This window comes from Aethalodelphis obliquidens, unplaced genomic scaffold (assembly GCF_003676395.1).
Source record: "Aethalodelphis obliquidens isolate GAN/ISIS:26980383/991018 unplaced genomic scaffold, ASM367639v1 scaffold7, whole genome shotgun sequence".
In the NCBI taxonomy this organism is placed as follows: Eukaryota; Metazoa; Chordata; class Mammalia; order Artiodactyla; family Delphinidae; genus Aethalodelphis; species Aethalodelphis obliquidens.
In genome coordinates this window covers 16704479-16776567 of record NW_020837951.1, presented here as the reverse complement: position 1 = coordinate 16776567, position 72089 = coordinate 16704479, and positions in this window count along the sequence as shown.

Genomic DNA, 72089 nt, shown 5'->3' with positions numbered 1-72089 from the left:
AAGTATTAATATACCCACTTTATTGAAATGAAGCTCAGAAATTAAGCAGACGATTCAAAATCCCATCATTGAACCAAAAGGTGGAAACAATCCAAAGGTCCATCAGTAGATGAGTGGGTAGACAAAACATGGTATATCCATAAAATGGAATACCATTCAGCCATAAAGGTATTAAGTTCTCATACATGCTACAATGTGGATGAAGTTTACAGACATTATGCTACATTAAAGAAATCAGACATGAAAGGTCAGATATCAAATGGTTCTACTTATATTAAATGTCCAGAAGAGGCAACTTCATAGAGACAGAAAGTGGATTGAGAATAGCAGGGGTTGGGCGGGGTGGGGTGGTGGTTGAGAGAGAGAGAGAGAGAGAGAGAGAGATGGGGAGTTACTGCTTAGTGGTTGCAGAGTGTCTGTCTGGGGTGATGAAAAGATTTTGGAAACAGATAGTGGTGATGGTTGAATAACAATGTGAATGCAATTAATGCCACTTAATTAACTGTACACTGAAAAATGGTTAAAATGGCAAATTTTATGTTATATATGTACATATACATACGCTGATTTAAAAAACTGCATCACTACTAAATGTTTTGACAACTCAAAACCTATTATGATTCGGAAGTCTGTAATCTTTCCAGAAAACCATAAAGAGGTCCTCAAAGATTTAATCCATTGCTGTTTTAATCCATTTAATCCAGCACTTTCTTCCACAGTGAAATGTTCTACATCTGCACTATCTAATACGGTACTCACTAACCACATATGGCTACTGAGTACTTGGAATGTGGCTAATGTGCCTGAGCAACTAAAACCTTAATTTAAGTTAATTAATCTAAATACTAGCCACTTAAGCTCCGAAGATAACCAGCACAGCCTCCAACCTGTCTCCTTGATTTTGGTCCACGTCTATCTCCAATCCATCAGGAAAAGCAGCCTTAATAACAGCAGACCCGACCATGTCATCTGCTTTCCAAAATCTGCACTAAATAGGAACCTTCAACACATACACTAAGCGAAAGAAGCCAATCTGAAAAGGCTACACACTGTATGATTCCAACTACATGACATTCTGGAAAAGGCAAAACTATGGAGACAGTAAAAAGATCAGTGGTTACCAGGGGTTCAGGGAAGGAGGGAGGGATGAATAGGTAGAACACAGAGGATTTTTAGGGCAGTAAAACTACTCTGTATGAATAATAATGGTTGATACATGTTTTGTCAAAAGCCACAGAACTTACAAGACCAAGAGTGAATCTTAATGTACACTATGGACATTGGGTGATAATGGTGTGTCAGTGCAGGTTCCTCAGTTGCAAATGTACTGCTCTCGTGGGGGGAGTTGCTAGTGGGAGATCCTGGGAGTGGGGGCAGGGGGTCAATGGAACTCTGTACTTTCTGCTCAGTTTTGCTATGAACCTAAAACTATTCTAAAAAGTGAAGTCAATTAAGAAAAAAACCACTGAAAGGTAAAATACCGTTAAAATTCACTCATCATCTGGCTCCTGCCTCTCCTCCAGTCCCTTTCTCATTGCTCTGGAGATTCACGCCATGTGCCAGTTCCCTAAACTCACCAGCGACTTCTCCCGCAGACCATGTTCGCACATGCTATTCCCTCAGAGTTGAATGTTCCTCATCTCTCTACTAGAGCTGCTTGGTAGACTCCCTCATATCTTTTAAAAACAAGAATCCCCCTCTTTGAATACTTTGTTGAGCCATGAAAACTAAGTTAACACCCCCTTCCTTTGCCGGTCATGCACTGAATAAATATCACAGTTTTTATCCTTGCTTTGTTACTGATGTTCTCTTTTAACAACCTCTCAGTTGCTCCAGCGTAGGTCTTATTCCTTCCCACCAGATCTTGCATGACCTGGCCGCAGGCAATCTCTTAAGGCCCCATCACGCCTCCCTCCCTCCAGCCAAGCACTGGCCTTCTCACCATCCTAGAACACCAGAACTCCTCTGGCTGCTGGCTCTCTTCCCTCTGCTTGGAACCCGCTCCCCAGCTAAACCTCAGCAAACTGACCTCAGACTCCACCTCTTGGGGAAGCCTTCCCTGATTTCCCAGCCTAAAATAAACCACCCAGTTATATCTTCTCAAAATATTCAATGCTTTCTCCTTCAAGGCATTTACTAAAAATGTGTCTCAATAATTACTTATAAAAGTATTTGTTTAGGGCTTCCCTGGTGGCGCAATGGTTGAGAGTCCGCCTGCCGATGCAGGGGACACGGGTTCGTGCCCCGGTCCGGGAAGATCCCACATGCCGCGGAGTGGCTGCGCCCGTGAGCCATGGCTGCTGAGCCTGCGCGTCCGGAGCCTGTGCTCCGCAACGGGAGAGGCCACAACAGTGAGAGACCCGCGTACCACAAAAAAATATATAAAAAAAATTTTAAAAATTGTTTAATTCTTATCTCCTTCTTCAGGCTTTAAGCTTCTTACCCTGTTGTCCTTCTTTTTTTTCCCCCCACAGTTGTACCCATGGTTCCTGCCATATCAGACATTACCAGTATATATGTGAATAAATGGATTAATTTCTCTATCCTCCAGAGACCCCTCTAGGGTCTGGGTGGATGATAATTATTATTTGTAAAATGACTCTATTTCTTTTACCTCCAGGGTCTAGGACAGTCTCTGACACAGAATGTCAGAGACAGAATGTCTCTGACACAGAATGTCTCTGAGTCAGCAAACTCAGTATTTGTTGCATGAACAAATGAATGAGAAGTTCAGAAATCCTTGCATAAATGAATTATTCCATTCCTTCATGGTAGAAACTCTTCAGCACCATTCGCATTTGTGACTGAAGATGCCACTGCAAGTGTATGCAAAAATAATGTTATGAGTATGATGACAACAGTTCTTTTCATTTACCAAATATTTTTCAAGCATGCTCTCTCACCTTATTCTTTCAGTAATGTCAGTGTTGGGTGATAGAAACCCACATCTAGAAATGGGTAATGGAGTTCACAGAGAGAACCTGACCTGCCACGTATAACATAGTGAGTGAGGCGCCAACCAGATGCCAGGCTGCTGGCTCCCAGGGTGAGGACAGAGGCTGAGAAGCTTCCATGACAGAGAAGCAAATAAGCCCTCTTGATTCCTGGGGACCAGAGCCAGATGGGGAGAGACAGAATGGACCCTGATTACAATCTGAGGGGGATTCTTCTCTGAAAGAGAGTTGATTGGATTGTGCTGTAATGCCAGAGTCTGTGGGCAATCAAACACCCTCTGGCTACCTCTGAGCAGCTGGAATTGGAAATTTGGAGGCAGAGGCTGGCCTGCTGCTGGGGGACAGGCTGGGGGACACAGGAGCACCACAGCTTCAGGCTACAGCTAAAGTGGTGGATGACAGATTTACCCATTCACAGCATTGCTAATAAAAAATGCTTCCCCCAAGAACCCAGAGAAGGGGAGCAGCCTGTCCTGGGGGTCAGGGGACAGAGGAGTAATGGAAACAACCCCTTACAACTGCAGAGTATACAACAGGTTCCAAAGTAATATAACTTCTAGTCTCATTAGGTCGTCCCCCAAACCCTACTGAAATCAGTGTTATAATGCCCACTTTATAGATGCACACACCTAGGCTGGTAGAGGGGAAATGTCATGCTCAAAGCTATAGGGTATAAAGGTAAGGCTGAGACAAGAGTTACAAGTCTGCCCTAGTCTGTCTCCAAGTACCCTGTGATCAATCCAAAGCACGAGTCTCCAACGTAAAGTCAAAATTTTTAAATACTGAGAGGGGTTGGATTTTCCCAGGAAGATGATCATGGATCTGATTCTTCTTGTATACCTACTATGTGCCAGCAGGCACTCCATATGGGCCATCACTTACAACCTGTGCGGACGAGACTATTATTTCATGTTTGATATGATGAAACTGAGTGAGGTTCTGAGAGGCGAAGCCATTTACTGCAAGAGGCAGGGCCAGCAGTTAAAACACACCAAGGTCTTTAGACTTCACTCTGAGAACATGAGAAGCAACAGCAATGCAGGAAGCCAGCTCCTTTACCTTTTCTCAGGAAATATGCCGGGACTGGCTCTGCAGTACAATGAAATGATGGTACCATGTCTGTTCAATCTGATTTCCCATTTTTATGGGCTTCATGTAAGTATTGTTGCTCAAAAAATAAAACAAAGTTGAAGTATGTCAAGAATGGTTAGGAAAGGGGCATTCAGAGAAAAGATGAAAGAAGGTAAAAAAAACCCTCTTCAATCATCTCAGCAAAGATAAAGAATTGAATATGAAGCATGTCCTGGCAGGGCGGATTATCCATCAGGCACTGTGTCTGGAGCCTTTTAGGAACCAACAAAAATGTTTTAACTTTTCTTGAAACCAGAAGCAAAAATAATGTTTAGTTCAAAGAAAATGTCTCCATTTGTGATGTTAATATCCTCATCTTTATACAAACACAATTGTACAATTTTTAAAGTAAATGATAATAAGATATTTTTTTTAAATGTTATAGAGGAACAGCCCCCAAAGGCAAAAGTGCCTAGTCCCTCAAATGTCATAAAGCTGCCTGTATGCTGACTTTGTTACTATACAACCTTGGCCATTGAATGTGAAGCCAAACTGAGCTGATGAGGATTCATGGGATTGGGGAAGAGTGCTTTCAGCTGTGTTCTGATGGGCACTTGCATGGAATTACCATGGGCAGAGCTGAGGTTCTATCATTACCAAGAGGATTGGAATCGGGCTCCTGGGTTCATGTCGGCACTTCGCCTTTGGCTATGCCAAGCTGAGAAGAGGCTAAATTAAAGTTACCTTTGGCTTCATCATTTTCTCCATTTCAAGAATCACACTTATTATGGGTCCTTGGAACCTAATGGGATTCTGGAGGTTGAAACCAATACCCAATCAATGGCTAAGCAGGCCTTTGATGCCTAACCCAAACACTGCCTATTCTAGCTACAGTCCTTAATTTTGCTTTTTAAGAGTGAAAATCTGCAAGTGTTGCTTTCCTGGCATTGTTGCAAGGATTTCCTTCTAATAATGTCCTTCTGGAAGCTTGAATATATAACCTCTTGAATGGACAGAACACTTGAATGGCAGAATACTTGAATGGCAGTGAGAAGACACAGACTGCAGTAACAATTCCGTCGTAAATGTGTGTGTGACCTGGGCAAGTCACTTCCCCTGCTGGGCCGTGGTTTCCCCTATCAGAAAAAGGAGAGTTACAGGCATATATAAATTTGAAAAACCTTTCAATACTGAACATTTAGGATATCATGGATGATCCTATCACAGATCCACTTATAGTAAAATCAGTGTTATAGTAAGGATCTATCATGTTTGGTGTTTAAGAAGCCTCCTTGTATCTAGTTTGTCCAAAAGTCAGGATATGCCTGTTAGTTTCTGCACAGACAGTATCATTTCTAAGAATTTGTAGAGAGACAGTAAAGGTCAGACAGATTAGGTAATACACATACACACACTCAAATACATACACACATGTACACACACACACATACACACACACACACAGAGTAAATCAGGGGCAATGCAAGGTTCAAGACCTGGGGACAGTATAGGGGTGCGGGCATGGCTATATCCCCTGCTTGAGTTGTCATATTACAAATACCTCCAACCCAGAGTTGAAAACTCTCCTTCTGGGCATGACAGCTGAATAAGAAATTCCATTTCCTTTCCCATCATTTGAATGAGAAAGGGGCCAATATTAAACTGAGGGCAATTGTCTTTACATCACCCCGGGCACCACCTCTAATCACAAACTTGCGGGCCACCAGCCTCCGGTGGCACTGACATGGAGTGTGGAAATTATCATGTAATTTACAACAGGAAGTGCCTGAAAGTGGTTTTTCAGCATCTGCTCTCTAGTAGTCCCAAGAGCAGGGGAATGAAGAAAGCTCTCGGGGCTGCTGGAGAACCGTAATCTCCTCCAGTTGCATCCAACACTTCAACAGCCTCCCCCCAAATTCCTCAAACAGATCTCTTTCCTCTGCTTCCCTCATCCTGTCATGCCTCTCTCTATACCTGCTGTTGAAGTTCTACCCATCCTTCAGAACTTCCCTTCATAAATCCCACTTTTCTCCAAGAACCTGCCTACCCCAACTCACCTCCCACTCCTCTGCTCCTGACAAGTCAATTTCCACTACCTGTGAACTGGGAGGGGAGTGGGGAGTTAAGCATGCTTTGAGTTCAACCCAAATACAGTTACTCTATGAGTAAACCCTGGTTGGTCCCTGATGTCGTTCAGAGCCCTTTTTTCCACGTAACGCAAGGCACAGACTCAATGATAAACACTGGCTACTGTAAGAGGATCAGTCTTATATTCTGGACCCCTTGGTTATTGTTCCGGTTCTGCCCCTTCCCTAATGCTGTGCCCTTGGTCAAGCCCCTTCCTGCTACCGAGCCTCAGATTCCCCATCTGTAAAATGGGAAGAAAGTGCTTAAACCTTGATGGGTTGTTTTGAAAAGAAAGCAAAATATGACTGCAGCAATGATAATGCAATATAAATGCCAGGAATGATATTACTACCACTCCAAAAGGACCAAACGGTGTGTTAAAGAAAGTAACAAAGCCGATATTCCTCCCTTTTCTGTGACTCAAGAAAGGCAAATGCTGTCTTCCAGTTGCACCTATTATATGCTGAGATAAGGGTTTAGTCATTCAGCTGTGAGTTAAAAGATAACCACTAAATACCTACACACCCATCGAGGTTCCAGAGTTAGAATGCCATCAAAACGCCATAGAAAGAACTGGCCTATATGGCTTAACACTGTTGAATCCTACGGTTCTTAAAAGCTACGGGTCCCTGTCTGGAGAGTGAGAGCCTTTTGGTTAACAGCCAGCACAGTGTCAGTATGTAGTCAGTATTTGTGAAATTACTGCATGAATATTGAACAGAAACTTTAGTACGGCAGTACAGATTTGGGCCAGGTTCTCTGATGAGAGCAAAATAAGTTGAAAAAGGAAGACAGGAACTTAGACCTAAACTATCAGAGGCAGGAGAGAGGAGTGAACTCAGGGATTACAGACTCAATTCTGACCTGGCCTCCCTGTCTTGATATGAGCCTGTATAAGTAACTTTACTTCTCTGAGCCTCAGTTTCCCTGAAAGTCAGGAGGGAAGGATGCAATGACTATATAAACCAAGGACAACTTGATGAAGAACAAAATATAGAAGCAGGAGTTAAGAAGTCAATAAGGGTGGACGGCAGCTTTTCTCAGCAGGGATAAACCAGGGAAAAAGAGAAAGTGGATGCAAACCCATTGGCTCCTACTGATTGCTAAACATGAAGTAGTAGAAATTGATGAGTGTCTTTATGACTCATTGAGTCTCAGGACATGTGGGTAGTTGTCCAGCACTCGGAGATCCTTGGATTACACTCTGAGGTTAGGACCCTCTTAATTTCATCCTTCATGTATCTGTCAAACATTTATGGAGTATGTCTGGCCCTGTGCTAAGCAGACTTACTGAAATGAATACGAGTAAATAATCCCTGCTCTCACAAAGCTTCTGGTCTAGCGGGTAAGAGAATTAAACAGGTAACTAAAATGAAGCATAATGTAGAAATCAGGAAAGAGTCCAGGGAATATGGGAATATACAACAGGGGGCATCTAACCTAGCCAGGAGTCAGAGAGCATTTCCCATTTGAAACACTGTGCAAGTCAGAACTGAAGGATGAATCAACGGTAGTCAGTTAAAGAAGAGTGGAAACTATACCAGAGAAAGGAAATAGCAAGCGTGCTGGAGACACACAGTTAAGTAAGATGTGATTCCTGCCCTCATGACACTGCCAGTCTAGTGGACAGAGTGTAGTCTGAGCTGTACAAACAACCGCAATCACACGAAGTTCCTTCCCACCTCATGACTCTGCATCCACGGTGGGCAGGGTATAATGCAGCGGACACGGAGACCAAGCAGCCAACCTCATTTCAAGGCTTGGCTTTATTAGTAGCCTTTGTGTGACCATGAACAAGGCACTCCCCTCTCTGGCCACACTCACCCATCTTTAAAAGAGGAGACTATTCCAGACCACCATCTACACCTTTCTACACTGAAAATGCTATGCTCCAGAATGACTTGGCGATTTTTAGGATTTGTTCTTTACCTCTCAGAGAATCATAGTTGTTTTTTTTATTTCTTCTTCTTCTTCTACTTTAGGCCCCTTTATGTGGAATGGGTGACATTATTTATTTCTCATATCCTCAGGACTTAAATCCCTCAATTATTCTAAATCTTGCCCCGGCCTGCCATCATAAATAAATTCTCAGTCCCAGGGGCATGGAGATAAACGGGGGCTGCCACTCCTGTGACCTCCATCAGGGATCTGACTCCTCCATGGCCCCAAGGAAAATGTTGTACCAAGTCAGGCTGGAGGCAAGCAGGAAACAAAAAAAGAAAAAAAAAAGGAAAAAAAGACACGTAAAGTAGGGCATTTGCAAACAGACAAAAGAAACAGCTTCCCTCTGGATACATCTCAAAGGCCCCCAGCATATTGAGGGAACTGAATTTTGGATCTCTGTTTCTCATTCTCAAAAGGAAGGAGCCAGCAAAGCCAGGCAGAGCAGGAATTCCCAAAACCTGGGGCCATGCAGAGCTGACCTGGAGCCCTACCCCATTCAAAGCTGTGTGATTTCAGGCCAGTGATTTCATTTGCTCTGAGACTTGGTTTCCCCTGCTGGAAAGTGAAACCACTATCATTTCCTCAAGGAATCACCATAAGGGTAAAACGAAGCCGCATAATGAAGAGTAGCTGAAGCTAAAGCAAGGTGGGGCTCTGTGGAAAGCTGGCAGGAAGTGTCTGTGGCTCCCACCTCTCTGGTGCCAGACACCTCACGTGGAGACTTCTCCAGCGCCCAAGAAGAGAAGGGACAGCACAGTCCAGCGTAAAGCATACCGGCAATGGAGTTACACAGTGTTGGGTGTAAATTTTAGCTCCACCCATCTTTAAGACTCTAACCCCTCTGAGCCTCAGATTCCTCATCTGTGAAAAGTAGTATCTACTTAAGGTTGTGAGGATTAAAAAAGATGCTGCATGGGCTTCCCTGGTGGCGCAGTGGTTGAGAGTCCGCCTGCCGATGCAGGGGACATGGGTTCGTGCCCCGGTCCGGGAAGATCCCACATGCCGCGGAGCGGCTGTGCCCGTGAGCCATGGCCGCTGAGCCTGCGCGTCCGGAGCCTGTTGCTCCGCAACAGGAGAGGCCACAGCAGTGAGAGGCCCGCGTACCGCAAAAAAAAAAAAAAAAAAAAATTGCATATCAAGTATGACACCTGGCACATGAAGTGTGCGCAGTAAATGGTGGCTAGCAAAGATTCAGAATCTCACTGGTTTCTATTTGATCCCTATCTGCTGGGTATCCTCCATGTGCTCTGCCCCATCCCCAAACCATTTTCTGTGATGCCCTTAACCCCAGGATGCTGACTGACCTCTCCAGACCATATCACCCAGGTTCTCTTGCCCTCTGCTTCCAGGTGGGTTCTGCTCAGGAGACACACTGGCAGGAGATTGGTGAGCAGCAGGTCAGAGTATTAATCATCCTCACTTGCTCCCTGTTGAACTGTGTTCTCAACACAGCAAGTGCGGACCCCATATGGCCAGTCCCTGTAAGCGGGGTCCCTCTTCTGGCTCCTTTGGGGCGGCAGGATCTTCCCCCTCGAAAAGAGCAGTCTGGCTCCTATTTTTGATGTTTGACCAGACAGTTTTTAAGCCTCACCTTTCCGTCTCGCCTCTGTGCTTTATATCTGAACAAGCTCACAAGAACGCCTGAATGCTCCCTCCTTTTGGCACTGGCTGGAGATTCAAACTCTGCAAGCCTCTGCCCATGCATGGGATCTCTCACCCCAGCCCTACCTTGAACCACAATCAAAACTGAGGCCAGTCCCTTTTGCTGGCTCGCAAGCCATTTGGACCTGTTGAGAGGCCTACCCGGCTCACCACAAGGACTTCAGTTATGCGAATGATCAACCCTATCATAGTGTGTGAGTGTGTGAGTGTGTGTGTGTGTGAGTGTGTGAGTGTGTGAGTGTGTGTGTGTGTGTGTGTGTGTGTGTGTGTGTGATCATCGGACTCAACACCTAAACCAGATTTGGGTGGGAATCCCTCCTGCTTTGCCAGGAGACCGAGGCACCCCAGATGCTAATCTAGAATGCCTCATGACCCCGGGTCAGTCCCCTTACCCGTGCCACACCCTCCATGAAACTCTCTACCCTCTTCTGAGTGTGTTCAGAAGGGAGCTGTCTGTTTCCTTCCTGGGCCCTGAATGATACAACACCGAAGGTCCAGGGACTTCCCTGGTGGTCCAGTGGTAAAGAATCCGCCTTCCAACACAGGGGACACGGGTTCGATCCCTGGTCGGGAAACTAAGATCCCACATGCTGCGGGGCAACTAAGCCCACGTGCCACAACTACTGAGCTTGCGCGCAAACTACAGAGCCCAGGTGCTCTAGAGCCTGCACGCCACAACTAGAGAGAAGCCCGCGTGCCACAAGGAAAGATCCCGCATGCCTCAACGAAGATCCTGCATGCCGCAACTAAGACCTGATGCAGCAAAAATAAATTAAATAAATAAATAACACTGAAGGTCCAGGAGCACGTTCATTCATCAAGCATCTGTTCATCATCTACTTGTACAAGTTACACTGGGTCTGAGGGGCAGATGGCCTTACAGCAGCCACTGTGGAAAACAGTATGGAGATTTCTCGAAAAACTAAAACTTAAGTTACCATATATATTGGTCCAGAAGTGGATCAGCGATTCCACTTCTGGGTATATATCCAAAAAAAACAAAAGCGCTCATTTTAAAAAAAACATGCACCCCAGTGTTCACTGCAGCATTATTTATAATTGCCTAAATGACCATCAACAGATGAATGGACAAAGAGGAGGTGGTATAGATACAGATGTAGATAGACGTATATAGATATACACACACACAATGGAATACTACTCAGTCATAAAAAAGAATCAAATATTGCCATTTGCAGCAACATGAATGGACTTGGAGCGCAGTATGCTAAGTGAAGTAAGTCACACAGAGAAAGACAAATACTGTATGATATCACTTACATGTGGAATCTAAAAGAACACAACAAACTAATGAATAAAACAAAAAGAAAACAACTTCCATATATAGAGAACAAACTAGAGTTTACCAGTGAGGAGAGGGAAGGGAGGAGGGCAATACAGGGATAAGGGAAAAAAAGGGTTATTACAGGATTATATGAAATCATGAGTGTGAAACTTCTGAAAATTGTAAAGCACTATAGAATGTAAAGACTTTCATTCAATAATATATACATATATAATTTAAAAATAAATTAATCAATAAAAAATATATGACAACCACCACCAAAAATTCATCCCCAAGGGCTTGTGTTGCAGGCCACAGGGCACAGTTTGCTGACTCCTATCTGCTATCACACATGGGAGGTTAAACCAAGAAACAGATCAGGTGGGTCTTCCTTTCTGTGAGCAGAGGAAAACACGAGCCTTATCAACTTGTTTGAATTCTCCGACAAGTTTAATCAAGTGTGGAGTAAAAGGCAGGATGATTTACTTAGTTTTTCCAAACGCTGTTGACGAGGTACCTCCTAAAAGACTACAGAAGATAAACAGCCAGGGGATGGGGTGTAGAACAGGAGGCAGTGAAGCCTCAGGGAATGAAGTTCTGGCAGCTTCGAAGAAGCAAAAAAAAGCTAGTTGGAGAAGCGCAAGAAAATCACCCTAGACTAACAGACGTGGCTGGGCTCAAACTTGGATTACAAGGTGCATCAGGAACTCTGAGTCCCCACACCGCAGCATCAAGGACCCTGTGAAGAGGCTCGATAAATAAGAAAACCGGCATCACTGGACTCTCCCCACCTCTGTTATGCCATTGCTCCTACACCAGTTAACATTAGCTACAGCCTGTTTCAGCCCCAAACCTCAGGGATCACGGTGGATGTTCTACTCATGCTATACTACACGTCCATCCCATGTCAACAGGGGACCTCCACTCACTAGTCTCTCAATGACCCAGGCGGAGCGGGCAGCCACCAGGTCAAATGTTGCCAATCTCCACATGAGAAGGAAAGGGAGCTCTGCAGAGCTTCCCCTGGCAGGTAAAATGGGCTCTGGCCCAAAAGTGGCACCGATCACTTCTACTCACAATGTAGTTATTGGAGACTTGCAAAGAACAGTAAGCCAGGAGGACAGGCAAGCCTAGCATGAACTCAGAAAGGAGAAGCATCAGAAAGCCTTGACAAAACAGTACTCAGAGGCTGGCCAACAGAACCTCTCAGGAAGCCTGCCGTGTCCTGATGATATGCGAGGCTGAGCTTTCTAGCACAGGGAGAAGGCAGCTTGAATCCGTGGCGGAAGGCACCAGCCTGGGAGTTGGTAGGTATCCCCTCCCTGCTGCGCGTGTGTGATGCTCTCTGAGCTCCTTCTCAGCGCTCTCCCAGCACAGAGTCACCTCGGCGGGATGTGACAAGTTAACACGGCATTCTGTTTGCTCTGTGCTCCTGATGCGTTACATAACTTATTAGCCCTGTTCTGCAGTTATCCCAGGCCTCTGCTCATTTCCCCTTGCAAACTCCTCGAGGGCAGAGGCCTTGTCTGACTCATCTTGCAAAACCTAGCATACTTCTTTACATACTGGAGGCGCTCACCGCATGTTTGTTTAATAAACGAACAGATTAAAATTTCCAAAAAACAATGACTTCCAGGACTCAGCCCAGCCAACTCTGTGGATGTCCCAATGAATGCATACAATGATAATACTGACGATGTCAGTGATCAGCTAATAATATTAATGATAAACATTAAGAAGAAAATAACATGTGTGGAGCGCTTTCCAATTTACAGATCCTTTTCACCTTTATTCTCTCTTTTGATGTTTTCATTAACCTTGTGCGGAAAGCAGAGCAGAAACTGTCATCAGCATCTTAAAGATGAGGAAACTGAGGTTCCCAAGAGGGAATGGGACTTTCCCCAAGGTCATCTAGCTCGTTAAGCTAGAGCTGGGCACTTTTTGCCCATGATCTTTCCGTAAGAATTTTTCTCCTCTCCCTAACTCCTCCCATAACAAGGGAATAAGCCCTTACTGTTATAAGTGGACTCAGTCTTTCCCTGCATCGTGCAGATTAGACACCTGAGCCATCCTTATGACCTTGGCCTTGATCTTGGTGTGTGAACTCCCTGCCCCCACCACAGCCACCGGCTTTGCCTTCCTGCTCCAGCAACCCCCACTCTCTGGGAACACCTGCTCTGAACTACAAATAGCATCAACTACATCTTCTTCCGTGAGTTCTGTAATGAGTGGGGACATTACCAGAGCAGAATGGAGGCTCGGGCTTACACAGACTTCACTACCTCTCCTTTTGTGTGTTTCAGAGCAACAATGATAAACACAAAGCAACTACAATAAAAACAAGTCATATTACTGTACAGGCTTCTCTGGACCATCTCCTGGAAGAGTGCTTTCGATGAAGCAGGGCCACCCATTTCATCGATGAGGTTTGTAGACATTAAGCAATGGGAAAGGCGGTCTGGTGACGATTTGTGAGCCTGAGGCCTACGAGTCAGCTGGATCTGGTTCTAGATCTGGCTCTGCCACTTACGAGCCCTGTGACCTTCAGCTCCTCGCTGACACCTCTAAGTCTCAAATTCCTTCTCTGCAAAAGGAGGGGCATTTTCCCCATCCTCTTCGGGCTGCTGTAAAGATAAACGAGAGGATGCATATGAAGTTCTTGCACAGGCCCTGCTCACAATAAACAATGAGTGCGTGAGTCATTTCCTCCTGTCTGCCTTCCCTCTAGATGGGAGGTTCCTAAAGGCTGAAGTCCTCTCTGCTCATTCACAGCCGATTCCCCAAGAATGTAACACAGGGCCTGGGTTATGGTCACTGCTCACCAACTCTTGAAATGATTATGGGACTTGATTGAGTGCACATAGATATTTATCCATCAAGTCACTGACACTCTTGCTTCTCAGACACATAGAACTTGGCTAGCTTTCACCTAATGTTATTTTTAGGTTCAGTTAGAATCACAGAAACCTTGAGGAAGAAAGGACTCTAAGCCAGCCCCATCCACTTGCAAAAGTCATCTCTACAAAATGCCCTGTCTTATTTCCATACAATGAGCTCTGTACAGTATCCCTCTACACAGCGTGCAGTATGTGCTCTTTTAACAAACAACTTCCACTTGTAACTCTTCAGTTTCTCACTTGTAAAACAGATAGCAACCTGACCACAAGAAAAATGAATCAAAAATGGCTTTCCTGTAGCTAACCATCTGGGAATGGACATGGCTTAAGCAGAAACTAAGGATCAGGAATTCACACAAGTAGTGTAATATTTATGTAGTAACTCTTCATTGACTTTGGAAAAGTACAAGAATTGACAAGAATACATCTGAGAGATTTAGAATTCTTCTTAGGGGTTTGAAAAAATATACCATGAGCATATGCACACACAAACACACGTGCATTCACAGTTACGAATATCACACCCAATACAAACTAAAGAAGGCATCCATTGAAACAAAAACAAAACAAGAGTCACGGGAGTTTTTTTTTTTTTTTTTAACCTGCTAAAAGTAGCCAATATACTAAATAATGACCTCTTTTCGCCTGGTGGTGAGAACGGCCAAAGGAGATTCTCATACATGGTTTCCATTAGGAGCCTGCACCTCATTCCAGAGGGTTTAGACTAAACTAATGCCACGTATTTTGGAAGGAAAGTATATGATTATACCTTCCATCTCCCTTATTAATCTTCCCAATGTATGTAACAGATAAGGTTTTCACATGATCACTGGGTTCAGGGCACAAGTGGGTGGGAGATAGTATCCTAACCCTCTGTTGAAAAGGAAAGTAAACAGCTCTCTTTTGTCTACATAGAACTGTTTGGTTCCCCAGGGACCATAATGATTGTCATGTGCTGTTTAAGAGTTCTGATCTGAAAAACTTGTACATAAAAACCACGCAGGTTTTTAACATGTTGGCTTATAAATATAAAATCCCATTATCACAAAGGCACAGTCAGCCAAGTCTCCAAGGATTACTGTGCATTTAGCAGGGGAGGAAGCATAATCAGCTGCAGGCTTAAGAAAGGCCCCAAACCTTGATGGCAGGTGTCGGCACAGAATAGTCCTGGCTGAATTTAGGTCAAGTAAAATGGGGCAAATCTACATAAACCATCGTTTACTTAGGGGGAAACGAAAGTGCTGCTCACGAAGCAGAAAATCTTACAACACACACAGGATAATACTTGCCAACAAAAGTAGAGGCCAGCTGGGATTAATGAATCCTCTAAGTGTTCTTCCCTGCCACGGCTATTCGTTAAAACTGGAAGAGTGCTATTCAAACGTAAAGCATTCTTCTTCTTGTTAATAATATTATTTTATTTTTCTAGGCACCAGTGATCCTGATTGCTCTTGGAATCCCTTGGGAAATGAGTCTCTATGTAACGTGATTATAATGATTCATTATATTTGTGTACGGTTTTGCAGCTTGGAAAGCACTTTTCCATCCATTATTAGTATTATCATTACTACTAATAATAGCTACCATTTACTGTGAGCATTTTAGGGTCCAGGCACTGTTCAGTGAACAGTAAACACAATATCTCTAATCTTTACAATAACCCTACAAGGAGGTTGTAACACTAGTTCTATATGGGAGGAAACCAAGGCCCTTAGAGGTCAAATAACCAGCCTAAGATGACACAGCTCATAAGTGGCTGAAATGGGACTGAAACTCCTGCCTGCCTGACCCCAAGATCCAGGCCATTTTCACTCTAAATATGGCATTTCATGTGACCTTCAAGTTACTTGTTAACTATCTATTATCTGCATCCTCTTAGACTAAACACTCTTGGAAGGCAGGAAACGTATCTTATTCAGAGTCCTAACATCATTACCTAGCACAAAGCTTGGAACACTGTAGGCACTTGACCAATATTTGCTAAAAGAATGAATGAACACATGAGCAAATGAGTGAATTCTTACATCTCTTCTGAGGCAAGGAGATTACTTGATATGTTCTCTGTTAATAAACAGGGATGTTGAAACTCTTAAGAGGTGAAGCGACCTCCCCAAGGGCACAGAGCTGTTAAGTGCTTGGTGCCAGGACCCCACCCTCAATCCTCTGACTCTTGGTGTGATTGGCCATCCGCAGGGCCAGGCTGCCACCTGATAGCATCAAAAACATGTCTATTTGCTGTGTCATGACACATTGGTTGACAAGCAGTAGGCAGGAGCTGCAGGCCAGCCGTAAGCCTAGGTATACTGTCCACCTCCCTCCACACCCCCATCTCTCTCTCAGCCCAGGTTGGAAGCCCACGAGTGATTGTGGGTATAAACGTGGAGGCTCCTGCTTGGGGGCGGATGAGGATGCAGAGGGTAGTAGATGGAGAGCTGACAGTTTAGGCAGCCAAATTCAATTTGAGGGAATTTGGTTCAGTGCTTTCCATTAAAAACACTCTAAGAAAAATAGAATTCCCAGGACTAAAGAAGAAAGGAGAAGAAAAAAAAAAAAAAAAAAAAAAACACTTTTCAGCCTGCGCAGTCAATGCAAAGCAAATCAATCACACTCTTTCGCCCAGGCCCCAGCAATGCCTCGGTGAACACCAAAGGCCCAGGGCCCCTAAGCTGCGGGCCAGTCCTCAGGGTGGCAGCAGTGGGAGAGAGAAGGAACAGGATGGGAAACAGACCCACAAAGGGTTAACTGCAGGGCTTCCCTGGTGGCGCAGTGGTTGAGAGTCCGCCTGCCGATGCAGGGGACAGGGGTTCGTGCCCCGGTCCGGGAGGAACTAATATGCCGTGGATTGGCTGGGCCCGTAAGCCATGGCCGCTGAGCCTGCGCGTCTGGAACCTGTGCTCCGCAACGGGAGAGGCCACAACAGTGAGAGGTCCGCATACCGCAAAAACAAACAAAAAAAACCCAAAAGGTTAACTGCAGTCCGGTCCATGTTCAATCATCCGAAGGAACCTCTACAGTTTAGAAACCATTTTAACTACATTCGGTCATTGGATTCTCACAAACACCTTTGGAAGTAGGTGGTACTAGAATTCCTACTTTATAAATAAGAAATGGAACGGGAATAATTAAGTAATGTGCTCAATATCAAACAACCAGCAAGTGGCTGGGATATGAACCCAGGTCCCTTGAACCCCGTAGGCCAAACTCTTAAACTCCACATTAGCAAATGGCCCTCATGACCCAAGGGAGAGCCAAGACTAAATCCAGCTGCAAGTACCACATGCCCAGCTGGGGGCATTCTGTTTTTTCCAATGCAAGCTCATCCCAGCAGAGGGACTAAAAGGGCCTATGTATATTTTAATATGGTAATGTCACCCGCTGCCTTGCCTGTCCCATCCAAGCAAAACTTGAACAAAAATAGCAATGCTTTAAGTTCCCTTAGTACCGTTCCCGTAAAAGTGTCCTGTCACCTGCAGACAGGGAGGTGGGGAGCCATGTTTCCAAGGAGGACTGACTGAAAGGCAACAAGGCACAGTGGTTAAAAATGCAAACTCAGTAGCCAGACGATGTGAATTCGAATCCCAGTTCACCCTGAATAGCTGTATGACGTTGAGCAAGACCTGTGACCCCCTTGTGACCCAGTTTCTTGACCCGGAAACCAGCATCACAGTGCACCTCACCCCACGGAGTTGTAAGGATTAATGAGATAATACCTGAAGCACTTAGACAGCGTCTGGAAGATGGAAAGCATTTCATAAAATTTTGTTATTATCATCGCTAGATGTCAAAGCGCTGATGCATCATAGGATGCAAAGTCAGGGAGGCCCTTGCAGAGTCTTCTCGTCTAATTTTCTTATTCTGCAGAGGAGAAAACTCAGGTTTGGAGAGAGGAAGCCCCTCCTCCCACCTCAGCTCCAGAACACTCAGAGAACCAGCGATGGCTTCCTGTGCCCAGATGGGGGTCTTTGGCTGCAAATGCACACTTTTCTCAAAGTCTCCTATTCCCACAGGACCGCTCGCCTGCAAAGAGCTTCCCTCTCTTGCTTGTGAGAAGTGGTGGGCTGGCCTTGGCTAAGTAGAGTTTTCAGGGAACCCTTAATGCTGCTTGGCAAAGCAGGTACTGGTATTTCCAACGTCTTGTTGAACACCCTCGATCCAAGAGCTGAACGAGGCCAGACTGCAGTCCCCAGGGCCAGTGTGGGCACATTAACTTCCAGCCAATGCAATGACTCGAAGGCTGATTATGTCCTTGGTGGAGTAGCCATGTGCCTGGCTTTTCCTCTCTCTTTCAGATGGCCCTTGGTCATTTCATGGCTCATTGACTCTGTCCCCCTAGGGGGTGAGATGGGGAGGGGAGAGCTTCTGAGTGGCTGATCAAACACTGGTACTAGTTAGCAACCCTCACCAAGGCTTCCAGTGCAATGGCTGTAACACGAACCCCATTCATATGGACATTTGAGAGTTGAGGGGTGTTTCCACAGTTGCAAACTAGGATCCTGGATTTGGAGGGTGCAAATACTTAGTGCTGCCACTTGTTAGCCATGAAATGTAGGCAACTCACTTTATCTCACTAAGCCTCAGTCTTTCCATCTGAAAACTGGGAAGAACAGTAGTATCTACTTCAAAAGACTGCAAGAATTACATGAGATGATAAACGCAAAACACACAGCACAATGCCTGATATATGGTAGGTAATGAATAAGTTTTATCTATTATTAAAAAATATTTTTTAAAAATACATTCTGGCTAATGTATGCTCAAAATCCCAAGGTTTTGCAGCTCACCACCCCTTCCCGGCTATCTCCTGGCTGATGTTGGCTGTCTGGAGGAATACTTTGCAAATTCATCTGGCAGGTTCCTGTCTGCAAGCACACTGGAAGGTAGAAGCATAAAGTGAAAATTTGAATGTGGAGACAGATTTCCACTCAGTTCCCATGGTTCTAACCCTTCTAAGTTGTAGCATTATGTCTGGTAAGTCACTGAACTTCTCTGAGACTCAGTTTCCTCATCTCCCTACTGGGGATGATGGCATTTCCTGATCTGCCACCATAAAATGAGTGTGGGAAAGGTGATACACACATTTTTGTTGCTGTCACTAGCATTGTTATTATTGTTATTATTATTATTATTAGTGAAGGAGCATATTCATAATTATCGAACGCTACGCATAAGTAATGCATTTAAAAATTTACCCGGTTTTACGTGCAAACTGAACAGTTAGTGTTAATCATTCCATTTTATAGATGCGGAAATGTACATCTTATAAAATACCTGGTTAAACTCTCACTTCTGTAGTCTTCTCTGATGTCCACTTGCTCAAACTGTCAGTCTGGCTTGCATTCCCTTAGCTGCTAATGCGATCTTTAACATTTTACTGTTTGTTATTTGAGCATGTGTTTATCTACACGAGGTGCTCAAACCAAGGACAGAGCTGTCTTCACTTCTGCCTCCCTGGTATCTCACATGGTGCCTTGCATTTAATAGACGTGAGTAAATTATTGCCCATTGCAGTGAAAAACCATAAGGTCAAAGGATGGGATGCAGACCAGTGAAATGTGCTGGTACAGTGTGAGAAGCATCTGCTCAGAAAGGTCTCTTTTGAAGGGGGAATGTGATTTCAGAGAGGCTGAGATTATCAAGAGTTCTTAGAAGGAATCCAGGTGGGAAATCAGAAAGCGAACTGGAACATATCCCTGCCTTCATAATGAGGAAGAAAGGAAATTAACGATGACTCTAAGGTGGCAAAGATCCTGAACCTGTCTTTGATAATCTGTCTTTTGCCAGAAAAAGAAAAAAAAAAAAGGAAAGAGAAGAAATGTGGACAATTAGGAAGTAATTAAGTTCTCACAGAAACAGCTATGACAGAACGCAGTTAAGGGGATACTTAGCGATTTGGGGGAAAACACAAATCAGCAGGTTGGACAGCATGTATCCTAAGGTGTTCCAGAGAAGAGCTGGTATAGTTAGTGAAGCACTTAACAATTATTTCTGAAAAGTCACTGTAGAAGAGCAACAGAACATACACTGAATTTTTTTTAAATATCAAATATCATGTTGATCTTTTAGGCAGAAGGGAAAAATACATGAAGTAGGAGTTTTAAGAACTAAGAGGAGAGGGAAATACCTCCCGCTGGTATGTGACAGGCATTGTCAGACAGAGCATCTCATTCAATCATCCACTTGCAAGCCAGGCTTGGGGTCTTCCCATCTTCCAGACCAGGAAACCAGACCTCAAGAGGCGGAAGAAAATTGCCCAAGGGCAACCGCTCGTCCCTGCCTGAGCTGGAATTCAACCCCAGTCTCTGCCTTGCTCTGGCAGGGCCCATGTCTTACCATTTTTATTGCCCTTCTACACCAAGGATTAACAAATTGGACACAGCCCAGTTTGGAAACAAAGGAATTATGAGACTGCATAAGGCTGGGGTTATTAAACAAAAAAGCACCCATCACAGCCCATAAACATGATAGCTTTTCAACAGAATTATGAAGACAGTGGATGAAAAGATCACAAAATGACTTAATCTGGACCACAATAACTCAAAAACATTTCCCTCAAAATTAATTCAAATGGACTGGGAGAGGCTGTATAACTGCAAGACTCAAAAATTAGCTCAAAGGCAATAAACAAAGGATAATGGTGGAAGTAATTCAAATACAAGGGAAGGCGCTAAGCCAGGGGAGCTCGGAGCCCCCCACGATGTCATTCTATGAATCCTCCTGGTCAGTAATGCACAGCAGGACTGGGTGAAGGAATCTTGTTGAACGGAGCCTCATTTTAGGCCTGGGGTTAATAGAAGAAGTAAGGTCCAGATAAGGATATTTCCTTTCTTACCATTAGCACCTACAAAAGAGGAGCTGTGGGCATGGCATAAAGGAGGAATTAGGCGGGACAGAAGCCTGAATATCTAGATGTACCAAATACCACTAACCCAGAATTGGAGGCCCATTATGTCAGGTCCTGCCTAACCACTGTGGTCCCCACCCTGCCCTTTCCAGTTGACCAGCAGGCTGATATTTAGAACCAATTCTTCCTGCTGATGGATCTCCCTGAGCTCTAGTCCTTACCCAGACTCATCTGTAAGGTGTGGGATTTACTCTGATCATACTAAACCAAACTCCCTCCCATCACAGTTCAGTTTATGCAACAAGAATCTCCATGAACAATTACGTGACATACACTGCATTAGATCATAAAGATAGAGAGATGGACAAGGCAGGAGTCTTTGCCTCGCCTTCCAGAAGCTCAAGCTAGACAAGGATGTTTGAGCTAGGGTTTGCACAGTGTATTCATTGAACCTTGGTTGAATTTAGGTTCAGAAGATTCATTGTCCTTCATAGAGGTTTAGGCATGTTGTCCAAGATCACAGAGTTGGCAAATACTAGAGCTGGCATTCAAATCTCTTTGGCACAAAAGCCCAAGTATTCTCCACTCTACCACACAGCTCACCACAATCATCTACCGCTGATATCTGTACCACCAGTTCATGGCTAGGAAATTAGGTCATAGGTCAAGGAAATTAGGTCATAGGTCAAGGAAATTAATAATTCTCATGACTGAGCATCTGTTTGGTGCCAGGCGTATTGCTTAGCACATGGTCTTATGCAAATTTCACAAATCCTAATGGAGTCATCACTAACCTCATACTGCATGTGAGGAAAGGGAAGCTCCGAGATGCATAAAGTCACCGACAGCTTGTAAGTACAGAAGTGAGAGATTCAAGCTCCATTTTGTCTTGTCTGCCTTATAGACGGTAAGAAGCCCACCATTTAGTGAGGATATGTATCAGTTTCCTATCACTGCTGTAACAAATCACCACAAACTTAGTGACATAAAACAACACAAATTTATGATTTTACAGTTCTGGAGGTCAGAAGTCCAAAATAGGTTTCACTGGGCCAAAATCAAGGTGTTGGCAGGGGTGCCTTCCTTTCTGGAGGCTCTAGGAAAAATCCCACTTCCTTGCCTTTTCCAGTTCCTACAGCTGCATACCTTGGCTCCTGGCCCCTTCCTCCCCCATAAAAGTCTCTCTCTGCCTCTCTCTCCACATCTCCTTCTCAGACTCTCAGGCTAGTGCTTCACTCTTAAAAGGATTATATTGGGGCTTCCCTGGTGGCGCAGTGGTTGAGAGTCCGCCTGCCGATGCAGGGGACACGGGTTCGTGCCCCGGTCCGGGAAGATCCCACATGCCGCAGAGCGGCTGGGCCCATGAGCCATGGCTGCTGAGCCTGCGCATCCGGAGCCTGTGCTCCACAACGGGAGAGGCCACAACAGTGAGAGGCCCGCGTACGGCCACAACAGTGAGAGGCCCGCGTACCGCAAAAAAGAAAAAAAAAAAAAAAGGATTATATTGGGCTCATCTTGATAATCCAGGATAATCTTCCCATCCCAAGGTTCTTGAGTTAATCAATCTAATACAAAGTCACTTTTGCCATAGGCCATACCACACTCATAGGTCAGGAGATTCAGATGTAGACATCCTGGGAGGGGGAGTTATTCAGCACACCACAGGACAGCAGACACACACATGACTATAGTAGAAACTATAAATAGTAAGTCCACTGTCCTAAAGAAGACACCGGAGCTCACAGAGGTAAAGCGAGGCTTTTGGGACATGTGTGCAAGTGGCAAAGGTAAAGGAAGTTTGAACCCAGATCGGTCTAACTTCCAAGTCCATTTTCCCCCCCTTCCCATGACACAGCCTCCAGGAAAATGTCAAAGCTAGATAAACCATTTGGCACAGTCAAACAGAGAGGCAGCCAAATCCCAATGAATAATCATCAGGGAAGGTTTCAAGACAGACTCAGTGATTCTCTGGGTTGGCAGGAAGTGGCTGTGGAGGATCTGATGCTTTGCATCTTCGGAAATACCGAGAAATACATGTTTGGGGGTTAGTTGAATGCTGATGCCTGTAGCTAAAGGTAACAAAATAAATAAAATAAAACAAACTAAATATATATTTTTTAAAGTCCTCCTCTCAGCAGTCACGCACAGTGGGGGAAAAAAACCTGGGCTAGGCAGTCAGACAGCTGCAGATTGAAGTCCCAGCTCCTGACTCCAGCTATAAGTAGGTTATGTCATGGCTCTGGGCTCAGTTTCCTCGTTTGAAAATAGTGACAACAAGGTCTTCTTGGGAAGAGCTGATGACGTGCCTCCCCAATGTTATATCGAACACAGAGTAGGAGTTGAATAAACGTGGGCATTTTAATTTTCTCTCTTTCTCTGTCCTGACTCAGGATTCAGAGTAAGAAACAAAGACAAGTGGGCTTTGTTCGAAGAAAGACCGCTAGCCGTGCAAGTAATCTTTAAAAAAACAGCCACTCCTTCCTCTTGCCTGAGCTCCAGGCGTGGATGAAGGCTTAAGAGACACAAGGCAGACAAAGGAGGAAAAGCAGGCAGGTGGAGGGAAGAATGCAGCCATCCATCTGACCAAGCCAGGATGAACACAATGCATTATTCAGGGCGTTGGGTGGTGGGCCTTTGTCAGGAAGGGGCGAGGGAGCTGGAGAGGTCCTTTGAACTCCTCGGGACTTGGCCGATCTCTGAGCGAGGCCAGATGCCGCAGCCCCTATTAGTCAGCTATTTGCCAGCCCTTGGCCATCCACTGGGGCCTTCTCAGGAAACGCAGGGCTCTGAGCTGGGCAGGAGGTTAATCAAGCCACCTCCCCATTCTGGAAAGCCTTTTCTAAAACCCTGTTTGAAAGCCATGCAAGCGCTGAATTGCAGGAAACCAGACGCAGAAGGCACTCGGGGCAGGACCCGCCTGACCTGTAAACGGAATCACTAATAGCTTGCAGAGGGTGTTTTGAAAGGTGATGGACAGCATCCTGGACCCACAAAGATACCCTTAAAATTCCACTTCGACAATCTGAGTGTGAACGGGTACAGCTATTTTGGAGGGCAATTCAGCAATATCTATTCAAATTGAAAATGCTCATATTCTTTGACCTAGCAATACTAGTCCTAGGCATCTAACCTACAGAAATACTCACATACAGTAGAAAGCTTTCTATACAAAGAGTTCACTGTAGCATGCTTTTGATACTGAAAGATTAGAAACAACATAAATGTCCATCAATAGGAAAACGCACTGGATAAATCGTAGTATATCCATGCTACCAAATGAGGTCATTAGAAATGAGGTCGATCCAAATGTTCCGATATTGAAAAATTTCCTATTATCTCTCAGTGAAAAACACACACAGGCAAGTCTCAGAAAAAAAGAGCCATAATCCTGCATATAGTAAAAACACAGATATATACTTGAACTTACTCACATATGTGGATGTAAATAAAGAGAAAAGTAATTGGGATGGATATATACCAAACAAACGGTGATTATCTCTAGGTAGGAAGGGAGATGGGGGATGCCAAGGGCAGACTGTTACTTTTTACTCCGTTTGATTTTATTTTGTTTATATTTTTACAAAAAGAATGGCTTTATATATTATTTATGTAATTTAGAAAAGTGTAAATTTAAAAAATGAAGCCCATTTCAACAGCTGATGAGAGTGGGAAGAGGCTCGACAGGTGGATTCAAGTCCTGTATTTCTTGGATGGGGAGAGCAGAGACTGAGGGAGTGATCTGTCCAAGGTCACTTGGTGGGTTCAGAGAGTAGACTCAGGCCTCCTGGACCCCAATCCAGAGCTGTTCCCACCACCTTCAAGGTCTGGATTCCTTGGGTATCCGTGTTATGAAGGAACATTCCCACTAGATAGCAGGAGAACTTTAATTATTATGAGACTCCCGGGGAACGCGTGCTGTAAGTGGCCTGAATCAGGATGTTATCTCTGCCACTGATGGGGATAGAAGAGGAGAGTTATACAGGTAGTTGTAGAAGTCCCAGTAGGGGATTACAGATAGAGAGAGAAACCAAGGAAACTTTGGGAGGCCATTGTAAGTTAATGATCGCTCAAGAAAGCTACTGGAGGGCTTCACTGGTGGCGCAGTGGTTGAGAGTCCGCCTGCCGATGCGGGGGACACGGGTTCGTGCCCCGGTCCAGGAAGATCCCACAAGCCGCGGAGCGGCTGGGCCCATGAGCCATAGCCATTGGGCCTGCGCATCCGGAGCCTGTGCTCCACAACGGGGGAGGCCACAACAGTGAGAGGCCCGCGTACCGCAAAAAAAAAAAAAAAAAAAAAGTTATTAGAACATCGTGGAACGAAGCGGCCTTGGTTAACTATAAGGCCATAAATAAAAGCACAACATATGCCCCACTTCATTAGGTGAGAGAAAAATGTTACCACCCTTCTACTGATTTGAATAAGCGCTATGACAGTCCTAGTTTGACCTAATAGGATCAGACACTCTCATGCCTGATACAAAGGAGGAGCTGGTGTCGTAAGCCTGACGTCTACTGGAAGAAGGCGGTCTTTCCCCCTCCCCCACTTTCTTTTTTTTTTAACATCTTTATTGGAATATAATTGCTTTACAATGGTGTGTTAGTTTCTTCTTTATAACAAAGTGAATCAGTTATACATATGTTCCCATATCCCTTCCCTCTTGCGTCTCCCTCCCTCCCACCCTCCCTATCCCACCCCTCCAGGCGGTCACAAAGCACCTAGCTGATCTCCCTGTGCTATGCGGCTGCTTCCCACTAGCTATCTACCTTACGTTTGGTAGTGTATATATGTCCATGCCTCTCTCTCGCTTTGTCACAGCTTACCCTTCCCCCTCCCCATATCCTCAAGTCCATTCTCTAGTATGTCTGTGTCTTTATTCCTGTCTTACCCCTAGGTTCTTCATGACATTTTTTTTTTCTTAAATTCCATATATACGTGTTAGCATACAGTCTTAGCATACAGTCTTTCAGGGTATATGCCCAGTAGTGGGATTGCTGGCTCGTATGGTAGTTCTATTTTTAGTTTTTTAAGGAACCTCCATACTGTTCTCCATAGGGGCTGTATCAATTTACATTCCCACCAACAGTACAAGAGGGTTCCCTTTTCTCCAGCATTAAAACATTCTCTATATGTTAGTGTGCGCCTCTATCTCCACCCCCTACCCCACAATTCTCTGAATGCCTTTGGATCCTTCCTACTTATCAGGAGGAAAAAAATAAATTTTGGGTCAAAATGCTGTCATCAGGAACAAAGGGTTCCATGTGCTTCTCCATCTCTGGGGTCTGGAGCCAGAGGGTCTGCACAGGAAGGGGCATGTGAGGCTAGACACCCCTTGGAGGAAAAAAAGGCACCCAGGGCTCTGCAGCTTGCAAGAAGGAGAGTCACTAACCTGACTCAGGGAGAACTAGCTTCAAGTTCATGTAAAGACGTGGCCTTGACAACATGAGGTGGTGGTGATTGGCAGGCTCCAAGAATATCTCCCCAACCAGCCTGCGTGAGATGCCTGGAATTCCATCATTAATCCTTCTAGTTAAATCTTCCAAGGCCTTTGTTAGCATGTAAATGTTTCTCTTGGGAGGAATAATAAAATTTAATCCAAGTGAACAAGCATTTACTGACAGTTCCTTTAAACCAGGCACTTGTGAGGCATAGTGGGACATCCAAAGATGAATAGGATACTTTCCTGTCTTCCAGGAGCTTATAGCTCATTAGAGCAGTAAGATGTGTGCCAACCACACTTAAAACAAGGGAGAAAACTCAAAAATAAGGTAAAGAAGAAAGAAAGTTCCATAACTGCCCTTTCTTCTGTATATTTCATCAAGAGCTCAACTACAGTACATATCACCTTGGGGGGCTTTCATCAAAATGGTTCAACATTTTGTACTTTATTTGAAATAGAATAGGTAGCCATGGATATTTTCCGAGTGGCATGATTTTTTAAAGTATTTTACGAAGATCAATCTGACAGTTCTGTGGATGATGGGTAAAAATGGCAAGGCTAGGGGCCGAAAAAAAGATGAGAAGTTAATGTGAAAGATTTTAGAAAACAAGAAACCACAGGGCATGAGAGTATACAGTAGAAGATGAAGGAATCGATTCATGGTTTTTTTCAACAGATTTTTTTGGGGGTAGGGCACTTACTACATGCAAGGCAGTGTGTGGGACCCTCAAAATACAACAGATGAGTTCTACCCTCCTTGAGCTCAGTGTTGACTGTGAGGGTCACAGAATAATCCAACATCATAAAAATACATATACGATTCAAAAAGCATGATAAGGATTCTGGAGGAAAAGGTCACAGGAAGCTATGAAAGAACGGTAAGGCCTGTTCTAGTTAGGGGTGATGCCATTGGGGAAGTCTTCCTTAAGGGGTTGATATTTGATTTGGATCTAAAGGACAAGGAAGAAAAAACTAGGTGAATAAAATACCACCTTCATCCCACTAGGATGGCTATAATCAAAAAGACAAACAGTAAGAAGTTTTGGGGGCTTCCCTGGTGGCGCAGTGGTTAAGAATCCGCCTGCCAACGCAGCGGACACGGGTTTGAGCCCTGGTCCGGGAAGATCCCACATGCCGCGGAGCAACTAAGCCTGTGCGCCCCAACTACTGAGCCTACACTCCAGAGCCGGCGAGCCGCGACTACTGAAGCCTGCACACCTAGAGCCCGTGCTCCGCAACAAGAGAAGCCACCGCAGTCAGAAGCCCATGCACTGTAACGAAGAATAGCCCCCGCTCGCCGCAACTACAGAAAGCCCGTGCGCAGCAACAAAGACCCAACTCAGCCAAAAATAAATTAATTAATAAATTAATTAATTATTTTTTTTTTAAGTTTTGTTAAGACTGTGGAGAATTCAGAACCCTCATGACTGCTGGTAGGATTGTAAAGTGGTGCAGCTGTTTTGAACTTTTAGAACATTTCATCACCCCAAATGATGGGAGTGATTAGCATTCCCAAGAGAGGGGAGAAAATATATTGATCACCGTGGGAGGGGAGATGTGGTCCTGTGGTTCATAGGAGAACTGGTCAAGGTCAATGTGGCTGGCTGTTGGGAGCAAGGGAGAATGATGTACCTAAGACTAGAAATGTAGACAGGGGTTGACCATGGGTACTTTTAGGCCACTTTAAATAGCTTAGTCTTTATCCTTAGAATAATGGGCTATTGGTGGGGAGCTGTATGTGTGTCATACATTCACTTTGCCTGTATTAGGCAGCATAAATTGGATGGAGTCACAGAGAGGGTGTAGAGGGTGACCAGTTGCACAGGTCAAAGCAAGAGAAGGTGTCAGGTCAAGAGAGGGTGATGGGGGTGGGCGTGTGTACATGGAGGGGACAGGCTATGAGTCTGATGTTTAGCGAGTGGATGATGGGGAGGATTCTGAGTTCACCAACCAGGAGGAATAGCAGGTTTGGGCAAGTAGAACAAGTCTGTTCTTCAGTGACATTTAGTTAGCATCTACACATCTACTATGTGTCAGAACTGAACAAGGCATTTTATATCTGTACTTCTTTTAATGTTTGCAAGAAACCAATGAGATTGGTTTTATTATTCTCCCATTGTTTAGGGAGGAGAGCTGAGGCTCAGAGAGGCTAAGTAAGTTGCCCAAATACAAAGAAGTGGTAAGTGGCGGCACAGGAATTCAAATCCAGTTTTGTCTGATGCCAAAGTTCTTTGCACCTTTGCTCAACACTATAATGCTCCTAGAGCAGGATGGCAAATGACCTTCAACAGATACTTAACTCTGATCTTTTCTTAGTGACTGCCTGTAGCACTGGCTTGAGGTGAATTCTGATCCCAAATTCAGGCCAGCAGGAAAACAAACCACGAGTGATCAGGAATCGAAGCCATGGGCACAGAAAGAGGTGAAAGCACACCGTATTTGCCATTACCGCTCTGGGAGTTCAAAGAATAAGACACAACGTTCTAGCTAAAGGAATTAGAAATAGCCACTGGTAAAGTACCCTTATACACAACAATAGATGAACCGCAAAAACAGTAACTTGAGCAAAGGTGTCAGAAAGAAGAGTGTATAATAGATCAAGGAGAAACTTTTTGAGTGAAGGGTCAGATAATCAACAGGTTAGGCCTTGGCCAGATAATCTGTCACAACCACTCAACCCTGCCATTGCAGCCTGAAAGCAGCTATAGACAATACACAAACCAACGGGCATGGCTGGTGCTAATAAAACTATATATGAACACCAAAATTGGAATTGTATATATTTTTTATGTATCATTAAATATCATTCTTCTTTTGATTTTCTTGCCAACTATTTAAAAATGTAAAAACCATTCTTACAGGGAACTAGATTTAATATCCTGTGATAAACCATAATGGAAAAGAATATGAAAAAGAATGTAGTGATATATATTTTTATGTATATCAGAGTCACTTTGTTGTACTGCAGTAATTAACACAACATTGTAATTCAACTATACTTCAATAAAAAATAAATTTAAAAAAAAGATTAAAAAAAAAGAAGAAATAAATTTGGACACAGATACAAAGAGAAGGAAGACGGAGGCAGAGTCTGGAGTGATGTGTCTACAAGCCAAGGAACACCAAGGACTGCCAGCAACCACCAGAAGTTGGAGAGTCACAAAGCAGATTCTTCTTCAGAGCCTCCAGAAGAAATCAGCCTTGCTGACTCTTTGATTTTAACTTCTGGACTCCAGAACTGTGAGAGAATACATTTCTGTTGTTTTAAATCACCTAGTTTGTGATATTTCCTAGCATCCCTAGGAAACTATCACAGTGTAGCTCCTTCCATTTATTTGTGCTCTTGCAAAACACAAATTGCTTCCTATGACTAACTTTAATTTACATAAATTATATTGTTCTGTGGGCCAAAAAAAAAAAAAAACGTTTATTATATTCCCTAAAAAAAAAAAAATTCACTCATAAGTCATACAAAAAGAAGTAATCGGGCTTCCCTGGTGGCGCAGTAGTTGAGAGTCCGCCTGCCGATGCAAGGGACACGGGTTCGTGCCCCGGTCCGGGAAGATCCCACATGCTGCGGAGCGGCTGGGCCCGTGAGCCATGGCCGCTGAGCCTGCACGTCCGGAGCCTGTGCTCCGCAACGGGAGAGACCACAGCAGTGGGAGGCCCGCGTACCACAAAAAACAAACAAACAGACAAAAAAAGAAGTGATAGCTTATATTTGGACCATAGGCCATAGCGTTCTGTTCCCTGTATTACATGTATCCATTTATAAGAGATCAAGAGCAGACAAAATTAACTAATAATGATACGTATTAGCCCAGTAGCTGCCTATGGGTGGATGAAGGCTGACTGGAAGGGATCACAAGGGAACTTTCTAGAGTGATGGAAATGTTCTTTATTTTTTATTTTTTTTAATTTTTATTGGAATATCATTGCTTTACAATGTTGTGTTAGTGTCTGCTGTACCACAAAGTGAATAAGCTGTACATATATATATGTCCCCTCTTTTTTGCATTTCCTTCCCATTTACGTTACCACAAAGCACTGAGTAGAGTTCCCTGTGCTATACAGTATGTTCTCATTAGTGATCTATTTTATACATAGTAGTGTATATATGTCAATCCCAATGGAAATGTTCTTAGTTACATGGATGTAGACCTTTGTCACAACTCACTGAAATGTACACAGAGGGCTCAGCATTTCATTGTATGTAAATTTAGCTTCAATTTAACACTATTGCTTTGAACTGAAACACTGGGGTGGGGGTGGGGGGGTGGGGGGGACGGGTAGGAAGTGGCTGCATGGAAGAGGTGCCGTTTGAATGAGGCTTGAAGAATGAATTCAGCTTCCAAGGTGGGGAAGAAACTGTTGAAGGGGAGCAGGGATAAGATTCAATCAGCGCTCAAACACTAACCAAAAAATGGGGTGAACGATTCTGTTTGGCGAGAAGCAGTGAGAGCGTACCCCCATCCGCATGCCTTAAGCTCCAGCTCAGAAGTAACTGCCTTGCACATAACTGGGGGATGCAGTCTGGAAGCTGACACAAGTGGAGCCAGGTGCAATCTGGGGAGATTTGTTACGCTCAGCTCCCTTCTATCAATTCCAGCGGCTCAGATGTTTCTGACCTGTTGCTTGGCATATTGTGAAAACGGCTTTTATTTACTGCACTTCCATTCAAAGATGAAATCCACAAACAGGGGCTCACAGGCCAGAAAATCACCTTTTACGTCTCCACTTACCTCCCGTTGACAGCCAAGAACCTTGTCTCCTCGGCACCTGGGACCTGGCGTCAGCTGCCAGCTTCAGGGAAGCCTGGGGATATCTGGAGAGGAGTCCACATCTGGGTAGTAAAATTGGGCCACCAGGCAGGGCTGGACTGGGTAAAAATGGTGGTCCTTTCAAGGTGAGCAGACAGTGTGGTCACACAGGACAAGGCTGGGTTGCATGAAAAGGGATGGATTGTGGAGTCCAGTTTTACCTAGAACTCAAGGTGTCTTGGGAGATCTGGGGATAGAGTGTTGTGGTTCATTGGAGAAAGTACTGAAGTGGACTGGTGATTCAAACACAAAAGTGAATCCCAGTATAACCTTCACCTAAGCAAATCACTGGTCCTTTCTCAGCATAACACACAACTGAGCCTAACCACGTCAAGAGATTTCTGTTCAAATGTCAGTTCTGCTGCCAGATGAATCGTACTAGTATTATGGTACCAGTCCCTTCCCACCTCTGAGCCTTGTTTTCCCCATCTGTGAGAAGGGAAGAGCAAAGTCAGCAATCTATTTCAGCTCTACAGTTCTTTCCATTCAACCTTGGTTCTCCAGCTTGACAGGTGACGCTGAGCAAGTCACTTCCTCTGAACCTTGGGCGCCACATTATACACTTACAGGGCTGAAGGGGACAAATCCTAAAGACCCTCCCATCTTTGGAGTCTTCTGCTCAGAAGACTCAGGGCATTTATCTCATTGCTCTCATTAGACTGCACCTTGGATTACAGTTGAGCCTACGTCATCCCTCCTACCCCAACCTCTCCTGCCCTGAAAGCTCCCTAAGGATACTAATCCCATAATTCTTAGCACAGAGAATGGATGGATGGATGGTAGGTGAAGAGGCAGAAGGTGGATGGGTAGATGGCCGATGGATTAATCAGTAGTATGATGACAAGATGGAAAAATGGATGACAGGCAATTGGGGAATATTGGAGAACAGAGAGATGGGAAGAAAGACATCCACAGACAATATCTCAGCACCTCCTTTACTACCATAGCTCAGTCCCAGTACACGGAGTACCCACTGTGATAAATCCCATTATATAAATTCTCGTAATTTCCAAAGCTTTCTGAAGCCCCCTCTTCAGGAAACAGACCATAACATTCCTTTTGTTTCACAGTAAGCACATGAATTATAAGCACACATGGTGCCTATTAATATGCTAACTGTGAAAAGAATATAAGGGAATATGTGAGCCCTTCACCTATGGGAAAGCATAACTCAGATCCAGAAAACCACGTCGTGCAAAGAATAAAAGAATTAATTTTTTTAAACAAACTGTTTCTAGATTATGTGGTCCAGACGATAAGCATTAAATAAGGAGTTTTAGGCAGAGAGAAATATGTGTGAATGGGGAGTGCAGGTAACTAGATTTCCCAAGAAAGAGCTTTGGAAGATGGAAAGCACAGGGGATGCTGTTCAGGGGATGAGCACAGAGCAGGGGATGAGCACAGAGCAGACTGGGGAGATGCAAGGATGAGAGGATGGGGATATTGACAACTGCTTGATCAAGACCACGGGCGCGGGAACATCCTGGAGTGTTGGGAGGAGCTCAGCAAGGGAAGTGCCAACCGAGAGTGCATAAATCTCTAGTCTTCTGCCTGCCCTACAGGAAACACAGGGAATTCCCTGCATCCAGGAGTTTTAATCCCCGATTGAAAAAGGACGAGGATGAGGCTGAATTTCCTGCGGCAGCAGAGAGGCAGCAGAGAATGGCCAGGCAGCTCTGGAGCCAGCTCTGGTGGGGAAGGTCTGGAGTTTGCTAATGTCTGCAGGGAGCAATCGTGCCTCGCCCAGAGCGCCCAGTGCTTGGGCAAGGGGGGCACCTGGAACCCTGTCTCTTTCTCCACTGCCAGCTCTGAGTTGCTACGGTTACCTTCTCAACCGCCTAATTAGAGAAGCTGTCACTCTGTGACAAAGATCAAGAGGGAAGGGGGAAAAAAATGAAAGCAGACGTTTCATACACTTAGACAAGAAGAAGATAATACAACTAGCTCCACAATCACAGAAACTCTGCCTGCAGTCAAAGAAGACTCTGCCTTCACCAGGACCACCCTCTGTCACCAGCTTAGAGAGAGCTGGGAATGAGCAGCTATTTCCAATTAATAGGGAGCTGCTGACAGCCTCCAGCAAGGTTAAATGGGGTGTAAGAGAGGCGAGGCGAGAAGAAGGGGGATTTGTACCCATTTTGCTGCCGTGATCTGGTGAGTCTCAATGACCCAGAAACATGGTGCTCTTTTTGACCAGCAGGGCTAAAATGAACTGATGCAGCCTTTGTACCACATCAGGACCCACTGTTTTGGGGACAACACTACTGGGACCATGATGGAGCATGAGCTGCTTTCAGAGTACGTTTCTGGAGGAGAGAGCTGGGAAAGAGACGGGGAAGTGAGGCAGAGCAGGTAGGGACCTGGGATGCAAAGGAGAAGGCAAGCTCCCTGAGGTCACAGAATGAACATCTCTCTCTCTCTCTGACAGCAGAGGGCATGGCACTCTAAGATGCCAGCTCAATTCCTCAGCTGCCTTGGGTACCACGGGGAGCATCTGGACTGCAGAAACCCACATGTGCTGCTGCACCCTCCTTTGCTAAGCCCCTGCCCTTATTTCCTCTTTCTGCACCCACACACCTCATCCTTGTCTAGCCAAGACTACTTTCTCCCTGGGGGAAAGCACTTTCGGTTGTGTGCTAAGAAGTCCATTTCTGAATTATGGTTTTCTGCAGATGTATGACCAGGAGTGGGATTGCTGGATCATGTGATAATTCTATTTTTAGATTTTTTTTTTTTTTTTTCTTTTTAGTACGCAGGCCTCTCACTGTCGTGGCCACTCCCGTTGCGGAGCACAGGCTCCGGACGTGCAGGCTCAGCGGCCATGGCTCACGGGCCCAGCCACTCCGAGGCATGTGGGATCTTCATGGACCGGGGCACAAACCCGTGTCCCCTGAATCGGCAGGCGGACTCTCAACCACTACACCACCAGGGAAGCCCTATTTTTAGTTTTTTCAGGAACTTCTATACTGCTCTTCACAGTGGTTGTACCAACGTTCATTCCCACCAACAGTGTAGGAAGGTTCCCTTTTCTCCACACCCTCTCCAGCATTTATTGTCTGGAGACTTTTTGATGACCATAATTCAAAAAGATACATGCACCCCAATGTTCATTGTAGCACTATTTACAATAGCCAAGACATGGAAGCAACCTAGATGTCCACTGACAGAGGTATGGATAAAGAAGATGTGGTGTATATATACAATAGAATATTACTCAGCCATAAAAAAGAATTAATTAATGCCATTTTCAGCAACATGGATGGGCCTAGAGATTATCATACTAAGTGAAGTAAGTCAGACAAAGACAAATATCATATGGTATCACTTATATGTGGAATCTAAAAAAAAATGATACAAATGAACTTATTTACAAAACAGAAACAGACTCACAGACTTTGAAAACAAATTTACGGTTACCAAAGGGGAAATATGGCGGGGAGGGATAAATTAGGCATTTGGGATTAACATACACACTACTATATATAAAATAGATAATCAACAAGGACCTCCTAAAGAGTGGATCTATGAATATGTATAACTGACTCAGTTTGCTGTACACCTGAAACTGACACAACATTGTGGATCAACTATACTCCCATAAAATTTTTTTAAAAAAGAACAAACAAAACCCAAAAACTAAAAGAACAAGGACCTACTGTATAGCACAGGGAACTCTACTCAATATTCTGTAATAACCTACATGGGAAAAGAACCTGAAAAAGAATGGATATATGTACTTGTATAACTGAATCACTTAGCTGTTTTACCTGAAACACAACATTGTAAATCAACTATACTTCAATATAAAATAAAAATTAAATTTTAAAAAGTCCATTTCCACTAATTACATTATTCTCCATAAGAACGGGAGAAAGAGAGAAGCACCAGACCAGGATTCAGGAAGTTCAGGCTTCAATCCTGGCATAGCCACCAACTCACGTGTGACACTGGTCAGGTCACTTGACCTCTCTGGGCCTTACAGTCTATACCTCTTGACTTCCTGGGGGTAGGCTGGGGATTAAATGAGAAACAGCAAAATTTTCCTGACCAAGAGAGTGAGCAACTCAGGGGTTGGATCTATGTCTTTATTTAGAGATCCATTCCAGTACCTATGAGAGGACCTGGTATACAGAAGGTGTTCAGTTCAGTAAATACTGAACTGAATCAACACTTTGAAAATCGTATGATGCTCTATATTTAGTTCTTCATTCCCCATGCATCTTTTAGTATCTAATAAGGTTTGATTCCTGCCTTTACTGAGCTTATACTGGAAAAGATAAATATCAAAAAGAAATAAATGTATAATTACAATCTGTGACTAAGTGCTACCAATAACAGAAGCTTATATATAAAACAGGGAGACCAGCTCTAACTTGAGAATTCAGAAGGGCTTCTCTGAAGGAGTGATATTAATTGAGGATCTGAAAAATTGGTAGGAGTCAGACAGACAAAAGAAGCAACGGAAACAGCCTGTGCAAAGGCCCAGAGGCAGAAGGGGGATTGTTACATTAGAGGAATTGAAAGAAGCCCAGCAGAGATGGAGAAACAGAGAACACAGGGAGACTGGCAAGATGTAAACAGGGCTCGAACCAGAAGTTCCACACACCTCCTGCCTAGCATCATTTCCCTAAGGCAAAGCCTTTCTCTCTAGAGATGCTAAGTCCTGACTCTTCTGGGCACGCTTTGGGGCATGAGTGCAGCAGGTCACACGAAGGTCATCATCTTTGTCAGGCAAACCAGAGGCTGCTCAGCCCTGTTACTACTTCCTTGAACCCCCCTCTCCTGTACACAAGTCTTTATAGAGCCCTTGACTTAGATGCTCTGTTTCGCTGCAAAGGCCAGGGCTGAAAACGGTCCTGGAGATCATATAGTCCACTGGTACCTAACTGCAATTCATGGATCTCTAGGTTCTAAATAGATATTTCAAGGACCACTTCAGGGGAGGAGGAAGAGAAAGCCTAAAGGGCAGGGCTTTGGGCCTCCTCACCCCTACTTCAACCGAACAATACTGCTTTCCTCTGGTGTTTACAGTGGGTTGCCCAAGGTTCTATCTGAAGGAAAGCTTCAGATGCTAAAAGAGGATTTGGAAAACCACAATCATCTTACAGATGAGAATACCGAGGTCCCTGATGAGGACATGTGCTGTTTTTTGCTACCCAGAAACCATATTGGTATCAGCCCCTAGACTCACTTGCAAAATATAGCTCTCTCTCCAACATGTGCAGCCTGGAGGGAATGTCAATCCGCGTGTCCTCTTCTTCCCTAGATGAGGGGTACATACGAGGCCACTTTGAGGCAATGGATGTCAAAGTGAGAGAGGAAAGGACGGACAAACACTTGGAGCCCTTCTGTCCTGATGCGGATGCTCGGATGAGACTGTGGGTAGGTTACTGCTCAAGATCCCCAGAGCTGTCCTTTCTGAGCCTGTGTCTTCAGCTCTTCCATCCTCCTGAGTCATCCCATAAAGTCTCTATGCTTAAGTAAACAGAGCTGCTTTCCGTTGCTTGCCACCCCCACCCCCCCATACAGTTGGAGGTTGTATGGATGACTTGCTCAGGGCACTCAGAGAGTTAGAAGTTTACCCAAGATTAGAAATCAGAGCTCTTCAACCACAGCCTCGGGCTCCCTGGGCTGGTAACTATTTGCAGCTCCACTTTAACTGGGTCCTTAATTCCTAGTATTCTGCCTTGTCTTCCCAGCCTCTTTTCCTAAGTCTCATGAGGATAAAAAATATAGTTGCCTACCTTCCTCTCTATATCCTTCAACAGAGCTCACAGGCTATCCTGCCCTCGGGGTCCGTCACCATAAATCTGATATCAGTCACTCCTCATTGGCTAGAAGATAATTTGCTGAATGTGCAGGGAAACAAGTACAGATATTATGCTGGGAGCTAGAACTCAAGCCAAACAGAGACAAGAAACATCCTTAACTGCTTCCTGACTCTGCTTCTCCAACAGTATATGTGTGTCTCTCTCCCAACTAAGCAAGGATTAAAGGAATCCTTTGCAATTATCCCTGCTTCAGAAAGCACCTGTGAATATCCTGTTTCTACATCACTCTTCCCTTTGCTCACAATCTAAAGGCAATTTAATTTCCTTGTATGAAAGAAGCAGCAAAGGGGGCTGGCATTGGAAGGCCAAGGGTAGGGCTTTCGGGTTTTCTTCTTTCAGCTTGCTCACTGACTACAGAGCTGTTTCCTACAGTAGCAGAAGTCACTCCCAAGGCACCTGAAGGAGATAGGAACACACGAGCCTAACTGCATTATACTGCAGTTTGACCAAGCAATCACTAACTTTATTGCAGAGAAAGAAAACGGAAATGACAGAGACAAGTTTAACTCATCCATTCCCTAACTTAAACGTGGGAGAGCCAGGCCATCAGCTGGAGGGCAAAAAGAGCAGAGGGGAATGCCCATGGGTGATTAAAGAAATTATTCTGTGTTCTGTAGGTCCCTTCAGGAGTGGAAGGAGGGTATGTGTACATTTCATCTTACCCAGCTCCAGATATCACCGCTTTCCCTGATAGTCTCCTCTGCTTGCCATTATGGGGGCAACAAGGAGGGATCTATTAAACTTTCACACCTAGCCATTCATCTGTTCATTTGCTCAGTAACATTTACTAAGGACTAACTATGAAACGCATGTTTTGAGAAGCACAGTGCTAAACACAGCCCCTGTCCTCAAAATGTCTGCAGTCTAGAGAAGCCAACAGACAATAAACACGGACAGATAGCCAAGTACAGTTTAGATCGGGAGGGCAGGGAGGGATTCTGTGGGGTTTGGCAAGTAAGAGAGAAGCAGCATGGGTGGAGGCAGAGGTTGGCAGGGTCCCCCTGGGTCGTGGCCATCAACCCCAGCTGTGTATTAGAACCCCGAAGTCACCTGGGAAGATAACAAACAAAATAATATTGCACTGTCTGGACATACCATAGTTTATTTATCCATCATCTATTGATGGACGTCTTGGTTGCTGCTAAGTTCTAGCAGTTTTGAATAAAGCTGCTATAAACATTCGCAGTCAGGGTTTTACATGGATGTAAGTTTTCAACTCATCTGAGTAAACACCAAGGAATGCAATTGCTGGGTCATATGTAAAAGCATGTTTAGTTTTGCAAGGAACTGCTGAACTGTCTAACCCCCAGTTATACTGCTTTAATTAGTCTAGGGTAGATTCCAGGCCCTGGCATTTTTAAAAGCTTCCCATGCATTCTAATGCGCAGCTATGGTTGAAGATCATGTAGGCCTTGGTTGGGGACTATGTATTTCATTATAAGCACAATGGGAAGTCATTATGAATTTAAGCAGAGCAGAGGTGTGATCTGGTGCACACGTTTACGAAGTCCTTCTGGTCGCGTCTGAGAATGGACTGGGAAGGGCTGGGAGGGGAGTAAGAGCAGGAATGAATCTGAGAAACCGGTTAGGAGTCTACTGAATTACAGGTCAGAGATGAAAGGAACTTGTACCAGGATAACCACAGAAAGAAATGGACGCATTCAAAACAAATGTTGGGGGAAAAACTAATAAGCTGTGGTTACAGGTTACATATTAAAATGGGAGGAAACAAAGAGAAATGCAATGATTGTAAAAAGATACTTCCACTTCTGCTCCAGCAGCAAATTTAAGTCTACCCTATGGATAGACACATGAGATGACTTAAACTCTACTTTATTTTCTGTCTTCTCTCCCTCCACCTCTTCTTCCTCTTCCTGTCCTTCTTCTTCACCATTTTCTTTATTTTGTTCTTTTGTTTGCTTTGTATTTTTGGAACAAGAAATCCTGTTGACTCAGGACCAACTGCTATTTTAAAGTTAAGAAACTCTTGCAAGTTTCATAATTGAGCATATGCCCTTAAGGTCAATCTCAAAAGGGCACATGATATTTGGGGGATAAGGTAACTTGGCTCAGATACCTTTTGTTGTCAGTTACAGCCAAGGGTTGACTTTTCAGAAGAAATGATCTCTTAAGAAGGTTTATCAGGGGCTTCCCTGGTGGCACAGTGGTTGAAAGTCCGCCGCCGATGCAGGGGACACGGGTTCGTGCCGCAGTCTGGGAGGATCCCACATGCCGCAGAGCGGCTGGGCCCGTGAGCCATGGCTGCTGAGCCTGTGTGTCCGGAGCCTGTGCTCCGCAACGGGAGAGGCCACAACAGTGAGAGGCCCGCGTACCGCAAAAAAAAAAAAAAAAAAAAAAAAAAAAAAGGTTTATCGTTCTTGCAACTTTTCTTCTGAAACTCTCCAACAGATGTTTCTAATGCCTTGAGGGAAAAGAGAGCTGATGAATAGTGCTAGAGCAGCAGAGGGGGTTGAGAAAAAGGAGCCCACCAGAGTTGCAGAAAAAGAGCTTTGAATATTTAGCAAAACAGAAATTTTAAGACACTCAGATGCTTTGTACCAGCTGCTCTCAAAAACTCACCTCACACTGAAAATCAAGGTCACAGTCAAATGTGTCCAATATGGACCAAATGGTCATCGAGGCCTCTAAACTCATTCAGGACATTTGGAATCACATTTGACAACAGGGCCAGGCAAGGAGGCAGCCCTGTGAGGAGGAGGGAGGCCCTGACACTAGAAGCAAGGTAGACCTGCACCCTGCAATACCCCCCGCACCTCTGGTCTCCTTCACTCCAAATACCATTCTGGGCCAGAGGTGAAGACCAGAGGTAGCCAGTTCTGAGCTGTGCATGGCTCCATGTTGGTCAACAAGGGGCTTGATCAGGGTAGGCAGACAGGAGCGACTTGTGCTCAGGAATTCTTACGAGAACTCAAGGCTATGGGGAGCAGACAGAAAGGTTAAGGGAGGCATGGAGATACAAGGAGGAAGACACACACACACACAGCATGGTAGGGAGAAAAAAGGAAAGAGACATTAAGAGCAGTAAAGGGAACAAAGGAGAGAAAGACAAAGAAGAGAGAAGAGAAGAGGTTAAAGAGAGAAAAGAGAAAGTGGACATGAAGAGAAACTTAGGAGGAAAAGAGAAGAAGGAAAAAGGATGGGGCAGGAGAAAAAAGGGGAGAGACCCTTGTATCCCATTCTCATCCCATCAGTCACAGGGCAGAGTTTTCAGGAATTCTCTCTCGAAGAAACACTCGTAAATCTTCCATGAAGCAACAATGGAAGCGCAAACCTGAGCATTCGTGTCAGACAGGTCTGTCCACACCTGTCTCCCAGGAAATGAGAACTCCTGGGACTGCTCTTTCTAAGTCGCAGCTATGGGACGGACCTGCTCTGGGAAGGAAGGGAGGGGATTAAGATGGGAAGAAAAGGCACGGCTGAGAAATGACCCATCAAGGACCCAGAATTCCTACCAGTAAGTGTCATTAATGGATTAACCTAAGACATCCCAGACGATAAGACGTATCAGGCTTTGCAAAGCCTACAAAGCAATACTGTTATTAACAAACCTTGGTCTTAAGTAAATTTCCGTGAATTTCTTTCTTTAAAACTGAATCTTGGGACTTCCCTGGTGGCGCAGTGGTTAAGAATCCTGCCAATGCAGGGGACACAGGTTCGAGCCCTGGTCCAGGAAGATCCCACATGCCATGGATCAACTAAGCCCATGCGCCACAACTGCTGAACCTGCACTCTAGAGCCCCCGAGCCACAACTACTGAGCCTGTGAGCCACAACTACTGAAGCCCACATGACTAGATCCCGTGCTCTGCAACAAGAGAAGCCACCGCAATGAGAAGCCCACGCACAGCAACGAAGAGTAGTCCCTGCTCACCACAACTAGAGAAAGCCCGCGCGCAGCGATGAAGACCCAACACAGCCAATTAATTAATTAATTAATTATTTTTAAAAACCGAATCTCTTTGGGGTCAGTGCTTACAGAGTCTTGCCCGAATGTCAGTTCGACCAACATTTATTGACACTCATTCAATAACAGGCCCTGTACTAGGAACAGGGTACAGAAGAGACAAGGCTCCATGCCTGTCCTCAAAGACCTCATAAGCAGTTCTGTCCAAGAGAATTTTCTGCAATGGTGGGCATGTTCTATATCTGTGCTATTCAAGAGGGTAGCCACTACCCACATTATCAATACTTAAATGCAAACTAATTACCATTAAGTAAAATTTACAATTGAGTCCTTCAGCCACATTTCAAGTGTTCAATAGCCACATGCGGCTAGTGACTTCTGTACTGTACTACGCAGGCAGAGGATAAGACATGGACATAAACGTTTCATTATAAGTGAGGTGGGTGGCCTAAGAGATACAAAAAAAGGTTTCTGAATAAAGTTATTCAATCTGATTAGGGGAGGGAGGAAAGAGGAGGAAAAAATAAGGATGGAAGTTTCTATAAAGAAAACAGTTTAAGAAGGGTAGATAGGGTTCCACCAACAGAAATGGAGGAGAAGCAGGCCATCCATGGTAGAGGACCAGCCTGAGTCAAGTCGCTGAAATGCGACTTTAGTAGAGCTTGTTTTCTGAGAGCAATAAAAAAAAAAACAGTTTATCTGAAGTGTAGGCAGAGGAATGGTGAGAGAGAAGGATAATTTAGGTGGGTTTGGTCCTTAGGTGGAGAGCTCAGATGCCAAGGAGTTTGCTGTTAATCCTGTACACAGTAGGGAGCCACTGAGGATTCTAAGTGAGGGAGAAATGACCTATGGGAATGAGCCTTCAGGCAGCATATGAAGTATCTACTCAAAGGAAGAAACTGAAGCAGTATTGCAAGAGACTGGGAAAGAGATGATGTGACATGAAGAAGGTGGGAAATGAGGGAGGAGTAGCTGCTATTGGATTACAAGAGAGAGGGTTGTACGGAAGCCTTATTTTGCCCCAAATAAGAATGACATCTAGGGGCTTCCCTGGTGGTGCAGTGGTTAAGAATCCGCCTGCCAATGCAGGGGACACAGGTTCGAGCCCTGCTCCGGGAAGATTCCACATGCCACGGAGCAACTAAGCCCGTGTGCCACAACTACTGAGCCTGCATTCTAGAGCCTGCGAGCCACAACTACTGAAGTCCACGTGCCACAATTCTGAAGCCCGCGCACCTAGAACCTGTGCTCAGCAACATGAGAAGCCACCCAATGAGAAGCCCGCGCACCACAACAAAGAGTAGCCCCCGCTCGCCGCAACTAGAGAAAAGCCCGTGTGCAGCAACAAAGACCCAACGCAGCCAAAAATTTTAAAAATAAATAAATTAAAAAAAAAAAAAGAATGACATCCAGAAGTCTGATTATAATTCTTGAAGGCAGTTCCCTGAAGTCATGCCCTGAGCCACAGTCTTTGCAGAGGAAGAATCATTCAAGAAAGGTGAGCTTTTTCACAACGATTTGCCAGCCCATTAACCTATACTGCAGGGTCCCTTCCCCCAGTGTCATCCCCACCGTATCCCCTCATAAGCCACTACGGGCATATCATCCAAAGAGAACTGGGTGGAAAAAAGGAAGCAAAGAGCAAAATGAGATGGAGAAGGTATTTTTTAAAAAAACATGTGCTAGGGAAGTCAAAACAAATTTCCAGCCATTCCTGCTGGAGGAGATTTTATGGGGCAAGACATCCCCAAAATGGGTTTTTATACTGAATTATACTGTGCACCTCATAAAGCACAGAAACCCCTGGCAGCCTGCACGCACGCACACACACTGCCCTCTCGTTACCTGACCAACCCTCCCCAGCAGGTAGGCACGCTGGGAGGCCCAGGGCCATGCAGGCAGCCCAGTGGAGGTGAAGGGACTGGGGTCTGCACTCAGAAGCAGCCCCAGCCCCTTGACGTTAGTAAGGTACTGGCCTCCTCTGGCCCTGGGTCTCCCTCTGTGCAATGAGAGGGCTGGTCTGGATAGGCCTGAGGGCCCTGAGAGTTCTGAATCTGGATGGCCTGCAATGTGGGCTCAGGGATGCACAAAGATCCCCTGAAAAGCTGTGCCTTTATAGAAAGATCTGGGGTGAGGACAAAGGGACTTGAAGTGGAATCCCTGTTCGCATTCCCTCCTGAAGTGAAGGAAAGATAAGGTGTGGTCATAGGTGGAAAAAAAATAGTTGATAAGACCTAATTATTTTAAAAGATATTGAAAAACTACCCTTGAGCACAGGGATATTTGGCATGGCATGCAGGAAGTTGGCCTGATCTGGGAATTGAACTGCAGCTCCATCTCGCTCTGCATCCCATGCTAGGTCACTTCAGTATTTGAACCACAGTTTCCTCATCTGTAAAACGGAAGTGTTGGGGTGCCTCCTTTAAGAGGCCACCCAAAAGGAAGGGGGCATCATGACAATTGCTGTGGAGTCCCAGGGGGGGCCATGAACTCCAAGAGTCTAATTGACCTGGGTTCCTGACACAGGTCTGGGGTTCAGTTTTCCCATCTTTAAAAAAAAAAAAAAAAAGTTTCTAGTTTTACTGAGATACAACCGACACATAACACTGTGTAAGTTTAAGCTATACAATGTGTTGATTTGATACAACTATATATTGCAAAATGATTACCACCAGAGCACTTGCTAACACCTTCATCTCGTCACATAATTACCATTTTGTTTTTGTGGTGAGAACATTTAAGAGCTACTCTCTTAGCAACTTTCAAGAACATAATACAGTATTGTGAACTGTGGCCACCATGCTGTACATTGGATCCCCAGAATGTATTCATCTTATAACTGGAAATTCGTACTCTTTGATCAACATCTCCCCATTTCTCCCACCCCCCAGGAACCACCATGCTAGTCTCTGTTTCTATGAGTTTGGCGTTTTTAGATTCCACATATCAGTGATATCATACACTATCTGTCTTTTTCTGTCTGACTTATTTCACTTAGCATAATGCCCTGGAGGTCCATCCAACATGGTTGCAAATGAAAGGATTTCCTTCTTTCTTATGGCTGAATAATATTCTATTATATGTATAAACCACATCCTCTTTATCCATTCATCCTGAGATGGACACTTAGGTTGCTTTCATATCTCAGCTCTTGTAAATAATGCTGCAATCAACATAGGAGTGCATATACCTTTTCAAATTACTGTTTTTCATTTTCTTCAGATAAGCAGCCCAAAGTGAAATTGCTGGATCATACAGTAGTTCTATTTTTAATTTTCTGAGGAATTTCCACGCCTTTTTCCATAGTGGCTGCAAAGATTTACATTCCCCCCAAAAGTGCAAGTGGGTCCCCTTTTCTTCTTCTTTAAATAAGGGTTTGGGGCAAAATGCTATCTAATGGCTCAACCGCTAAAATTTCTGTGACATTAATGCCTCTGTCAACCTGAAACATGTATAAGTTTCAAAAGCTTTCAGTGGGCTTCCCTGGTGGCACAGCGGTTAAGAATCCGCCTGCCAGTGCAGGGGACACAGGTTTTAGCCCTGGTCCAGGAAGATCCCACATGCCGCAGAGCAGCTAAGCCCGTGCGCCACAACTACTGAGCCTGCGCTCTAGAGCCCGTGAGCCTCGACTACTGAGGCCCGCACGCCTAGGGCCCGTGCTCTGCGACAAGAGAAGCCACCACAATGAGAAGCCTGCGCACCGCAATGAAGAGTAGCCCCTGCTCGCCGCAACTAGAGAAAGCCCACACACATCAACAAAAACCGAACTCAGCCAAAAATTAATTAATTTTTTTAAAAAGCTTTCAGCTAGGCTTCTCTGCACTGACCGCCAGATGCGTTTTTACAGAGCCAGTTTCTCAAACCTGTTTATGCCTGTTGTGTTTCTCATAACTCTAAAATTTAATGAAATGTTGTGCAGATTAAAAATTTATGAGCATCAAAAGAAAGTGGCTTCTAGGAGGACTGAGCTGATCTTACGATAAAAATAAAGTCACTTAAACATTGCTATTGAGTTAAGTCAGGTGTGACAACTATAAAAATTTAGAAAGGAATCATCAAACTCTAGAAGAATTACCTGGCAAACATCTTTAAGTTCTCAGTCCCCTTTAATGAGACCAACATTGGAGATCATATTCGGAATATTACGAGCATGGCTTATACAAGAAAGATGACATGGAACTCCAATCAGTTGACCCAGACTCGAAGAAGAGGCCCTGGGCCTACATCAAATCACTGGCAAACGTATACACATTTACGAATTTTAAGTTAAAAAGGAAACGTTTAATGTGCATCATTATTTTTTTTATGATTCCTTGCTTTAATAGGCTTCTTCTATTAACTGACCAGCTGCCAATCTACATGGCTTCACAAATGAGGGCTTCTAAAGGAAGCAATTCAACCTAAGCCCAGGTAACCCTCTCCTGAATAGTCTGTCTCCCCACTCAAGTGAGAAAATAATTTAAGGAAGAAAACAAGAACTGCTTTACCCATCATGTCAAATACTGTGCCAGAAAGAGACACCCACCCCAGACTTGTGATCATTGTTTCCTTTCTGGCTCCTCCCCTGCTGGCTTCAGTTTCTTCTTTTAGTTCTGCAGAGAGGAGAATCATTATCCTATTCTCTATCTCTCATATGTATCTATATGTATGTACACACATACGTGTATATATATATGTGTGTGTGTGTATATACATACACACATTTGTATATATACATATATAAACACACATTATGTGTGTGTGTGTGTGTGTGTGTGTGTGTGTGTGTGTGTGTGTATATACACATTCACATAGGGTCAGTCAAGAAGAGGACTCCCTGCCTGTGGTCTGGAAGAAGTCTGCAAGTATGCAAGTAGATGCTGGGACCCGGAGCTGGCTTAACATTGGAGTGTCTCTTTAGCTGGAGCCCAGAGCGACTCATCCTCCCCAGATCTATCATGGAACCCAGTTTGAAAAACCAATGCCCTAACAAAAGATGGTTCCGGATGACCTCGGACAAGTTACTTCCTCTCTGTCCCATCACCAAAGGTGGCTGGTCAGGCACATACTTACTCTACATTTCACTAGGATCCCAGCAAGCTCTTCATCATGATCACTTCTGGGGAATGAGATTGGGCGGGGGAGAGACTTTCACCTTTTCCCGTATAATATTCCTGAATTGCCTGAATTTGTTACTACAACAAGCTTGCATTCCTTTTGTTGAAACCTAAAATTAAGGTTAAAAATTTACTAAGTATGTATGCACTCATTGCTGGAGTTACAGATATTAAAGAGACATGATGTTTAACTCAGGAAGCTTACAAGGCTAGCAAGAGAGACAGACAATTAAACAATCACCATATTTTCATGAAAACACGGACTGCAGTGAATATACAAAGTGCTTGCGAGATAACTGTTCTTGGGGGAGCCAGGGAAGTCATCTTGGAAGTAGCAAAGGCACATTCAAGCTGGATCTTAAAATACGGGTAGGAGTTATGAGGCAGGAAAGATATTATTTAAATGTACACGTTAAGGGAAATCTCACAATTAAGTGGGCAAAATTTAAATTTTAAATGAATATCTTTATCTCAGCAGTTGGGTTAAATCCATGTTTCCCAAACTGTGGTATGAGAGATGAGTTTAGACGGCACGCGGACACTACGCTAACTTTTACAGGCTACCTTCCATTTATAGCAAGTTATTCTGGTGTTCCATTTGTGAGAGTGATACAAAGATTCCTTTTAAAAAATAAATACAGCTAATCCCATTTACTATGTGACCTTGTGCAATTGACTTGATTTCTTTGAATGGCCACATCTTCATCAGTAATATGGAGATGCTAAAAATACCCATGAAAGGGAGGTTTGTTTTTTTTTTTAATCATAAAGTTCAAGTGTTATTATCCTAATAGTTTGAACTCCCTGCATTTCTGTGCCCCCAAGGTACTCAGCACAATGTCTGGGATGGAAGAACGACTGAATAATGACTGAAGGGGCTTAGCTCCAAGCAAGGGGAACTTAAGGTGAACCACAGGTTTTGGGTGAACTGGTTGAGTCTAGGGAACGTGAACAGAATTCATCACCCATGCAAACCCCAGTTGATCCTAGTGACTGATGAGGCATCTGAAGCTGTGATTAAGTTCATTAGCAATGTCTGAACACACACATTTTCCATTTATTCATTCCTTCATTCAACTAATAGTTACTGAGTGCCTACTATGTGACAGGCACAGCTCTAGACACCTGCGATTCCAGTAGTGGACAGGACTGGAAGGTTCCTCCTCTCTCATGGAGTATCTTATGCAGGCCAATCTTCCCCACCTACCTGAAGGAAAGATGGCTCTGACAATATTCACTTAATCTTATCTGAGGCCCAAAGAGGAACTGTCATTTATTTGAGGCCACAGCAAGTAGATGGCAGAAAGAGGGCTAGAGCCCAAAGCACTTGCCTCTCAATCTAGCACAGTTTGGTATTTAGCAGGCTTGCAAAACCTGCTTGGCTTTCCAAGATCCGCAGCTGCCCCTTCTCAGCCACCAGCCTTCCCACCTGTTGTCTCTCTTGGGGGAGGGGTTGCCTTCTCTTCCCCAGCTGGGAGCAGGTGAACTGGGGCCATTCCCTGGAGGGTTCTGCAGTTTGGAGATGGTTTACAGGCCAGGAGAATAAAGTGGAGAAAGAAAAGAAGGGAGGGAGGGAGGGACGGTAGGAGTCCTGCTATTGGCAGACAGGTAATTGGTTACTTTGGGCTGTCAGCTTCTTCCAGTCTCCCTCCCTGGGGAAGGCTAGAGAGAAAGTAATTGAAGAAGGTGCCTGAACAAATTAGTGTGAGACTGGGCTTAAAAATTTGAGTTGCACCTGGGTTCAGAGCTGAGGGTTTGATCTTCAGACGCCCGAGAAAGGATGCAGAGATGGAGGAAGGAAGGGAGGGAGTCAGCTTTCTCCTGCTGCAGCTGAGCTTCCAGACTCAGAAGCTCCTAAAGGGAATCTTTCTTTCCCTCCTGGGCTCCTGCTGAGCTGCGGGGGCTGAGAAGAACCTCAAATATCACTTGTTTTAATCTCATCACATGAGAAACGGTAGGAAGCCCAGAAAGTGGAAGGGACTTGACCACAGACACCAGCAGAACTGGGACCAAACCCCAGGACCCCTGGCTCCATGAGGTCTTTACTCACAGGACTTCCTGTGAATTGCCCTAAACATGCTCCAACTGCAAATAAAGTGGGGAGGGGATGTGTCCTAGGGATTAAAGTATAGGTCTGTTTATTTAACAGACACCTAGATGGCATTTGCTGAGTGGTGGGCACTGGTCTACCTGCTCTGCAAACTTTAGCTCTTGGAATCCTGACAGCAATCTCCTGATAAGCAACAGAACAACCCAATGAGGCCGCTACCTTGTAAGATGGTGTTCACAAACTACCACCCCTACCGCTGCCTATGTGTCATTCATTTGGTCAGGAAACATCTACTCAGCACCTACTCTGTGCTGTGTAATGCATTATATAGTTGAGAGGAGCAAAAACAATGAAAAAGACACATTCCCTACCACCAAGGAGCTGCCAGATAAAGTTTTTTGGGTTTTTTGGGTTTTTTTTTAAATAAACGGGATAGAAAGCTATGAGGGGGACAGTGTACCAGGGAAGGCTTTGGTCAGGGAAGACTTCTTGGAGGAGGTGACTTGAGTTCTATGAGAAAAGGAAATATGAACCCAGAAAAGAAGGCAAAATTTTTTAAAGTTTCTAGACTGTGAAAAGGAATTAAGATTTTATCTTAAGAGCAATAAGAAACATTTAAAGGCTTTAAACAAGAGAGTGGCAAGATCCAATTTGATTTTTGAAAAAGATCACTCTGTTACTGTATACAGCAGGGCTGGCAAACTTGTTCTGTAAAGGAACAATTAGGAAATATATTAAGCTTGGTAGGCCGGATACTCATTGTTGCTACTACTCAACTCCGCTGTTGTAAAGCAAAAGCAACCACAGACAATACATACACAAGGGTATGAGTGTGACTGTGTTCCAATAAATCTTTTTTTATTTATGGACACTGATATTTGAATTTCATATAATTGTCGCATATCACGAAATATGATTCTGTTTTTGATTTTTTCAAGTATTTAAACAAGAAAATAGACTTACAGGCCACGCAAAAGCAGGCAGCAAGCTGGATTTGGCCCGTGTGCTATATATCAAAAAATATAAGGAAAGGATAAGGAGGATGGAGAGGCAGCAGGAAGACCAGTTAGGAGACTGAGGTAACAGCCCAAGTGAGCTTGGACAAAGGTGATGGCAGTAGGACATCATGAGAAGTGAAGAATTTTGACAGTCATTTTAGAAGTAAAACCAACAAGGCTGGTTGACTGAAAGAATGAGAGAGGCAAAGGAAGGGAGATATCAAAGATGATTCCTTTGCTTGAATAACTGGTTAAACGGTAGTCTGGTTTCCTGAGATGGAAGGGATGTGGGGAGAGCAGGTTTGGGGGACAAATCACACATTGGTAATATGATTCCTGACAGCAGAGAGAGAAACAGGGTCCCTGCAGGTTGCCAGAAAAAATACTGGCTGTCCAGCTAAATTTGCATTCCTGATAATCAGAGAGTCATTTTTAGCATAACTACATCCCAAATATTGCATGGGACATATGGGACATAGTTATACTAAGCAAGTATTCATTGTCTGAAATTCAACTGGGCATCCGGCATTTTATTTTTTGCATTTATTTTTTGTTCACAAGATATGCCAATCCTACTAGGGGGGTAGCCTTGGAGGAGAAAGGAAGGTTCCTCAGAAGAGTTAATAGCTGAGCTAAGGCTAGGAGACGGCCAGGTGAATGAGAGACCAGAAAAGCATTAGGAGCAGAGAAAACAGTGTTTCTATTCAGGACTCAGGTAGGGGGAATGTGCCTGGTTCCCCCCAGAGATCTGCCAGTAATCAGTGAAGCCAGAGCCCCAAGTGCCACGGGGAATGTCAGGAGGTGAGACCGAAGAGATACCCAGGGTGTCCAGGGACACACCAAGGATTTGGTATACTTCTTAAAGTACAGATACCCAGGCCCCTTCCAGGTGCTTCCACTGATCTGGAAGGGAAAACCTGGCCTCTAAGGTGATTCTGAGGAGTCGCTAACTTTGGGAAAAACCGGGCTAAATAATCTGGGACCTTTCCCAGTGACAAATCCCAGGAGCCTAGGAAGTTGCTGCTGGCTGTGAAGTCTTGAAAAGAGTAACGCAGGTAATCAGAACAAAGGTGGCAGAGAACAAGCCTGCAGCCTCCCAAGGGGACTCCTGAGAAGGGGGTTCTGTCCATTTGGATGGAAGTTGGTGGTCCAGAATGTTTGTCCAAGGACCCACCCAGCTCCCCAAGAGTCCCTAGGCATCTGGTACCTGGTTCTCATTGGAGCTCTCAGCTCCTGCAAGGAGACAGACGTCTCCATGCCTCTCGTTGCCGCCCTGCCTCCTTCCCTCCTCAGCCCACAGCCACCACCGAAATGATTCCCCCAAATGCAGCTATGAATGTGACTGGAAATCTCTTTACTGCTGATTCTGCTAATGGAAATGTTCCTTCCCTTTGCGGCTGCTTGCAAAGCCATTCGTGACTTCCCAGGTGCCTGACAGCAAGGCTTTGTCAGCAGGCAGCCACCAGAAGGGAGAGGGTTCTGCCCCGATTGCCTCCCCCAAGACCCGCCTGCCTTAGACTCAGCCTCTCCGAGTTTCTCTGGCCAAACTGTCCTCAGACAACGCGGGAGCCCCCTAGGAGCACCCCCCCCTACAGCTTCCCCCTGCTCTTGGAGAGAGAGCAGAGATCAATGGTCAATTTCATCCTTTTTCTCCTCCTGGTGGGGAGAGAGGGAGGGAGGGCAGAGGCCAAAGCCAGCAGGCTGGAGTGGAAAGAGGGGGGAGGGAAAGGGAATTTGCATTCATTAGTTATTCATACCTCCACCTCCTTCCATAACAAGGATTCCAGGTGGCTAAGAGGCACGGAGCACAAACGGTGCCAGATGCTGTGCTAGGTGCTCTGCACACACTATCTCCGTAAGGATCACATGGCTTTAGTGTAAGTAAAAATTGAGCACAGTGTTGGACACTGACGACAGCTGAAGATGGAGGACTCTCCAAAAATAATGATCGCAGCAATCCAGAGAAGGGATTGCTGTGTTACCTCCACTTTCTTCATGGGCATACAGAGGTCTACAGTTAGGAAGTAGTGCAGCCGGGATTCTATCCCAGGGCTTTGGGTCTTCAGAGCCGGCACACCAGTCAGAGGAGCTGGGCTACAGACTGGATTTTGCCATGGCTTAGCTGTGGGACCTTGCAAATGTACTCCTTTTGCTGTACGTGGGCCTCTCACTGTTGTGGCCTCTCCCCTTGCGGAGCACAGGCTCCGGACGCGCAGGCTCAGCAGCCATGGCTCACGGAGCCCAGTTTCTCCGCGGCATGTGGGATCTTCCCGGACCGGGGCACGAACCCATGCCCCCTGCATCGGCAGGCGGACTCTCAACAACTGCGCCACCAGGGAAGCCCACAAATGTACTTCTTTTTGCTAGGTAAATGAGAGAGTTGGGCTGGATCTCAAAGGCATTCTTTTACCCAGCTCTAATACTCCAGGAGAACTATACACTATTTATTAGGACTTTTACAGCATTATAATATATATATATATATATATACATTTATTATTATATATATCCCATATGTATAGATAATGTAATATAAATTCCATTTTCAAGGTAGGAGCATAAAAACTGCACAATGCTGCTAAGAAGCACTAGGCGACAAAAGTCAACTTAGGATGAAGGAGAGGAGTGACAAGGAAGTTCACCCAATCAAACAGGGGCTGCATCTCAGACAACAGATGCTTGACAACTTCTAGCAAAGAAATGCAGAGCTTCTCTAAGTTCCTGGAAGGTCTAGGTAACAGGTTCCCTAGTATAACAGTATGCCCAGCAGAAGGTGGGAATTCCCTAAGCACTGGGAGAAGAAGGAAGTGGAAAGGGAAGAAGAAAGGGAAAGGAGGAAGGATGGAGGGAAGGAGGAAAATCAAGAAGCCACGGCAGCATGGGAATCTGCTTGTCAAGGAGTCCAGGGCTAACGAGTGACATCTAGAGCAGATGAGACAAGGCCCAGTGCTCTCCTGGCAAACGAGCAAGGAGCGACAGGGCCTGGGGAGAGGCTGAGTCAGCTCCTGGCAGCCCAGAAATGAGGTGTTGAGTCCCTCAGGCCTGTGAGGCTGTCACACCTGAAGTTCCTCTATAAGAAAGGTCTGCAACTTCTTGCTAATGAGAGGAGGAAGAGATAAAAAGTACAAGAGGTTGTCAAAGAGGTGAAAACTCAAGGGCACTCCTAGTTCTGTGCAGTATGGAAGGCGGAGAGAGCACGGAGCCTGGAAGCAGGCACACCTGGGACAGGACCCAGCTCAGCTGTAGTAATCTTGGGTGTGTTCTGAACTCCTCTGAGCTTCCGTGCTCACCTATAACATGGGATGAATCCTACCTGTCTTTCAGCACTATGGAAAGAAGGAACTGCAATAACAAACGTGCCAGCACCGCACCCAGGGCATAGTAAACGTTCAATGAATGGCTGCTTTTTTCATAGCCTACCCCATACCAGAAGGAGAAAGTCCAGCACACCAGCTCCCCCCACCCCCAGTGGCCTGGACTAAGGTGGAAGGAAGGTACACCAAACCAGGAGTCAAAAGGTTGGATCTGGTTCCTGTTCCACCACTGACTTGCTACGGTGCCCTTGACTTCTCCATCTTTATATAAAAGGGTTTCATTCAGAAAATGTCCTAAATTCTTACCATTTATGGCAGGTGATGACCCCAACACCATGGATGGATCATCTCCCCCCAAACATTCAGTGCCTCTCTGTCTGGCACAATGCAAAGGTGCTAATCCCTTATCTGGCTTCCATGATTCTCAAGGAAAGGTCTTCCCTAAACCCAACTCTTTCTCCTCTAATCAAACTGGTCTCATTCCTCATCCTACAAACACCCCAGAATAATAAGGAGGCAGGAGAAGGTAGAGGCAGTAGCTGTGGAAGCTCAGAAGAGCTTCATGGAAGAGGTGGCATTCCAGCTCAGCCTTAACAGAGGAGTGGAACTGCAATACCTCTCCAGTTCTGCACAGTATGGATTCTGAGATGAGACTTGGCAAACCTGTTTCTAGTCATCTAAGATGCCCTGAACACCTAGGATGTGCCAAGCACAGGGTGAATCACTGCAGTCCCAGAGATAAAGGAGGGATGTTCTCTGCCTGTGGAGCTCTTAGGCAAGTACCACAAGACAGACAGAGAAACACATTAAGTTCTGCTCTCTGCCCCAAGTCACCATCATCTCTCATCTGAACAGACTCCTGCAGACCTTCCTCTCCCATCCTTGCTCCTCTACAGAGCAGCCTGAGTAATTCCTTTGAGACAGAAGTCAGTTACGGATACTCTTTTGCTTAACGTCCTGCCTGGCTCACCATGGCACTCACGGTAAAAGCCTAAATCCTGTCCTGTCCTGTCCACCCCCCACTCACTCCACTCCGGCCATACTGGCCTTCTTGCTGGCCCTTGAACGATCCAGGTGTGCTCTGGAGTCAGGTCTTTGCTGGAGCCGTTCTCTGCCCGGAATACTCTTCCACACATCTGCCTGATGAGGCCTTCGTGGCCTTCAGGTCTTGGTCCAATCCTATAATCTCAATAAACAATCCTTTGGCCCTATTTAATATTAAAACTGATTTCCTCACCTCAATAATGTTCATTTTCTTTTTGCCCTTTTTTTTTATAGAATCTATCACCTTCTCACATACCACATAATTTTCTTATCTATTACATTTATCATCTTCTCCCCAACACGCATACACATGCACACACACACAGGCATATATACACGTACTCCTGGATATGAGCTCTCTGAACACAGGAATCTATGTCTTTCGTTCTCCATACATCTTAAGTGGCTGGAGCAGTGCCTAGCATGTTGTAGGCGCTCAGTAGTTCTAAGGGACCAGCCACTGTTACACCAGTCTTTATATCGCTAGTGGGTACCAAGGCCCAGAGTGTCCAACTTTAGTGCCAAGAGGTCAGGAAAGGCTTCAAAGGTAAGTTCATAGTTGAATTCAGCCTTGAAAGGTAAGAAGGAATTTTCCCAGGGCCTTTGGGGCAGAGTTACAGAACAAGAAAGAAGGCTTCTTAGCATAGGACAGTCTGGGCAGAGTCTAATCATGGACCTTGTAGCTCAATAAGGAGCTTGAACTTCATACTAAGAATTATGGGGAGCCAGTGAAGTGCTTTAGGAGAGGATGGCCATGATCAGATTTGGGCTTTTAATGAACTCCCTCTGTCTGCAAGTACAGACGATGGACTAGAGAATAAGACTAGAGGGAGATACCAGTGAGTTGACAGCTGAAATCGTAGTCGAGAGAAGTGTTGACATCTGACCCTGCCGGGGGCCGTGACAACGGGCATGGAGAAAGGGTTCCTTCTCAGGTGAAAACCCTAATGGTTTATGACATACAACATCCTTGTCAATTTTCGACTCACAGAAGGGCTGCCTGCACGCTCCAGTATGCCAATAAGGAAGCTAGAAATCTTCCAGTCCTGAATCTTACATTGGGTAGTCACCACCCGACCCCCTTCCAAACCAAGGAAAAGTCTTCCTGGGGGCTGTTGTCCTAAAGAACTGCAGACGGCAGTGAAGAGCCAGTGAGAGGAGAGCAGAGCGAGTCCCGCCAAGCACCGCTGCCTGCCTTTTCTGGGGCCAAGAGACTGCAAGCTCTGCTGGGAGGAAAGAAAAGCCAGCTCTCTCTCGCTATAGTTAATCTTCTGTTGCCACTAGCTGGTCAGTATGAGAACTTGGGGAAGTATCAGCCATACAAAGAAAGCATCCCCGTAATGCTGCTGCACCTCAAGGTTAAATCTGACTCCTTCTTTCTTTTTCTGGAAAAGAGCAGGCTTCTTCTCACCCTCAGGGCAGCTAGAGTGAAAAAGCAATGAGGCTCCCTCCTCCCCAGCACAAAACCCATTGGCTCAGGCTCTCAGGAGAGACTGGAGCCAACCAGGTGGATACCTTGGGCAGGAGAACAAATTCAACTTCCCCAGGGATATCTTTCTCCTTAGACTTTTGTTTCTTTTTTTGTTTGTTTTGCAGGGAGAGGAGGAGAGACTTGGTGCACCTTATGATGTTCAACCAAGTTGCAGACCTGAGACATATTTAACCCAGAGCCACGTGTTGGTAGTCAGTGTGATGGAAAGAAGCGTGGAGGGGGATTCAAGATCACTGGGTTTAAGTGTGAACAGCTGGTCCTTAGGTAGGTTACCTCCCTTGTCTGGGACCCCGTGTTACCATTTAAATGGAAGGGCTAGATTCGATGTGCTCTGAGAGTCTGTGATTCTGTAAGGCCATCAGAGTTGATGGTCATGGTCACAGTTTTCATGGCTTTACCCAAAGAAGTCACTGTCACTCTCTGTCCTTCTCTCCCCCCAGCACACGTGTTCACACCATCCTATGGCAGCCAACGCCTAGTTTACAGCCAAGCAAGGAGGTGAGAAGCAGAAGGCTCTGCCTGCCAGGGCCCTAGGCAAACCTACCGTTGGACTTGCTGTAAATTAGTATTATTGAACGATCTTGCAGCCTGAGGGCCCCATTCAGGAGAAGGAGCAAGCTCTGGGTCACAAAAGCTCGCAGAGCTGTGCTGGCTTGATAGCTATTGTTTCTGACCCCCAGAAACAGCAAATCTGGATGGCCTTGACCCAACCTGGGCCTCTCTAACAGCTAAAACGAATCCTCCTCTCACCCTGCCCCATCACCCTCTCAGTAACAATAGTATAATGGTCCCTTGGTATCTGCAGGAGATTGATTCCAGGACCCCACCCCTTTCCAAGGTCCAAGTATGTGCCAGTCCCTTATATAAAATGGCAATAGTGCAGTTGGCCCACGGTTGGGTGAATCTGGGGATGTAGAACCCACGGCTACGGAGGGCTAATTATACTTTCTGAGGGCAGATAATATATCTGTCTCTGCCCTAATTATTAAGAGTTCATCAGACCTGAACTGGGGGGGTGGGGATGGAGTAAGGGAAGTGAATGAAAAGGGGGGTCAGATCAGAGACCACACACACACACACACACACACACACACACACACACACACACACACACACACACACTTATTTAAAATATCCCAGAAACCTGGACCATCAGAGCAGGACGGGACCTTGGAGTCTGAGTGCTACTGAAATGTTTTAGTGATAAGGGACCTGGAGCCCAAATGAGGAAATAACATTTTGTAAGCTTTGTCTGAAGACATCAAATTCACCCTCTCACCCACCCCGGAATCTCTCCCTCTTACCCATTCTGGAAAAAACACTGGGATTGATTTTAATGAATATTCTGTGGTCAGAAATCCCTACAGAAAACCCAGCTTATACTGTTTGTATCTGTTTTTTTTCTCCCACTTAATAACTGTCATCAACCTTCAGAATCAAGGCAGAAACCAAAAGGGTCAGATAGCCTCAATGCCTCTGGTCCTGTCTCCAAATGCCTGCCAAATAGCTGTGTGGTCCCTGCTTGAAGACCTCCTCCCATGTGGACCCTGTCATCATTAGAGGTCAGAATGCTTGGTTGGTGGACAGCTCCCAGGGACACATCCTCCTGTCATGTTGTACTCCATCCCCTTAGTATTTGCACCTTTAGGACATTCTTTAGAACCAGACAGAAAAAAAAGCACATGCCTCATTCCCTGTTGATGTTCAAAAAAAGTTTCTCCAGCCCTTGTGGACTGTCCTTAGGCTAAACTCCCTGCTTCTAGCCACCTTTCTGACCTTGTGCCTGGTCCCTCACTCCTTCTGGGGGCTCTTCTCTCTTGGTGTCCATTTTTGCCTGTATTTTAAGGAATCTTTGCAGACTGACCAAGTGGGCATTTCAGAGCATCTTCGTCTTCCACCCAGGCCAATCAGCTTCCTGCAAACAGCATCCTTTCAGGACAGATCTTGAGGACACTGCCAGATCTGCTCATGCAGATGCATTTAAAAACATACTACTGGATGGTTTTTCTTTCTCCACACACCCTCCCCCAAATATAGAGCACGCTCCTCACCTGTGTGATTTATATGACAAGGTAAATTAGTAACGGATGTTGACAACGAGTAGTTACTCAGTTTTATCTCCTTTCCCCCTTTTGCTGAATCAAGGCTCATGGTAAACAGTCCAACCTGGCCACTATCAAGCACAGGAAGAAGGATGCCATTTCCCTAGCGGTGGGCGTGAAAGCTGAATCCACATGCAGACTCTGGAGCTGCCTGGGGGCAGAGGAACACTGGGTGACGTGCGGGTTCACCTCAGAAGCCCTGCAAGGACAGTTGCTCCCATTCAAATTCTTTCTTTTCCGTCAGTCCTCCCCAACACCCCCATGTTACCAGCAAAGGAAAGGAGACAGTGAGAAGCAAGAGCAGCTGGTCAGAGTTACAGAGTGGGTCAGGGCACTTCAAGTTCACAGAATCTTTGCACCAAAGGATTATTTTAGGGCTCAGCTACCCACTCATATTATAGCACAAAGAACTGAAGATCCGGGGTAAATGACTTGTTCAAGGTCAGAGCAGGCCCCAGCTGAGAGTTCCAGGTCATAAGCAACATCAAGCCCCCAAGCTGTACTGGAGCATTCAAATTCTCCTCCAGCCCATCCTCCATGACCTCACTCAGTTTTTGGTTTTGCTTTTGTTTTTTTTTCCTGTCCAGGAAATGTCCCCAGCTTTCTCTAAGTCTAAAGAGATATCTCCCTCCCTGATGTTACAGAATGTGTCATACCCATCACTCACTTGCCCCACTACATAGGATGCCCTTTGACATCCCATGAGTCATGGAACTTCGCGTTGGCAGGGTCATTGAAGGTCATTTAACTCATGCCTCACTCTCACACTCTCATACTTCAGCACCAATGTAGCTGAAGTCCCCCTGAGAAAGGTTCTTGCCGTGCTGATGATTGTTATGTTTCCTCTCCAGGACCCTGCACCATGCCCTACATAAATGTAACCAGCCCCTCAGTGCATGTTTGGCTTAGGATGGCTGTTTAGCAATTACCAAGAATGTAGGTGTCCGATGCGCTGAGATTCCAGTCCCAGGTCTGCATTTACTCAAAGTGAGACCTCGGACTAGGCACCTGACCTCTCTAAAGAATGTTTCCTTACCTGTAAAATGGGAATAAATTACAACAGTGCCCACTTCATATATTTTATGTGAGTAAATAATAAAAGGCAAGAGTAAAGCTCTGAGCAGCACAGTAAGGATTCAACAACTATTTGCTATTCCTTGATCTATTTCAAGGAAATTCACTTTATCAGGACCACTGACTTAGATTCTAAAGAAGAGGCCCAGACACAGAAACTTGGGGGGGCATTTCACCTCTGAGGGAAACTTCCACCTACATAAAGCAGGCTGGAACATGAAGGGAAGATTAAACATGAAGAGGAAAAGACCTGAAGAAAAGTCTTTTAAGTCTGGGCACTACCAATTATAGAGCCGATAATTCAAACAGGAGAGGCAGGCACAATGGAGGGAGGGAAGGCCAGGTATGTCAGTGACTTTGGTGAATAGGGCAGACAGTGTGTGCAAAATAATTTTGAGCTTCCCCAACTGGACTTGGAGTAGAATGGGAACTTTACCTTTTATTTGTTTGTTCACCGCCCCTTAACACCAGGGACATTTTACCACCACCAACCCTAGACCCACAACCCAAAGCATAGCCTGAGGGCTTTGGTAGACACTATCCCCCCCTAGTGGTGGCTCCACACACGCCGCTATTGGCAGGATTCAGCATTTACCGACTTTGCATGTGCATCTGCGGCGCATGCCATCTCCAAATCCCTTGAACTGGTGACCTAGTAGTGAAAGACTCACCCAACTCTCCAGAGACAAACACTAGGGAAGGATGTTTAGAAGGTCTGAAGATGGGATGATGGGCTGCGGCTGCCTGGGGACCCTGGGGGAGATACGGCCATAAATGACTCAGAGTACCCCCCCTCCGCCCTCATTTTGAGCCAGCCTGGCCCTCCCAGAGCTCATCGTGCACTCTGTGTTTACACACAAACAGTGGAAGAACAACACAAATAAAAAGCCCACGTCTCCCTACACAGATCCTGCTATGCTCGGCCATCTGGCGACTACCTCGCTAGCCAAATCCCTGGTAGGAGTGCCTCGGGCTGCGGGGAAGGAGGAGGAGGAACCTGCTTCCCCAAAGGGCTCAGGGCTTCCAAGGAGGACGGCACCTGCCACTCCACAGCAGGCAGTCCCCAGCCGCCGAGGCTCAGCCGCCTGCGTCAGAGAAGGCGGAAGCCTCCAAGTGGAGAGCACCAGAAGACTGACGCTGAAGCACAGGTCTGGGGGATCTGACACTTCCAGCTCCTCACTCAGTTCCTCAGTCAGCCTGCCCTGAGCTCCCAGGTACCCATTTCCTCTTGAAAGCCAAAGTTTAAAAACGCAGAGATTGCCAGCTCCAGGAATTCTGGAGCGACTCCTGTGGCTGGCTGGACCAGGTCCTCCACATCCTAGGTTAACTGGAACGCTCTGGGGTCCTCGCTTCCAAGTCATGCCATACCCAAGGATGCCCCCCCTTTCCCCCTCATCTGAACAGCCATTTAGAAGGACCCCCACTCCCTCCCTCTCCGGACATCCGGGAGTAGAGAGATCTCGAGGGTGGAGGGAGAAGGTTGGGATTGAAAGTGGTGAGGGACACCCTCCGTTTCTCTGGAAGGACCCTTCCCTGCGGCGGGGTCACAGGAGTTGGCCATGAGCCCAAGGTTGGCTCTTCGCCCTAAGGAAACCCATCTTCACCCCCATCCACTTACTTGGAAATGGGCAGCTCACAAGTGCACGTGGGAATGGCTCTTGGTGTATGTGTGTGTCCGCGCACGCGTGTGTATGCTTGAACGTGTGTGTGTGGCACACGAGACGTGCCGCCGCGGAAAGTCCCCTGGGAACCTGCAAGGCGCTCTCCTGCCTAGCACCCCACAAAGCTCAGCACGCTCAAGTTACAGCCAGCTGGGGAGAGCCCAGGGGCCAGAAACCCGAGGCACATGCTCAGACCAGGAAAGGGCCTGGCGCTCGCTCAAAGCTCCAAAGGCGGCCAGCACGAAAGGGAAGTGGCGGGCGGGCGGGAGGGAGGGGGGCGTCACAAAAATACATCAAAAATATTATGGCTCCCAGGAGAGAGGAGTCTAGTCCCTTGATTACTCTTTGGGGCTTCTCGGGCGAGCAAGGAGTTAACCTCAGAGGTTCAAGCCGGGACCCCGAAGGCGCGGACATCGAAGGCCCATCACCCCCGCGGTGCCGGAGCTCAGCCGGATCCCGGGGTCTGGAGTCTGGGGCGAGCCCCCGGCGCCTTCCTGGAGCTGCTGCTGGCCAGACTCCGGCAACCAATCGCACCCCGCTCCCCCAAGAGGGGAGCGGGGAGAGAGAGACCGGTGAGCGCGGGAGAGCTAAGGGGAAACAACATTTTTGTAAACGCTCTCCGAGATGATTAAGCGATCAATTACCCGGGTGGGAAATCAGCTGCGCCTCCCACAGCTACCTGGAAGGGCCGACTCCTCCGGGATTCGCGCTGGGAACCAGCTGGCAGCAAGCTGCGGGCGAACTTTCTGATTAACTTTTACGTTTGAGCCCCCACCCCCATCCTTTTCCTCTCCCCTTCCTTTTTCATGCCTTTAAGTTATTATTATTAGCCCAGTGAGTAAGCTGCGAGGACAAACCTGCTCTCCGCCGGGAGGGGGGTAGGAAGGCGAATGCGACCACGGGGATGGAGGGAGAATCTGAAAGTGGAGGGAGACCTTGGGTTCCGAACGCCAGTGCTCGGAAATCACTCAATCCTCCCCAGCCCCATTTCACAGATGGCTAAAACTGAGGCCCAGAGAGGGGAAGCGACTTGGCCAAGGTCACCCAACCCATCGGGAGGCCGAATTTATGCGGACCAAGGGATTCTACATGGAGCGACTCCGCTCCGATTCTCGAGAAAATCGAACCGGAAGAGCAGAGCCGACGACTCCGAGGCGACAGCGAGGGGGCGGTGACCGCGGGCGGCCACTGGCCGTGCCCCAGGAGCAGTGGGCGTCTGGACCCAGACCTGGCTCCCGAGCGGGGGACTACCACGGCCCCCAGCTCAAGCACACTCAGGCAGTTGGGGTTTCGGCGTCAGCGACGGATCGCGGCAGAGCTCAACGTCTGCACTGAGAGACGGACGGACAGGTCCCCACCGCGGGAGGCTTGGCACGCCTCCGGTCTCCCGCCACGCGCTCGCTCAGATACTGCCCTGGACTCATTCCAACCACCTGTACGCCCTCCGGGCCCCTCAGCTGCCCTCACTCAACCCTGCTCGGGGCAGCCCGGGGCGGGAATCCCCAGGGCGCCCCCACCCGTCTGGCTTCACTTGGGGGCTCCCGGTTCCCTGGGACCCCGCGTGTGCCGGCGCCCAGCCTTACCCAGGGTGAAGAAGGGCAGCTCTGTGTTGTCCAGGTCGTCCTGCACCGCGATGCGCCCCGGCAGCTCGTTACGCACAAAGAGCAGGAGGCGCGACTCGGCGGCGGTGCCCGCGGAGCCAGCGGAGCCCGGGGACGCGGCGGCGGCAGCGGCGGCTCCTGCCCCGGTCCCACTCCCGGCCCCGGCGCGGGTGCCGCTCCAGCCAATGTCGCTCTCCCGCAGGGCAGGCAGCGTGGACACCGTGACTGTCTTGAGCCGGCACGGGCTGTCGGGCTCCCGCGAGGCGGCGGCGGTGGCGCCAGCCAGAAGCGGCGGCGGCGGCAGCAGGAGCAGGAACAGCAGCAGCGGCGGCGGCGCCGGGTGGAAACCGAGCCTCAGCCGCCCCCGGAGCCCCGAGCTGGGGCCGGGGCTGCGCCGGGCGCCGGCGGCGGCCATGGCGGGAGGGGCTGCGGTGCTGCGAGCGGCGGTGGCGAAGGAGGAGGAAGAGACAGTGGCGGCGGCGGCGGACGCCGAAGCGAACCAGGACGCCGGAGCTAAGGAGCCGTGGGAGCCGCTCGCTAGCAGCCCCCGGCTCCGGGCTCCGCCTCCCGATCGGCCCTGGCCCGCCCCCCCCCCCGCGCCACCTCCCCGGGCCCCGCCGCCCGCCCCTTCTCTGGCTCCCCACTCAGACCCCGAGCGTCTCGGAGGCTCCGCCCAGCCTCGTGCGAATCCCAGTCGCCCCCTCTCCTTTCCCAGGATCCCCCAATCCGCCCTCACAATATTCTTTAGCCACAGCACCCCTCTGCAAATTCCTAAGACTTAGGGACCCCGGGTGCTTCCCCTTATTCCCCTGGGCTCAACCCAGCTCGCCCAGCTTTACCCCACCCCTGGCCCAACCCAGAGGCTGCACCTGGGGGCGCGCCTTAGCCCAGCCTTGCTCCAGACCCCGCCTTCTGGGGGGTAGGGGCGCCTGAGGATGGTCAAGACAACTTTGTCTCCCCTTAAGCCCAATAACAAGTCCTGTACCCTTTCCTAGTCCCTGAAATAATTCCTCGTGGCCTTTGAGACCCCTGCCCACCCACTTGCCCACAACTCAGGCATTCCTTCTCCCACCTCTCCCATCTACCCAGGCCTCGGAGGTTGCACCAACAGCTAATGGACAAAGGGTTGTCGAACTCCACCCTCTAAGGCCCCCACCCTCCTGCACTGACCAGGAGGATGCTCCGGCCCCCAGCTGCCGCCCTGCAAGCCAGCGCTTTTTTCTGGATCCTGTTCCCAACCTGGACAGCACTACTTGGCTGCTCTGCGTGTAAAATTCCTGAAAAGGGTGCGAGGTAGAGACCTACTACTCCGTCTGCTTCTGGCTCCCACGGGCTCCCACATCCTCTGCCCCCCTCACGACTCTTCAACCCCGCCCCACCCCACCCCCAAGCCTGGTCGTTTTTCTCCTGGATTCAAGCTGAGCTCTAAACCTAGGTCTTCGGACACAGGGCAGCCTTTTGGCCCTGGGTCGGTTCTCTCTGACCCACATACCTGGTATCCCCCAGCGAGCCATCACCTCTGCAGGAATCTGGGCCTTGAGGGGCCCCGCCTTCTCTACTCCCCTCCTTTTCTTCCTCTTTCCTCTCTCTGTTCTCTCTTTCATCTCTCCACTGATTTCATTCTTAACCTTGTCTTGACTTTAATCTTATAAATGCTTCCTACCTATTATTTGTGAGCCATTTCCCATCTCCCGGTATTTCTTGCCCATCTGCACACCTTTGGTGTGGTCTCCTCCGTGCATTAACTTCTCTCATCTTAGCTCTTCCCTCTTCTGCCTCTTTTCTCCTTTCTGTATTTAACCCTTCATAGGAAAGGCCTTTTTCCCTCTCCCAGCACATTTTATTTACTTTTTCATGATTTTGGATAAAGGAAGAGGACTTAAAAGAAGGAAAAATCAAAACCTGTTTTGTGAAGTTGGACTTAATTATACTGTTTATTAAGCATTCTCCAAGTGCTAGACATGTACCTATGTTAACTTTTATACATAAACATACTCCAATGAGATGGGTATTATGATTCCCATTTTCCAGATGAAGAAACTGAGATCAGGAGGTCAGGGAGGTAAAGGGACTTCCCAGGGTCACTCAGCTAATGAGCACAAGAGCTCAGATCTGAACCCCAAGCTCCAAAGCCTTGGCTGTTTCCACTGAAACACACTGTCCTCAGTGACCTTGGAAAAGCCCACCTATCAAAGATGTTGTGAAAGGCACATCCGCATGAGTGCATCTGGGTCTTTTTCAGCTCTGAGGTTTGTAAGGTATGCTTCTCCTGTCTCAGTTTACTAATCTGTGAACCTAGGGAGGGGGCGGGGGTGTGGAAATCTGGCTTTTCAAGTCCTCTGATTCTAAATTGTCTCCTGCCTCTCTGACGCCTGCTCCAGTTCATTTACTCCTCCAAAATATGTCGCCCTGGCTCCCTCAGTCTCTCCTTTGTACCCTTACAATCCGCCACTATCCTCTGCAACGGGGCTTTCTGATTTTCTATGCCCCTTTCTTCAAATATGCTGACATAGTCCATTTATAGAAGTGCACACCAGGAAAAAAGGGCTCCCTTATGTAAGGCAGAGTCTGTGCAAGTCCTTCATGGACCCCTGGTACAAAGGCCTGTCGAATGAGACCAACACTTTCATTCATTCATTCACCACCAAATATCTAGGGCTCCTACCAGGCACTATAAGGGGATGCAGAGATGCATAAACACAACTCCTGCCCTTGGAGAGTTTATAACGATGTGGAGGGAGGTGTGGGGATGAGAGAACACAGAAATATCTCAGATACCAGGCAGGCAGGCAGGCAGACAGACAGACATGTGTTTCTTTTATGAGGTGCTCTGAAACATATGCTTGGAGAAATCAAAGGAAGCTTCCCAGAGGAGGTGGCATTGGAATTGAGCCATGTAGGCCTAGTAGCATGGGGTTAAATCTGCCATTTGGCATTCCTGGCAACTGCTCAGCATCTGGATGAATCCCTTAGAGGGGGCTTTACTCTCTAAGCCACAGCCCACCTCCCATGAAGAGGCTACAATTTCCAGATACTTTCAGCCTCCACTGCATCTAGGACTTGAGCACATGACTCAGAATTCACCAATCAGATTCACCCACCCCAGATTCTGGGAAGGAAGCTGGAATTAGGCAGAATCCACTTGGGGACCAAAGTGGTAACAGGTGGGGCAGTTACATCCTGATTTCATCACTAGTAGAAATCGTTCTAACACTGCTGCTCAGAGCCCAGTGTCATTTGGTGTCAAAAGTGTGAAATGCCTTCTTGGTGTCTGGCTGCAGCTACAACAATAGCTCCGTCAGCCAGTTCTGTGATGTGATTTGGAGTGCTGCTCTCAACTTCACAGACTTTCAGCCCAGATACCGTGCCCTCCTGGATATTCTGAGTAATATCACTACTGAATTCTGTTACTGCTTCAATTATCAGAATTGGTCTCTGTTGCTTGTGACTAACACACCTGACTAAGAACAGAAAGTGGAAACAAATGGAAGGCAGCGAGGGCAAAGCTCATGAAGGGAAATGGAGGAAGTTCATTGAGAGGGAGAGGAGAGATTGAAGACAAGACAAAAAAGGCAGGCAAGGAATTTGCTGTTCATTTTGAAGGAGGACCTACGTTATCTAGTAGGCAGTGTCGAATCGGGAACAACCACAGGAAAAGAACTCATATTTCTGAACACATACTCTGCAGCTTCAAAACTTTATGCAGAACATCAATGAATGATGATAACAAATCCTGCCTCCTGGTGGTAGTGAGGCTTCAGAAACCATTACGCAAAGTGCTTAACAAAATAGGTGCTCGATAAATTATAACTGCTGTTTTGATGTCTAATTCCAGCAACATCTGGAGGGAGGCTTGTTATCCCCATTTGATAGATGTGGAGTTTGAGGCTCAGGGAAGCTAAGAAACTTGACTTTGATCATGCAGTAACCAAGTGTTGGAACACACATCTGCCTGACTCCTAAGTCCTTGCTCTCTCTGCCACAGCATGCCACCTTTCTGCCCCAACCCTTCCCACCTACCCTCAGGATGCTAGGACTTCCCTATTCACACTCTGATACCCTGTCTTGTGGCCAGTGGTACCACTCTTCTCACCCTTCCCCTCTCCTCCTAAGTCACAGTTCATTATTGATTTAATTAGTTACAGTTCATGATTGATGTAATTTATTCTCCTAGAGGGTCCCCACACACCCCCATCTCTGACTCCACTGATCTGAAATTCCTTTTCATTCTTTCTAACACCTTCCAGCTCCCCCGCTCCCCAGCAAATGCTTCCTCTTGCTTCATCTTGAATATTTCATATTTGCCTTTCTAGGTAGTTTTGTAACATTTTTCTCCTTTCCTTCTTCCCCCACCTTACTCTATTCTGTTTTTAAAAAATTCCATCTATTCAGACCACATGACTGAGACAGCCTAGTGTATCTGGAGAAGCAAGGATTGGGGAGAGACAGGCTTGGCTATCATCTCTGCTATTTACCTATTGGGTCAAATCACTCAATAATGCCCCTATTAGACCTCATTTTCTTATTTGTGAAAGGAGGAAAGTAATACCCATTTCTCAGGATCATTATGGGAATTTAATGAGATCACATATGTGAAAATGCCTAGCCCACAATGGGTTCTATTAACATTATAAGTAAATCCAAACATCTTCTGGTATCTCACTCCCTGTTTTCCTCTCCAGCCCCATTTGACTCTGTTCTGGCCAGATACACCTCTTTTTTGTTCCTGGAATGTTTCAAGCTCTTGTGTCCCCAGTGTTTTCCCAAAGGTGCTTCCTTCTGCCCGGAGGGATCTCCCTCCAGACTTCACCTTGCTACCTTTCATTTACATGTAAGTCTTAGTGCATAAAGCACTTTCTTTAAGATGACTAAGCCCCCAGTTCAAGCTAGCTCCTCTCTGACTTCCGTGTTATTTCCTTTCACATCTCCTCATATATATTTTAATTGCACTCATTACATATTTTAATAATCGTCCATTTATTAGTGTATTTCCTTGATGCGTCTTCCCCTCTAGACTGGGAACTCAAAGAGATCAAAGGCCATGTATGTCCTGCTTACCACCCTGTTTGCACAAGCTAGCTCTGTGTCTGACATAGGGTAGAGACACAAAATCAGTATTTTGCTAATGAATGATCACGCCTCTCTTGACTTTTAAGTCTAAGACAGGTATTGTATTAGGCACTAGCCATAATTCTGCAGTGAAGAAAAGAGACCCATCCTTTTGGTTTTCCACAATGAGTACATTATCCTCCCTCTATCTGTCTGTCCCTCCTTCCCTCCTTTTATTCCTTCCTCCTTTCCTTCTTTCCCTCCTTCCTTCTTTTCTCCCTTCCCAGATTTCCATGGTTCAAGTGATTTTTTTTTTTTAAAGTCTTTCTTCTTTAAGCTTCAAAATGATGTCTAGAACACAAACTCCACTTCAGGAGAAGAGCTTGTTATCTCTTGCTCCATCTCTACTCTATCTAAGCTCAATCCTCCATCAGTCCTCTTTGTACCCACACCTGTCCACTGTTTGTTTTCTCTTGCTTCAATCATGGCCCTCTCTGTAATTCACCTCGTTCTTTTAATCCTGCCTAGCTCCCTGCAGCACTTTGAATCCATTTATCACCCAGCATATTGTTTCCTTTTCTTCCCTTCAGCCACCTCCCCACAGACACTCTCCTTTTAGGTCTGCCAACCTCAGCATCTTAAACCATGCAGAGCCCAACTCCTTCCGTTGGTACAGGAGCAATTACAAGATGAAGGTCAATCTTGAAGCTTTTCCTTTTACTGTTGATGTCTCCAAATTAGATCACTGTAAACATTTCTATTACTGCTGTTTCTTTGACTCAGACCTCTCTTTGACCTAAGCTCAAATTCATTTCTCGATCACTTACTAGTTGGCTAATTTTAGTGATTCACTACCTCTCTGAGCCTTAATTATCTTTCTTGTAAGTTGGGTGATGGGAAAGTTGGATGAGCCAGCAGGTATAAGTGGAAGCACTGAATACTCTCTGGCACATAGTAGGTCCTCAGTAACGCTAGCTTGTTTCCAACCCCGAATGTCTATTTATTTGGTCCTTCTGTGACCTTTCTGTCTCTTTGCTTTCCTTCCTCCATTTCTCATCTCCCTTTCCAGAACATTTCCACTATATCTCATTTAGAGCAAACTTTTACCATTGTCTCTAACTTCTCCTTCATGAAAAATGAAAGAGTATTTTAATCACCGTTGTCTTTCTTCATTTCTACTTGCATCCGTTTAACTGATTTCTGCTTCAACCCAGGACTTATCTGACTCTTTTCCCTTAACAGTTCTCAAATTTATTATTTTTTTTCTCCAGCTCATACCTTTCATTACCTCCCACATTCCCTGTCCCCGGTCCTCTAAATCAACCCCTTCTTGTTCCATGATTTACACAGTCATTTCAAATCCTTCTTACACCATCTAGTTAAAACCCTCGCAAAACTCCTTGAAAGACTCTCTTTCCTCATTCATCCTGTTGCATTTTCTTTTTCAAGTTCGCTCATCTTTAATTCATCCGCATCATTCATTTGCTTGTGCCCAAATCTCTGTACCTCTTTGCCTACTTAATCATTTCACCTATTCGTGTTTCCTTCTTCCTTTGTTACTCTTGTCATCTTTCATCCTTAGCTCATAGCAATAGGTGATATTCCTCTGGATCTTTTTTCCTTCCAAATCTTACTACTGGTGTATTTTTCAGGACCCTCTGTCTGCGTTCCATTGGCTCTTCCTGTCTGGAATATTTTTCTCTTTGGAACCCTGCTTTAGTTTTTAAAAAAAAAAAAAAAAAAAAAAAAAAAAAAAGCCTTGCAGTATCCTCTTTATATTTATTCAAGCTGAACTTCTAACCTGGTACATTAGAATGTATTTTACTAATGAAAAGTGTAAGCTTTATTCTCTGCTAGCGAGTACTAGGTTGTCTTCCTTTCTGCAGCACATTATTTGTACTATTACATTTTGAACTGGTGAAGGTGATGCAGCATAGAGTGACTATTTCTACAACATTTTCTGGGTGTGTACTATGAGTTAGGCACAAAACATATTTTCTTATTTAATTCTCACAACCACCTGTGAGGTTGCAATTGTTAATCTCAGCTTTACATAGAAACAATTGGGAACACATAGAAAATGTGCTGCCTGTAATATACTAGGCAATTTACATCTAATGAAGTCCTTCTAACTTCTTTGGGTTGAAATTCCCAAAGTAAGCCCTGTAGGCGGAGGGCAAGGAGAGACCAAAGAAAGAGACAGACCCCTCCAGATTGGCAGGTGGCAGTGCTAATAAGATGAAAGCAATTTACATGCAAGGCCTGTCTTGGATGCTGCAAGACAGGTAGATATTTACACCTGTCTGCCAGAATTCTGAAATTCTGTATGGAGGCCTTAAAGGGGTTCAGTCACATACACTGTCCAGGTGGTCTCAACAACACATTGCTCTCTCAAGACTGCCTTCCTGACATGGTTCCAGGAACAATGGATGGAATGTACATTTCGAAGACCCAGGAGAGGGTAATGAACCCAGGTCAAGCTTGCAGGTCAACTGGCAGTCACGTCCTCTCTGTGACCTCCTCCAACAAGACAGTATAGCTTAAGGGTTAAGAGTTTCCATACTTTTGTAACAGGGATGATAATAACCACTTTGCAAGAGTGTTATTTGACATTTGTCTTCCCTGTTAAATTATAGTTACCACAAGGGCAGAAATCCTGTCAATTTTGTTCTCTGCTGCCTGGCATGTGTTAGGTCATCAATGATAATTTGTTGAATGAATGAATGAATGAATGTTAAAAGAACAATCTCTTGCATAAGATGACACTGGTTTTGAATTTCAGCTCTGCCATTTAATACCCATGTGACCTTGAACACAGTAGGGGGACAGCAGACATCTTTCAGTCTATATCTTTAAGTTTGTTGACGCATGCTGTTGTGTGCATATAGTTTTTTTTTAATTTTTAAGTAATCTTATTTAGCAACCCTTAGAGTCAGGCAAACCAGGGTTCAAATCCCAGCTCTCCCAGTTGCCAGTTTTGATGCCTTGGGCAAGTTAATTATCTCTTCAAGCATCACTTCTTCATCTATTAAATGAGAATAATGCAGTCTCTCTATTATACTCAAGGACAAGTGCTAGTTTGGTTGATGATCTGGGGTGAAACCCCAAGACTGCCTGTTTTCAAGTCCCCTGCACATTTTATTACACCAGGGATCTCACTGCCCTGAACTCCCAACTCCATGGCCTCCTTTCACTATTTCTCCCACTATCTCAAGGAACTTTATGTAAACATAACTCCAAGGGCCTCCGCTTGGATGTATCTCAGGAATACGGAGGACATCCCCGACTCCTGACCCACTTACCAAGCTATATTTGATGACTATTGTATGAGAATCTGCAGACTCAGCAAGGCTGAGGCTCTGCAGGCTCCCTAAGTCTCCCGAAAGTCCAGCTGCATTCCATCTCATTTAGAGAGGCTTTCAGCGAAATTTATTGAAAGTCCCTCATCTCAGCTCTAGGCACTATATATAATATACATGTAAATTTTTTTTTTATTTTTTATTTTTTTTACTGAGACTCTGGTCTATGGAGGGAAAAAGAAAAAAATATTTAAACTCAAAAGAGCCCTTCCTTCCTTCCTCCCTCCCTCCCTTTGTCCCTCCTCCCTCCCTTTCTTCCTCTTATCTCTCATGCATGGAGGACTATGCAATACTGTGCTCCAGGAATGTGGATACAGTGATGATCAAAACTGAAATGGTCCCTGCACTCCCAGAGCTAAAGGGGAGCAGAATACGCCACTCCAGAATATGCCACCTTGGCATACTGATTGCTTTGAATTCAAGTTACTTAAGAAACAGCCGGTGCAGGAACTCTGATCCTCCTTTGTACCCTGAAAGTAGGAAATACATCTTCCATGTGAAAAGTACCCTCTCTGTACCAGGAGGTAGAGAGACATCCTTATCACCAGAGACAGAGAATTCAGGGCAGAGAAGGCTGTATAAACAAACTTGTTACTTCTTCACTAATTAGCTGCCCCAAGCCCAAACTCCTTTGTTTTGTCAATTCTTTAGAAATTTATTGTTTCTTTGTCTAAAAGATATAGAAGCTGCCTGCTTTGGTCACTTCTTGGAGTCTCAGACTTTTATGAGCTCCCATACATATGAAATTAAATTAGTTTTTCCTTTTTTTTTTTTTTTTTTGGTCTTATGTCATCTTAATTATTAGACCAGACAAACAAACTAGAAAGGAAGAAGGGAAAGGTTTTCCTCCCCTACAGAGCTTACAGTCTAGTCAAGAGACAGACAAAAACAAATAATCGAAAATGAATATATGGGAGGAGAAAATGGGGAGATGCTATTCAACAGACTGGTATACAGTTTCAGTTTTGCAAGATGATCAAGTTCTAGTGATCTGCTGTATAACACTGTGCAATACTATATTGTATAGTTAACGATACTATACTGTATTCATGAACAATTATGAAGAAGGTAGATCTCATGTTAACTCTTGTTACAATAAAAAAGAGAATATATGATTTTAAATGTTCTGTGATAGAAAAGAACATAGTTCTATGAAGTGGAATGATGAGAGATGTATTGATTTATATTTGAGGACCAGGTGATGCATCTCTGAAAACATGTCAGTTAATCAGAAACAAGGAAGAATGAATAGCATTGTTATGGGAAGGGAAGTGAGGGGGGAAAGCCAGGCAGAGGGAGCAGCAGGGCCAAATGCTATGAGAGATAACTTGGCAAGTTCTAGGAGGCAAACATTTGAGGTCAGCGTGGCTAGGCAGTTGAGAGGGAAGACAAGAAAAGGATAAAATGAGCCTCAGAAAGTTAGTATGGCTTAAATTGTTCAGGTCTATGTAGGCCATGGCAAGGAGTCTGGGTTTAATTCTAATTTAAATGGAAAGCCATGGGCAATTTTAGGTAAGAAGATGGCATAGTCATAGACATTTTTTAAAATACTTCTTTGGCTTTAGGTAGAGATGGATTTGAATAGTACAAGACAGAACAGCAGGAGTCTAGCACGGAGTCCATCACAGCTGCCCAGGTGTAAACCTGTCTAGGACGCAGACTTTTCCATTCCAATATCCCCCCACCATGAAGTCCTATAGCTTTCACACACTGATAGTGGGTACTCATTATCTCCATTGAAAACTGGTTCTATCTTTGGTTGGTTCTGACCAATAGAATGTACCGATTCATCTTTTCCTTGTTTAATCTACCACTATGGATTCAAATTGTATAAATTTGAGAAGCTATGTGGGGCAAGTTGCATAAAAATTCTCCAAGTATTTGAAGGCATCTACCTCCTTCTCCCTTTCAAGAAATGACTGTCCCTGTCAGCTACCTCCACTATTCTCTGTATGGGTATGAAAATAAAAACAATAAAAATTAACAATAACTTTCATTTACAGTGAATGCTTCCATATTCATTACCATAAGTTTGACTTCCATAACCTTGTGAGGCAGCAAGACAAGAGTTTTTAGCCTCAATTTATAAGTGGTGAGAATAAAATTCAAAGATGTGACTTACCAAGTTTGGACAAATAAGTGGAAGAATTGGGTCCTGAATCAAGGTCCTCAACTCCAAGTGCAAGCTTCTTTTCACCCTAGAGTGAGAGGCAGCATAGATGTAGAATAAGCTCAATTGTTCTGGTATCAGATTGATTGTCTGTGTTCGAATCCTGACTCTGATACTTGCTGTGTGACCTTGGAAAACTTATTTAACCTCTCTGAACTTTGGTTTCTTTATCTGAGAACAACAAAAGTAACGACCTCATGGAGTTGGATGACATTAAATGAGCTAATAGATTAAAAGCATGAAACAATGAAAGTGTCTAGCCTACATTAATAATCAATAAACATA